The sequence below is a fragment of the Serinus canaria genome, chromosome 3 (assembly GCF_022539315.1).
Source record: "Serinus canaria isolate serCan28SL12 chromosome 3, serCan2020, whole genome shotgun sequence".
Taxonomy (NCBI): Eukaryota; Metazoa; Chordata; class Aves; order Passeriformes; family Fringillidae; genus Serinus; species Serinus canaria.
The window spans coordinates 63,776,677-63,848,765 of record NC_066316.1 but is presented as its reverse complement, the minus strand read 5'-3'; positions in this window follow the sequence as shown (position 1 = coordinate 63,848,765).

The following is a 72,089-nucleotide window of genomic DNA, read 5'->3' as shown; positions in this document are numbered from 1 at the left end:
TGTAGGTTGTTATTGTGCAATCACTAATGTTGCTTGAAATTTTTACTCCTTCCTTTCATGTTTCAAATAAAAACAATGTCCTGAAAGACTGAGGTCTCACAGTGAGTGTCAGTTCTTGGTATACAGAATTATACTCACATACTAATTGAAAGGAAGCTTATTTTATTGTGGTTTTGCAAAGTCATTTGTTCTAATTTCTGTTTCCATGAATGCAGATTTGATCCTCAGTGCAAGTCTATAGGCCTTGGCTGTCCAATTCCAACTGACTTGACTTACTGAGTTTTCTTTTTTAATCAGAGGCTAATTCACATCTAAGTCGAGTTTCCCTCAGGAAACACACCTGCATGCCCAAATTCTCAGTCCCTGTACTGCAATATCAATCTCTGCACTGCTTGGATTGTACATATTTAGATGGAACTGTTAGATATAACCCAATGCAAGTGCTTTATAAAATAGCCTTTCTTCATGCATTGCTTTTCCTCTGTGTAGATGGAGGAAGGAATTGGTCTTTTAATCTTTTCAGATTGGGCAAGCCCTACTGATCTGAATTCGGTTAAAAAGATTATTATGTGTCTGTTGCCCATTTGTTTTTTTTAGAGATTGCATCTGAAAGAGCTGACATCTTTAAATGATCTTTAAAGGAGCAGTGACTAAAATAGTTTTGTGAGTTTCCATCACTGTAATTTTACTAAAATTCTCCTATTGTTTGTTTAGTTCTGTATTTAGTTCCTTACATGTGTGTGGACCTTTAAGGTTACCTTGGTTCACAGGTGCTGAGCTGATGGACCCCTGACACTGGGAAATCAAGAGCCAAAAGTATACACTGTTGAATGGTCCTGAAACTTTTAGGATTTAGTTCAAAACTGCAATTTTTAATGGTAGGACAAAGTATAGCTAATCCTCTTTTTTTATTGGATTTACTTGTTTTCAAGAGGGAAGACTATTTTCATACAATAATTAATTTAACAAGCAGAAGGTAAAAAGTATTTCAGAATATGTCCCTGCTATACCTGTGGCATTCATTCTTGAATGTCCAAATAAGTATTTCACCTCATAGAATTTCTTCAGTATGTGAAAGTACTTTTGCTCTACTTTTTTTCCTAACATAGTTATGTGAAAAAGTATATTGAGAATTGATTAATATTGGGCATTCAGCAGAGAGTCTGTCATTGTTGTTTTGTCTGTTGTTTGGAGAAGTTTGACTTTATTGAGGTCGGTTTTACTTATGTATGCTCCTCTATCCTTGTTTTAAAATATGATTTTTGTTATGTACTGAATCATAGTCAATTGTCCATTCAGGTTTGGTAATGACAGACTCTAGAAGGTAAGATTCAGTAACTTGAGAATTGCTACATTTGATATCGTGTCTTTTCATGAAAAGTAAGGGGTTTTTTTTTGGTGGATTTTCTCCACTCTTCCTTGTCCAGAATATAAATGATATTTGCAAATTCATTTGTCATTGTTCTACAGCTGCCTTAGATCCAAGGCCAAATTTACTGCTCTTTGTCTTTCGTACCTTTAAAAGTGCTATATTTTCTTCTTGAGGTGGAATACTTAAAAAGGAAAAAAAAAAAAGGTGCAAGGTAAAATGAACACTTTTTCAGTGAAGCATTATCCTTACACTTTAATCTGATAAAACTTTCTAAACCTGAGAATCAAACCAACATAAATCAATAGGATTTATTTCAAGTTTGCTACTAAGATCATGCTGACCTCAAGTTCTGGTTGCAAGTACTCTGGCAGAGTCTCTTAGTGGCTTATTTGCTATGAACACACAGGAAAATTAGCTCTGAAAAACATAGAAACAGAGATGTTAATAAATACCGTGTTGTGCACAGTTACTTTTTATCTACAATACCTAAAAAAAAAATCCTTGAAAGTATTCTTTATTTGTGCTACTTAATGAGCAGATTTTAAAACCAGGTTTTATTGATGATGTAGAACACACTTTGCAATTTGTATTTCACTGAACTTGTAGGAAAAAATGCTTTGCTATTCAAAAGTTTATAGAAAAGAAATACAAGTGATACTGTGAATTACCTAAAGACTTGAAACAAATATTTGAGTGAAATGCTTTATGTTACTTGAGTGGAATAATTGTTTTAGACCTGTATAAATCTCCACTGCTTACTGAAAAATTATTTTCTTTGGATTTGTTCTTATTTGTGGATTTACTTTCATTAAGTGGTTCAGCTGTTTCCTAATTTAATCTCTACTGAAATAGAACTGAAAGACATCATTTTACAGGATTTCTGATTAGATATTTCAAACAATATTAGCTACCAGTTTAATCCTTTTCTGGTCTCTGAGCTATGAAAACTACTTTTTTTACATTTATTTTTTTGATTATACTAATTGCTAGAAGCTATTCCCTAATGTTGTTTGTGTAAACAATATTTAGAACAGGGATAATTTCTGAGGAGTTTTTAATCTACAGCTCAAACTTCCTCCAGCATGCCAACACGTGCTCGAATATGCCAGTCTGTGGGACATCAAACTTTTGTCATGAAATTGTGTGTATTCAGAGAAAAAATAATTAATGTGATTCAGAAAAGTAGCACTTGTATGCTCTTTCATGTGATGTAAATGAAAGAGCAGCCACTACAGTAAATGTTGAAAAGTTTCTCCAGTTCATTCTAGGACCAACCCCTGCTTGGATGCAAAAGCAGAGTTTCTATTCCAGACACGTGGTGCTGATGTAGGTAAGTGGTACTCTGGTCTCTAAAAGCTCTCTGGGTCAATCTGCCAGGATGCTGCATTACTACCTAAAAGAGAAGCCCTTCAGCTGTCTTCACTTATTTTACCTACTCACTTGTTAAGTCTTTTCACTGAAAACAAGAGGACTTTGTTTCAATGGGATGCTTTCACACAGATGTTGAAAACTAACTTTTTGTTCAATATCTGGGCAGATTTAAAGCTTCTTCCTAGATGCCCTGGGTCATCCAAGTTAAACTCAGTGTAACTCTGTCAATTGATTAATACTGAGGAGTATTTCTAGGAGTAAAATCTAAAACCAGCACCCAACTTTTTATAGGAAATGCAAGTTCCTACATCGTGAATTCTGTGCCATGAGGGTCATATCATTGTCTAGGAGATGGCTGTTACACTTAGATGATCTTTTTTGCTCTCACATGGTCCCCATGTTTTCCCAGCAACAGAGAAAGATGAAAGCAAAAGTGAAATGATGCTTCTAGGTATATTTTAGGTACCGCAGTCTATGCCTTAATCTTCACTGCAATATTCAGTTGTAGTTGTGTAGATTCTGTATATTCCTCTGGACTACTTTGTAAGCCCATGAAGTTTGCATGATTAGCCAAGACTATGTGTCTTCAGAAAGAGCTCCTTTTTCTGCTTTTCTGTTACCAGGCAGTCCTATTTCCAATGATCAATGACAGTGGTCAGCTGACAACTTCCAAAATTTTCTTTTCTGTCAAATACATTCAAATATCTTTGTTCAAGTGTAAGGAGGCAAGTGGTGCCAATGCTTGACTGCTGGTACAGATGAGAGACATCCTGCAGCAGAAAAAGTGTTTTCACTATTGTTCAGGCTGCTCATCTAAACCCATAATTGCACGCCACGTGTACCCTTGAGCAACCATCTGACTGATTTGTGGGCAGACTCCATGCCATCTGAACAGATGGGCATGAGTGTAAGCTGACAAGGGAGCCCATATGTTCCTAAATTGTGAATGTTGAAGAGGGGATTCTTAGCCAAGAATGTGCAGATGACTTTCCAAGTCTTACATGGTTGTCATTAAGAAGAGCTGGTGCTGCCAAGTGAAGCTTACTTCTTTGAATTGACTTTTGCAGCAGTTCATTGTGGGGTGGGTTTCTGGACAGCCTTTTATCCTGGCTGAACTTTAGATGTCCTTAGACTTGAATCTTGATTAGAGACCATTGTGGATTTTCCATAACATTTCCAAGTCTAGTCTTTGCTTGTGACATGTCAGGAAAGTACAAACATCTGTTCTTCACTCATCTTTCTTTTTTTTTTCCTCCAGAGAAGAGAGGATTTGAGTGTTAGGATGTGAAGCTAGGCCAAGAAATATCTCAAAGTTTATTTTCTGTTACATGATCCCCTACTGGTCGCGACAAAACACAGATTAAAATAACCAATCTAAGTAGTTGATATAAACCATTAAGTCAGAGTAGATTTTTGGGTACTTGAAGACAGTTGGTATTTCTACTCAAAGAGTCATAGAATGGTTTGTGTCGCAAGGAACACAAAAGAACATCAAGTTCCAACCCTCCTGCCATGGCCAGGGACACCTTTCACTAGACCAGGTTGCATACAGCTCTATCCAACCTGGCCTTGAACACTCAGAGGGATAACTAAAATCTGATTCAGTGTGACAAATTTTAACATTTTTGACTGTATAATCAGTTATCAAAGGAAAAAAGAAGAAGAAAAAAAATATTTACAAATTATATGATACCTAATTATTTTGTTTTATTAAATAATTCCACTAGGAGATAGTAACTGTAATCTCTAAGACATTGTAGTGAAGAATAACTAACAAGGAGTTACAAGTTTGAGGAAAAACTTCTCAGGTCCTAAAGGAGAAATAATATGACTTAGCTAAATAACAGATATTCTACTTTTAAAGTTGCATGAACCAATATAATTTATGTCCCTCTAAAAAGAAAATTTATTTAACTTTTGGTAATTTTGCCTGCTGCCATAGTAACTTAAGACAATAAGATAAATCTTCATGAAGGTGGGTTTGTATTTTGATAACTCCAGTGGGTAATTTCAGTATTTTCAACCAAATTAACAATAGTAGCGCTATTGCCAATCATTGCTACTTTTGTTCAGCTAAAAAAAAAAGAAAAAGAGATGTAAAAGAGACCAGTATAACAAGATTTTTTGCAAAATCTAGAACTACTTTGTGAGGAAATTGTAGGAAAATCTCCTGCAAGTTTCCTGTCAGCAGAAGATAGGCTAGTACGTCTTTTTGTCAGTACACTTGGAACCCCGCCCCACCTCACTTGTGAGAAATGATATCCCCAGCTTGGAAGGAAAAGATGACAATCTGAGTTACAGTTGAGTAACTTGAAAATTAGTCATTAGTGGTGGAAATCTCTGACACATTTGCAAATAAACATCATGTATGAGCACTAGAACAACGTGCCACATTTCTTTAAAGAATCACATTTTGATTTGATTTGATTGGCCAAGTACCATCTGTCATCTTGGCAATGCCAGCAGGGACCCATGTAAATCAGCACATTCCCAAGTTCCTTGATTGGAGCTGTAGCAAAGTGAATGGAAATCTCCCAAGCTGAATGCCTCATTTGAAAGAGCATTTCTTTGCCTGATTTGTAGTTTGTCATTAATAGCGTGTACTGGGAGCTGAAACTGAAGTTCTGAAGGCTTTGCAAAGACGCCCATGCTTGCTCAGATCTAGCACTGCTGTGTGAGTAATTGCTAGTTAGCAGCATGAGCATTTCCAGGCTGCTGACACTGAGAGCTTGACAACTGACAAGTTTCACTCCCATGCCATAATAACCCACAATGAAATGCAAAGCAGAAAGCAAAGACTGCAACTTAAAAAGAAGACAAAAGAAACGTTAGAAAATCTTTATTCAGTGCTCCTGGAACATGGTTATCTTAGCTTAAGAAAGGTGGTTATGGGCAAGAGGGAGATGGCTGTTAAAGTAAGCACAGGCATAACTACAAAGTACAGCTTGGTTGATGAAATACTTCTGCATTGCAAGAGGGTTGGAGGGTTTCACTTATTGTGCTGGTGCATCTTGTAACACTTAATGTCTCATTACAACCCCAGCACAAATGCAGCACCTTTATGTTTGTTTTACTGACTTGATAAAAATTAGTGTAGTGGACAATACCCTTTAAACAGTTCTAAGCCTGGCATTCTCAATTCATTTTTCAGAAAGGTTTTTGGGATGAAATAGGGAAAGAAAAAATTATTTCCTGAAGGGGATTAACATAATTTTTGCCAAATAAAAGACTTGTTCTCATCTTACTGAGCCAAGTGTTTCAAGGTCCTCTGTCCCAGAAAAGCACCTTGCCAGGTGCTGCACTGCCACAGTGTAGTAAACACATTTCAGCTTTGTTTTAATATTAAAACAGTAAACCTGTACTCTCTGTCCCTTTGGAACACTCCCCTCATCCATCCTTAGTGCTCCCTAGTGAGAGTGCCTGTTCTCTTCTGATTCCCTAGTCTGCACTGTTCTGATTTCTTTGGGAGACCATTTTCACATTTCCCACACCACTCGGAGTTACTGCAGTGCCCTAAGAAGACTATCACTGATTGATGACCCAGAGAGAAAGAAGTAGCTACCTAATATTCAGTTCTATTATTTTTTATTTTTGAAATTTAGACAAACTTCATTTTTAACTTGAAATTACTACTTTCCTTTAAAAAAACCAGAAAATTTGAATTATAACATAATTAATTTGCATTACAAAAGCATTTTTCTGTCTTGCAAGTGATAGATTACTTCAAAAGCTTTGAAATAATTTAAAATCAGTTGATTCATTTCAAATTGGCCATTCAAAAAAGAAAAGAAACGGCAAGATTTAAAATTCCTGACTGAATTTAAATATCTTGCAGAATAGATATTGAAAAATACTTTTAGACTGCTATTTTGCTGGAAAAGCATGTGAAAATAAGTCGTTTTTTTCTAATGCTGGGGGATGACCATGAGAGGCCAATGGATTGCTGACTTATTAAAAGTACTATGAATATTTGCTTGTGTGACAGAGTTGTTGCAGAGCTCAGTAACTTGCTTATGATGAAGACATTTGCATTTATAGTTCCAGATTAAATAATGTATCTGTCAATACTTGCTGTTCTGTCAGTTTTGCACATTGCTGTTTTTTACTTTTTTTTCCTCACAAGAAAAAACTCATATTATTTGGGCATCTTACCTGTTTCATTTTTGCATTTTGCTATGTGAAGATCAGTGCTCATCTCCCCAAAGACCAGCTGATTTAAAACACAGCTTCCCCCACTCCCTTATGAACCGATTGAAAAGCTACAAACATAACTAATTTTTAATTACATAAAATGCAAATTGGCTAGGAGAAAGTGGAACAGGAAGATGCAGAACTTATACACAGCCCTTCCCCTGCCCACTTTCTTTTTGCAAATGCCTGTTTTCTATCTGGCTTCAACTGTCTCAGCAACTTTTGCTTGCATCACACAGGGTAGCCCGCCTGTCTGTTCCCAGCTCTTCCTTGCTCCCATTTTGCACAAGCTGGGATTTTTCCCCTGTGCCACCTCCCATGTCTCTGGAATGTCTCTCAGTAGATGTTCCAGGGGAGGAACATCAGTCCCCTCCTCTAAAAGTTCCTGTGTGGTATCTTCTCAAAGAAATGCCTTGTGTAACTGAGGGCTAGCATAGCTCAATACTGAGAATTGACTTCTGCCTGATAATGCCATTTGTAGCTTTCCTTAGAATTTCTATTGCCTTTTTGGCTTTAGTGCAGGTTGTACTTTCTCTTCTAAAAGCTTGATTTTTCTCTTTTTTTCTTTAACTCATTCCTTTTGTATCCTTCAGTTTTCTTCAGTCCATAGTAAATATGAGGATTTTATTTCACTTTATTTCATTCATGTTATGTAATACACAGAGATCTTAGCTTTTTTGCACATTTTTCCTGATTTCAAAACAACTCTTTATGCTTTCTGATGTAATACACAAAAACAGTGGAAGCAAAGCTCATTTGCAGCTTTAGAATGGCTGCAAGATACTGAAGGTGGCTCAGGGTTGGCTGTTTGTAAGGTCACTAACTCAAAGATCTAGGTCAGCTGGTAATTTCATAGTTAGTGCCTTTGGATCATCCCTAAGCTCTTGTGGTAAGATTTTCCTTGATTCATATCACAGCAGAGGCTTTTCATAACATCTTGTTGCCTATTTATGCTAGGATCATGGAAATTCAAAGATCTGGGGAAAAGTGTTTCCTCAATAACTGTTATTTCTCTCTCTGTAATCTCATACATTTCAGAACTGAGATATTTTCAACCATTACCTATTGAGACAAGCTCATGTTGCACCACTAAAAGGTGTTATTACCAAATAAAGTCAGGGTTTCCAAAATTTACGGTTGTTTTGAAGGCTGAAATCAACACAGCTATCTGAGTTTTTAGATCTTGTTTATGAAGGAATATGTTGAGTTATTCTATCTTTAAGAGTTTTCAGCTTGCATCAAATTTGCCATTATTCTGTAAAGATTATTGTTATTTAATTAAACCTCCTAAACAAGAAGTTTCAAAAAGTCCAGCTGAGATGTGAAACTATTTGAATGATGACAACAACATCGGGAATACTAACACAGCTTGCATAGGGATCTTTGTTTTCCCAGGAGATGGTAGGTCCAAAAGCAGATTACAAAAGGAGAAAATGCAATCTGGAAGAGCATTGCTAGCAAGGATAGAGGAGTCACAGATTATGAAAGAAACCAAAATGAACTTCTCTGTTATGGTGTAGCAGAGAGGGACAGACATGATGAAAGCAACTGATACCAGAGTTTGAATATCTGCATGAATTAACTGAAATTCAGCCTTCTGAAAGAGGGGTGTGCAGTGCAGATGGGTGGCCTAAATTCCTGCTGCAGTCTGTGGAGAACAAGCTATGTCTGAATAATCATTTCCTGATCCTGAGAGAGGTGTCTAAGAGATAAGGGTGATTTTCTCTCTGGAGTTGCTTTTTGTCCTCTGTAGACTGTAGAGGGACCTTGGAGACTTGTTTAGGTTAAGGGTCTAGCTTGTAAACAGCTACAATGAGAAGAACTAGTATTTAAAGAAGGAAGCTGAAAAATCAAGATCACAGAGGAAATCAGCAGAAACAGTAGGAGGGCTGAGGGTAATTTCAGATTGAAAGAGAGAGCTCAGTATGGTTTGTTTTATCTAAAAGATGATTTACATGAAATGTGATCAGTGTGGATAAGTGTTTTCATGGGAAGTAGTAACTGGGTATCACAGAGCTCTTTAGTCTAACAGGGAGCTGCATAACAAGAACCAGCAGCTAGCAGCTGGAAGACAAAACTAGAAACATGCCAGCTGAAAATGAAGTGTGAATCATTAAGAATAAAGATGATTAAACTGTAAAATATGATCTTGGCAAGTGTTGAATTGTCTATTCTGCAGGCTTAAAGTCAATATCAGGCACTAAAGTGTTTAAAACATAATGAACATTTTACTTTTAATATAAAATGCTAGGTGTAACATATCTGGCTTACAATACTAGCAGATCAGATTAGGCATTACACACTTCCAATTTAATGAGTAATCACATCCTCTTCTTTGTCATGTTTCTGTTTGATATAACACTTTACTGTGCTGCTTTTTGGATACTGTGAGTTTTTCTTTGTTCAGCTTCTCTAGTAAGTTCTGATGCAGGATTTCATTAGTTTTCATGTCTCTTTCCTTTTCTCTTTTTTTTTTTTTTCAATTCCAATATAAGATGTAGCTAGGAACTCACAAGAATCTGTTTATTGTTTGCTGACATACTTCCTTCATAAAAAGTTTAAATTTAAGATTTAATTTTAAGAGTAATACCAGTAAACTTTTCAAAACCAGAACGACTTTCTCCTAGGCTTTGGAGCTAGAAAACTTCACCAGTCTAAGAAAGATGGTTAAACAATCTCAAGCTAAGCACAAGTATAGCATAGAGCGTTTTTTTTGCTCAATTTCAGCCTGGATTCTGACTCAGATCCTGTGATGGTCAAAAGGGCTCTACTGTATTTTGAGCTTGGATTTATCTGCTGGTCAAATAAGTAAAGGCTTCTGCTCTTGTTAGGAGCTTCCTGAGTGCCTGAACTGTTAAACACTAAAAAACATATAAAAATATCTCCTCAACACTAACATGACATTTGTGCTAATGATATCTTTAGGATGACAGCAGAAAGGAAATCCCTGTGCCAAAAGACTGTTTCTCTTTAATTCCTCTCAAGGGCTGCAGATCAGAAACCTTCCTCGAATGCAAATAATCTATTTCATTAATTCATCTGCTAATCCTCACTTTGTTGTTGATCCCATGCATTCTTTGCATTAGGGACAGAGATATCATACAGATCATCTTGCTTTGAGCCTGGTGGGCAGAGCTGTTTTGGCAGCACCATTTGTTCCAGTGTGAAGGGCAACTAGGGGAATTTTTCCTGTGCTTTCCTTGCCCCCATTTCCTATCAGCATTTGCTCTTGCCACAGACACACATCTCATGACTTTTGCTTAGAGCAGATACTGTACATCTTCCTTGTCTGTGACAGTCTGAGTGACAGACTTGTCAATTCTTACAAGGAAGTCCAATAGTCAGTACCTTTTCCTAGTTTTGGTGTAAGTCTTAGGCTTTCATTCTGCTGTCAGCAGATCATTCTGTTCTCCTTCAAAGCCTAGCAACAAGTCATCCTTATCACTGTTTGATTATGGTCCTTTGCTGTCTGAGGCTTCCTGCTGCTCTTTTCCTTGTCACTTCAGTTTTCCCTTACTGCTGTCCTATACATCATGTCTCAGTTTCTCTTTCTCAGGTGTTCAATGTGAGTTTGACACCTAAGGGGATAAAAATGGTCCAGCTCTCTCTGTAGTCTCAAAATTTAATGGTAGATGAGGAGAAACTGTCCAAAAATACTTTATTTTTGTTTATCACTGACTGATGGTGTTTGGTTTTTTTTAATGAGGTCAGTCCTTTGTCCATGTGACACTTGATTCTCAGCCTGTGAAAGTGATGAAAACAATGGCAAAAGCTACAGCACTTGCTTGGGAGACCATTTCCTAGCTGCCAGCCCTAGAGAGTAAAATGCATTAATCTAAAGTAAAAGATCAGGGAGCTGCTCCTTCCTCATCAAGGAGTTAAGTTTGCATACTGTTGCTGCCTGAATCATTTATGAAGAGAACCACAGTCCCTTGGAGGATGTAGCTGAATGAGTAGCAGTTAATCTGCAGGATTGATACCATCTCCAACAGGGAAAATGGCACAGAATCACAGTGTGGGAATGTACATATTGTGAAATTACTTCTCAAGGCATATCCTTTTGGCACCTACAATCCTGCATCAGTGTGTGCAGACTGTAATTGCAATCTCTCTGAAATTTGATATTTTCTAGGAGTTCTTTTCTACTGCAATTTTCCCCATACAAAATGGCAATAATAAAAGAAAGATTTAGGGTTGAAAGGCCAACCACTGAAAAATCCATGAGTTCCAGAAGTAAAATTACAAGTCCAGGTCAAACCATTTGGGTGTTCATGCTGTGCACAAGTCTTTATTTAGGTGCTTTTTTCTCCTCCACACCTTGGACACTGTATTTTCCATGCAGTGACAAAATGTATTCCTTTAAATGATCTGTTCTGTCATGGAGCAATGAGTGACCATAAGCCTTATTTACTGATTGTCAGCAGCTTCCATGAAGAACTCATGAACCCAGGTGAAATTTTACCAAGGTAAGCAGAATGAGCAGCCTGACTCTTCCAAATCTTACAGTATTTGGCCTTTACAGCCTGATAGATGAGCTTCAACTAGAAAGGACTCACAGTCAAAAGACAACAGCAGGAGCCTGTATTTTGAAATATTCAAATACAATTTTGATGTAAGAGCCTGGCACAGCATGGGGATTTTGTCTCCCTGCCCTGCGCTAGAAGACAGGCCTGGGAAAGCGTGCACTTCTGAGTGGGAATGTGCACTTCTAAGTGGGAATGTGTCATGGTCCCTGTTGTCTGCTTTTGGAGAGCTGCTTCATTGCCTCCCCAGCCTCAGGCAGACAAGGAAGCAGGCAGAGCTGAACAGGCAGCAGGTTCTCGTCTATATCAGCAAAGTGGCTGTAGGCACAAGAATGTTAGGTCTAGCACTTGTGCCTAAGTGCCTCCATCTGGAACCAACAACCTTTGTCTTTTCTGCAGGGATGGACTGACTCCTGACTTTTTAGCCCTGCAGCTGGTGGGAATGGAGAGCTCTGGAGATCTCAAAGGTCTCCCAATTTCCACAGCAAGACTTAACAACCTACTCAGCTGAGCTGATGAATTCTGACAAGGCTGACAACACTTCTGAGGGTGGAGTACACACTGCTGTCTTACATATCCTTGCCAATACAGAGTAGACTCTGTATTAATGTGTATTGCACTGGTTTTCTGCAGGGACCCAATGGGGTATAACAGCTGGCAATGTAATTTTTCCTGTTGCAAAGAAGGAGTTTTATTTTAAGGAACTGCTTTGACTAGCCAGATATTTAGTCCACTAGTCAGAATATGGTGAAAAAATGGGAAACTGCCAGCCCAATGAACTATGATCATGCAAAAGATGATTATTTCACTGGGTAGGCCTAGACTTCAAGTTGTTTTAGTGTCCATAGGTTTAAGCTTTTGTCCTATGGAAAGCCAGATGGGGAAAGCATCCAGCCTACCAAAAACAGCCTCAAAATTTCAGACTAAATATTGAATATGCATTTCTTTTGGGCATGAAGGAGGTTATGCTGTGTGTAGTAGCACTTGAAAAACAGAATGTGTGTAAGTGATGGAAAGACATCTCAGATTGCTTCATGGGGAATTACAGATTCACAGAACATCTGGAGTTGGAAGGGACCCACAAAGATCACTGAATCCAGCTCCTGGCCCTGCACAGCACTGCTCCCAAGAGTCACACCATGTGCCTGATGCCCAAGCGCTTCTTGAACTCTGGCTTAGTGCTCTGATCACCTCCCTGGGGAACCAATTCCAGTGCCCAACCGTGCTCTGGGTAAAGAAACTCTTCCTAATATCCAGCCTAAGTCTCCCCTAAAACATCCTTTGTTCCATCCTCCCCAGAAAAAATCCTTTGTTCTGTTCACTTGGGTTCTTGGGTTCTGTTCACTTGGCAACCAGAGATAAGAAAAGAAAAAATCCCTGCCCCCTTGCTTCCCCTTATGAGGAAACTGTAGACAGGAATGAGGTCTTAGATGTAACTTTAGGATAAAGAGGCTACCTGTCTATCCAAGGAGGATTTACAATGGTCAAGTATAACCCAAGAATTGTATTGGTCTTTACTTTTTGCCAGTCTGTTTCCAACCTTTTAATCCAGATCTTGATATTTTGCTCTGACAGAATATATTTGCAGTATTTTTCACTCTCAAATGCCCTGTCTTAACAGTCAAGTCCAAATAAAGCTGACCAATTCTTTGTAAAAATGTCTTCTCATCTAACTGGTGAATGCAGAGGGCCACAGCCAAGCAGGTTTAAACCCTTCCTTGGACACAGGAAGAGAGTATAAAACCTACACTGGAGACTCTTTATAGATATATTGTGGCCAGCTCCTTGATTGTCTCAAGTCTTTTCTTGCAGAGGGAAAGAATCTCAAGACAGAGATATAACTTGGAGCTCCCTGAGTCATCATATAGACCTTGGGTCATTTGAACAATTTTCAATAAGGAGAGAGGAGGAGGAGGAGGTTTTTTCCCCACCTAAAGACTGTGAAAAGAACCTTCTATGTCAAAGAAGATCTTAGCTTTGGGACAGAAGCAATAACTGTTATAGCACATATGTAATTGTATTGCAGAGCCTAGTATAATTTGTTCTTTTAAATGAATAAATGACTAAATAAATGTCTTTTGTTCACATGCATGGAGTGCAGCATGCTGGATATTCTCTAGCATTTCTTTTTTGCTAAAGGGCATGGGGAATCAGCACAAAAGAGGCCAAGCCACAGATATGTGAGGAGTTGTCCAGGCACAGTGACAGACATGTTCACCCACTGTTGACCAACAAATTTACTATTTAGAAAAATCACCAATCAAATGTAAGGGTTAGAAATTCAAATATATTCCCGTATAAACATGCTAAAATTTTACAGGATATATTATTTATAGTGTAGAAACTCCTGTACAAATATATTTGTGTTCTCTCTTTCCTCAAATGAGCGGTAGTTGTATGTCTCTCTTTGTGCTTCTTGGAGATGGACAGACTTTACACTATGCTTTTAGAAAATTAAAAATACATTTCTTCTCCATCACTTCTGTTAACTGTGCCACATTTTACTGAAATGATATTTTCTTGACTGCTTTTCACAGTTTCTCTACAGTTTTTTTCACCTCACCATTTTCAGGTTTCTTTCCAGAACAGTTGTCTCAGGAGAAACTCTCACCTCCACCTCAGAGCAATACACTGAGCTCCACACAGTGGATGACTCTGTGGAAGATAAATGTTGCTGTCTTCAGTGACTGCTCTCTAGGAGGACAAAATGTAAGCAAGAAGTGAACAGACCCTTCAGTGGCAGTTGAACATAGGCAATTAATCTTCAGTCATCAAAACACACAGGTACCTTTGGACAAGTCAAAACAAGCATATATTTTCCCCATAAAACCACAAAAAACTTTTCTGCTCCTTAGATGCTGTCTTTCTTCATGCTCTCATGAGTAACACAGAAGTGGCCAGTGCTGTTGGAAATTGCATTGTTTAATATCTTTTTTCATACCACGCAATGTCAATATCAAAATTGGTTTCAGGTAGCTGAGCTAAATTTTTGTTGAGGAAATCTTGTAAATGTACTCTAGTTCTCATAAAAAACTTGGAGAAAAGTGATGTGGGAGATATCATCCCTTTTTCTTCCTTTTCTTGAGGAAAATTTTAACACTACTTGTAGAGTATGAAACCAGAAAGAAATTATTCTGGCTATGGGACTTATTTTACTTGAGAATTACCCAGGGTAGTAATTTTCTGGCTGCCTGGGAGTGACAAATGTGATTTTTATCCTCCAGCTGTAAATGGGCACAAGCACTTATTGTCATGGAGTTGTGGACATCATGTGAGGGAATGATGTTTCAGGTAAGTGCAGATGCATGTTGTGGTTTGCACAAGTAGGAGCTGTGGCATGAGCCCTCAGGAGAGCGAGTAGAAATCTCTTCTACTGCAGCAGCATTCCATATCTCCTTGGCTTCTAATTTATTTAAACTGCCTTGCTTTACTTTACATTTGAGGTATTAATTGTGTATGTCTCACAGTACCAGCTTTTGACTTCCCAAATTTAAGATGATTCCTGTTTTGATGTCAAGTAAATATTTGCACTGGTTCTAACTGGGGCAAGGTTGAGCTGGCAAATGAATGCTGTGAGTTTAGGTATGAAAAGTGTGTGTATATATGAGAAAGGTAAAATACACTGACTTCCCTAGACAAAATAATGAAGGATTTTAGGGCAGATTTATGGATTAATATTATTTGGGAGGAATATGTCTTTGCATTTCCTACTGCAAAAGTTTATTGCCTTTGTGTTTTGCTGTGGTATTTTTCTGGCTTTTACCAAAGTAACTTTCTGCAAGAAGGTTTAACTTTTGTGTGTAGTGTAGACTTTTTTTTGTGTGTGTGTGTGTGTGTGTTTGGTTGTTCTTTTGGTGTTCTTTTTAAAAAATACATTTAAAAAATGTATTGTATTGTTGCCATCTGTTGATTTACCAGATGCTTAGGAAAATACCATTTTTCCCCTGCTTTGTCACAGATTTTTTCTTTTAATGAATAACTGTGGAAATAATTTGTGATATTTCTGAAGAATGCTGATGGAAAATGATTATGGAAAAGAGATTATGTTGATGGATCTAATTTACACGTGTATAAACCTTGCTGCTGATACTGTAAGCTTTGTCAAATAGTGTTATAATAATCTTTTTAAGTAACTTGTTGCATCAACCAAATCCAAATTATTTTGATTGCTTTAACTTCCCATCTCAACATTACCACAGAGCTGGCAAAGCCATTTCCCTGTTTTATGCTCAAAGGGAAGGGGAGCAGTGTCATCCCCTCAGCTCTCAGACAGATTGATTTATCTTAATACATTCTCCGATTTCTGTTGATTCCTCTATGATCTGGTTGATACTTTGAAATTTATTGTCTGCTGTTCTTTTTCTTTTGGCAGCCCCCTTGTTGACAGCTTTTTCCAGCTATCTGTAACCCTCTGGGAGGCCCTTTCTGCTGAAGCAACACCACTTTTCTGCCATCAGGTTTTCAGGTGAATAGAAAAGAGTTTTTGCAGTAGTTTTATATACCTTTTACGTTATAGCTGTCCCCATTGCTCTGTTGCTGAAGGCTAGTTCTGATATAGACTCAAAAGGAGCAATAAGGAATATAAAATGCCCACAGGAAAGGAAGGCACTACAAGATTGACATCTTACCTTATTCACTTCCATGTGCTGGAACTGAATCTTGTTGTCTCTTTTGGCCACTGTTGTGGGTCTCTGAAGTAAAAGAAGCACATAGAAAATAAACCCACTTTTACTGAACAGCTTTAAAATTTGCTGTATGCTGTAATATTTTCTTAAAGAATTCTCTTTAACAGAATGAATATGCACAGTGTTAAGGTGAGGTAAACCAATTGTGACACCACTTTGCTCCTGGGAGTCTCCCAGAGAATGCAGGTAATTGAAACAGCCTGGTGACACTGGTGTTGCTTTACAAGGTTGGAAAAAGAAGCCAACCAAATGTGCCTGTACAGTTATAATTAATCCTCTGTCAAATTTGGTGTGCAATTTTGCAAGTGGATGCAGAAGACTATTATTTCTGCCTCCTGTATGTTCTGCCACTGATTATCCAGCACTAAATGAAGATGGGTGTGGATTTGTTGACCTACTTATTGTGAATATAAACCTGGCTTATCTTTGTCTCTCTATCATCTTTGCAGAATACTGGGGATGCCAAATAATGCTAAAATTAATCACCACACATGAGTGTTATTCAGCATGGTAGATTGTGGTTTTAATGCATCAACAGCCTAGTGACACATCAAAGACTTTAGGAGCAATCTAGAGGAGAATAATGAAGGATTTTCTTGGATGATTTGCTAAATTCTTCCTAAGAGCGAAAAGCATAATGAAAAAAAAACAAACTATGTTTGAAAATGAAAGCTATCCAGTAGGCTGATTGGAGGTAACTTCTTGGAACTGAATATGAGATAATTGTGAGCATGGAACAAAGTTGTGAAGAGCCCATAGAGAGGGAGTAAATACCTGATGAACAATGCAGTAGATGGCAGAGCTGTGAGAGTGATTCAGGGATGTGACAATTGGGAGAAATGATCATCAAGCATGATTACTATCCAAGTGCAGAAAAAAGGCCACAGAAAAAGACTGTAGTTTTTTTTTTTTTTTTTTTTTTTTTTTTTTGGGAGCTTGTAGATGGAAGAGTTGCTTCTTCTTGAAAAGTTATGGAGAGAGAAGCTGCAACACGTAACAATGATGGTGGAATCAGTACTATAGAGGTTTGCTTTGAAGATGATGCTCTGTTTATACCCAGCAGGCAGAGCAGGATGGCAGCACTCATGACTGTTGAGATACAATGTAGTGAGGAAGCTTTGCAGAAAAAAAATGATAAATTCTTTATGGCTGTGTTAAGCTTGGTTAAAAATAATTTTTTAGACCATAGAATTGTAGAATGGCTTGGGTAGGAAAGAACCTGAGAAATCATCTAGTTCCAATTCCCCTGGTGTGGGCAGGGCCACCTTGCACTAGACCAGGTGGCTCAGACCCTCATCCAGCCTGGCCTCCAATACTTCCAAGGATGGGGCACCCCCATCTTCTGTTCTACTGCTTCACCACCTTCACAGTAAAGAACTTCCTCCTAATATGTAATCTAAACCTACTCTCTGTCAATTTAAAGCTATTACCCTTTGTCCTGTCATTCCATTCTCTTGTAACTAGTCTCACTTCACCTTTCTGGTGGGGTCCCTTCTGGTGACCACAATTCAGTCATCCCAAACCCCCCTTTTTGAGAGCCAACAATCAGATAGTCAAGATTATATTTAGAGTTGCATAAGATAGGTCCACAGAATTAAGCTAGATCTTTGAACAGTCTGCAGGAAGATGATATTTACATTTCTGATTTAGATTAAATAAGTAAATTCTAAGGCTAAAGGGGGCGAGAGTCCTCAGAATCTGGAAAAGACAGAAATGAGACCTTCTAATGGAAATAATGAATGCCTGGGACAAAACTGTATGAATAGATGACCTTGGGGGTCTCAGAAGGAATTGTAGAGGAATATGACTTCTCATGAGTTTAAAAATAAGAGGTTTTCATTTTGCTGGTGAAATAGGCACTTTCTGCAATTTATTTTGTTTTTATTCTGTGTAATCCAAAATAACATTTTCTTTGGCTAAATTTTGACAGCTCCAAAATGCAATAATTACAAATAAAAGCAGTGCAATGTGAAAACCAACTGTTTCATAGTGAAATTATTTTAGTAAATAATGTTTACTTTCCACATAATACCAAAAAACCTGCTGCAAAATTACAAATATTTTTCCTTGCTCTAATTGAAGGAAAATCAAGGAAAACAGGGTCATATCAGGAGACCATGCATTGAGGCTGTGGCATCAGGAACTTAGTACTGGTACTCTAAGCTGAATAGTTTATATTTGCAAGTAGGTACAGGTATGAAAAGACTCACATATGTATCAGTTTGTCAATGTATATACATTGTTCCTTTGGTGCTCTGAAGATTAATGACATTGAATAATTCAAGATAAGCAAAGAGTTTTAATTTTTATGGACAGAAACAGAAAGGTGTGATTATTTAAGAATGTTTTTTATTTGCAAGTGCCTACCCTTATATTCTGGTTGGAATTTTTACTTAAACCAGTGACTAACCAGCCTCCAAACTATGACCTGCCTCATGGCCCAAGCACTGATCTGGAATGTTTGTGGCCCAACCTCAAATTTCTTCTCAAACTTAAAAAAAATTACAAGACATGTAGTGGTGGGTTGGAACCCCCATTCTGTAAAGGGAATGTCTTCACTGTCAATCTCTCTGTATTATTTTCAGGTGTTAATGCCTAATTCCTATTAAAAAAAATATCTCTATGGCAGCTTATTTTATTCTATTTTAATTTGAAAGCTGTTTCTGTCCAGAGTGATATATAGTGTTAAGCCTGCAAGCTGCAGAGCAATGTGAGCTAGGTATCCTAGGGATTAATAGGTTAGGATGTTTCATTTGCATGGTTCTATGCACTAAATATTATCTGCTTCATAATTCCCATGTAAAGAACATGTGGTTAGAAAGATGCTGAAAGGAGGCATACAATAAATATTGTATGGAGTTGGAAATACAACTAATTACTGCATCTGAAAACTTATCATCCTATATCTGTATGTGTTGGAAGAAGTACAGCAGTATGCAAATTCCTTCATTATTTTCATTTTCTTATTCAAAATAGCTTGAGACCTTTGATTTTATCGGTAGAATTCATGAAAGTATCTAAATGCTACAATGTTACAGCAAGGCTCTATTTGCGTTATATTCCATCAGTAACTGCTATGGTAACTTTGCAATTGAGCTTTTTGCTCATGTTTCCACATACTATACAAAGAATGAGCTTTTCCCTTGCAGATGGAGGAAGATTGGGATAGAGAGAGATTTGAAATCTCAAAGTGAATCAGAAGCAGAGACTGAGAGGGAGCCTAGGTTTGATTATTGTTCATCCCTTTACTCACTGGATCATAGTCTTGCTCTTAAATTCCTAATCCCTTTGTAAGTAACTGATGAGGTTGCTGTTTTGCTGGTTTGGACCAGCTGGATGGCATCTGTTATTTGAGTGAAACTGCATTTTTCACACTCAGGACTTAATAATGTAACATGCCTTACTGGGTGGGTGTTCAAAGTTTCTGTAACCAACAAAAGTGAGAAGAGAGCCAAGACAGCAAATAAATCCTTCCACTGAGGCAATGAAAATTCCTATTCTTAATAGCACTCCCTCAAATCCTATTTTAATTTAACTTTTATTGAAATATTTCAGGAGGAAAGATTAAAAAAAACACAGGGGAAATAATTAATGAAAACAAAATAAGTAGACATCCCCACAGAAAGAAACAGCATTTGAGGAACTTTATCCCTAGCTCCTGTGCTCTCCCCCTCTCTTGTGAAATGCATTCTATACAATTTTTTAAACTTGTTGAAAACTCCTGTTTACTTGCTTCAGCCTCATTCTTTGGTCCCACAATGGTTTTAGAGTCTTTAAAAGGAGGTAATTTCCTGTTGGCTAAGACATGAATGGTAAATCTCTGTTCAGCCATACCACAATTCCTCTGATCTCCTGGCAATATGGGACATTGCTTGTGAATTGGAAAAGGTATAGATCTGGGAACCATATCTACCTGTAAAAGTGATGGATGGTCTCTCACAGCTTTTGGCCCTGGCAGAGCACCATTGGCCAGACCACTCGGGGGCAGAGCTCTCATTCCGCACTTTCAGTTGGAAAGCTGCAAGTTTGGCAATACTGACCAGGGCAGCCTTGGCTTTGGGTCATCTGGGCCAGGCACTGAGAGCTGGCACTGCTTGGTTTGCACCACCTGAGAACAACCAGAGCTCAACAGGGAGGCAAACAAGGCAGCTATCCTATGAAGAGCCTGTGGGAAATAATATAGAAAGCCACCATCTTTGAGGAATGTGAATTTTTGCTATTTCAGGAACTATTAACAATGTCAAAATATCCCCCCATAAAGTGAATTTTAAACAGTAAACTCAGTAGGAAGCACACATCACTCTAGAGATAACCAACTGGTTAACTGAAGCCTTAAAAGAAGTGAAAGACAAAACCCTGCTACCAAGGAAAAGTTTATGTGGTAACTCCCAACTCTTGATGAGAATTGTGTTATCACTGTAATCTGTTTATGCATTTTCTTTCACAAGAAGTGCAGCAGGCCAAACACCTGGAATAGATTTTGTTTATAGTACATGTGGGGATATCAACAAAAGATTTGGAGAGAAGCTCTATTCATACTCAGAGTCACAAAATGTTACAAAATTGCTGCCTTTGCAGAGTTCCCAGCAAAACAGGAAATAAATGAATTTAAAATTGCATGAGAAGCAGAAATTAAATTTGAAAATAACGTTAGATGCAGAAAAATATAGAAAGCTGCCTTAGATGCAGGAGCTGGAGGGGATCAGGTTTTCAGCCTAATGTGAGATGGAGTGAAGGCTGGAGAATGATCTGAGAAAATGATCATATTATCAGATCAGAGAACGTGAAAAGTCATGGATTTTTTTGAAAGTCAGACTTTTCAGTTTGTGTTCAGAATTTCTCTATAATAAACACAAGTATTCTTGCATAAATTATGCTAAAAGTGTGGTATGAAGTTAGGTACCAAGTGCTGTGTATTGCCATTCTTGGAGTTTAAAGACTTGGAACATAAAGGTCCATTTACTTTTTTATTATCTTTTTTTTCCTTAATTTCCTTCAAGCCTGGAAGAGTCGGTAACCATGGAATTTACTCTTAAAACAGTTCAAAACAATATAATTACTAACTAAGTTTTTTTCCTATTTTGGGATAAATGGTGTGAATCAACATAACACTGCAGAAGTCAGCTTTCTACACAAATTGCTGATAACAAAAAAGTGGTTAATAAGGAACAGAGGCTTCAAAAAGGATTTCTAAGGACACTAAACCCTAGAGCTCCCAATTGCAAGCACTTTGAGAACAGAACTTTTGCCCAAAAAGTCAAATCCTAGAACATATAGTTTGCCCATCTCACTCCACTAAATAACTGTTTTCTCCAAACTGGAATCTTGGCATTGGTAGCAAAATGCTCATTTTCAGAGAGGTGTCAAAGGGAGAAATCCAAGCTGTATTCAGACCACAAGGTCATATTGTGGGAGGCTTTGATATCAAGAGCTTTGGATGGTGAGATTTCCAGCTATTTGCAGGAATCAGGTTGTACCCATTAATGCTAAATTGGCTCTCCCTTTTTTCAGAAAAAATGTATTTTGCTTACATCTCCAAAGAAAGATTAACTTTGTAGGCAACCAGGGTCTGGACTTTTTGAACTATTTCCATTCCCTCTTGCCCTACAGAGACCCCATCCCCCAAAAGAGAAAGCCTATCCGTTATTGAAATTTAGTAATGTGGCCCAAACTTTTTTTGTAGAAATAGCAGCCACCAGTATTCCTTTTACACTAATGTCCATCTTGCTGGAATCACTGGAATCTTGTTTTCCCTATTGCCACTTATCCTCTAAAATGAGAGGAAACTACAGGACAGACATCTGTGCTTCCCTGAAAGCAAAGCAAAAGCCCAAACTCAGACAGTGAAATGTTTTAAATACTGCTGCTGAAACCTCTGAGAGAAAATTTGCTTCATTCCTTGAAATAAACATGCCTGTGCTCAGATCCAGACAGATCACTTTGTGATTTCCACCCTTCCATCTGAGAATATTTCAAAATTACTGACTCTCATTTTACTTTCCAAATGATGATAGGACAAATTTAAAGGCTACCTTTTTCAGAGTAGGCTCATCCCTCTAAACACTTCAGAAAGGATATTTTTGCTGTATTTTCTCGCTTTGCACTCATTTTCAAACTGAAGTTAAGAATATGCCATTTCACTTATCTCCTGATATTTTATTTAAATTTATTTAAATCTCTTTTTCTAATTGGATATAAAAATAGCCCCTGGTTACCTGAGGATTATCAGTGATTCAGTGATGTTGGAACACCTTTTAACCAAATCAGCAGTGTAGCATTTAAAAATAAACACATGAAATCAAGGGGAAAAATGGATTATTGACCAGCTACACATTCATCTTGTAAGGCTGAATCCAACAGTAACTATTTGTCACTTCAGTTTGAAGTGTTTATTTATGATTTTTTAGATGATAGTAGAAAAAAGCCTTCCAAGAGCTAAAACTACATCAATCCCTTATCAGTGTAATTTGCTGCATTGCTTTGGAAATGAACCTGAGGCTTAATCTGGAAATAATTGTCTAGGTTTTGTAGTTTGCATCATGATTTCTTTTGAAGGCAGTGTGAATTGCTGCTCTCATAAGGGTGAAAAAAGTGTTGTACACATTGGAATCTTATGTTAATCCTTGTACACTTCATGTGCAAATATCTACAAATATTCTCAGTTTCTATCCTTGGAAAAAAAGGGGATATAGAACAGAGAGGACTGTGTAATTTAATCCAATTTGCTGCTATTACCAAACAAATCTACTGAGCTCCATCTTGCACTTAATTAAAGTGTTTTCCCTCTCTGCTTCTACTGAAGGAGGGTTCCAAAATTTAATTTCTTTGTTGTTTAGAAATATTTTTTCCCCCTCTGGTTGAAATTTATTTATGGTCAGTTTATAACCATTTGCTTTTCAATTGACATTGACTCAAAGTTCCTTTTCCCTCCCTTCTGTTTACCTTTTGATCTATTAATAGAGAACTCTAAGATCCACTTTCAGACTTCCTTTCTCTGGGCATGTGATCTCACCTTCTTTTAGTCTTCTTTAATAACACCAGCTCTCCACTTCCCTGATCACCTTAGAAATCCTTCTCTGTATCTCTTCCAGATTGAATTAATTTTTATTGCCCCTGGGAGATGAGGGTTGTGCACAGTATTCAGGGTAAGGTTTTAGTGGGGCCTTGTAAAGCAGGATGATACTTAAAACACTTCTTTTGCTGCATTATCTACCTCTGTATAGTTAATACCCCTATTAAAATAGGAATTTTTGGGCTGATAATATTTTTCAAATATATGAGCCAAAATACTCTCAATACATGTGTGTGTGGTGGCTAAAGAGGCAGGAGGGGTTTCAATCATCTTTTTTTAAAACCAGCTTTTTAGCAATTTGCTTCCATGGGTGTAAGAAGTTATTGCAAACAGGAATTTATTCTGGACACATGGAAAATTCTGTCTGTGAAATTCAGATTCTGTTTTTTTTCTTGTTACAGAGCAGCACCAAACCCAGGATGCTGAATTCTGGACTATCATTTTTAGTTTAATTTTTGTCAGGAAAAGAAAGAAAGCAAAAACTCTTGAGTTCTCCAAATTGCAGTGGCATCTGTTCAGTAAAAAGAAGAATTAATGCAGGAGTAAATGAACACTATCAACATATGGTGACAGCTCCTAGATCTGTTTTGGCATGGAAGTAAAGTAAGGGAGGCTTAAGAAATGTTCAAGCTAATGGATAATTCTGGCTCAAACAAGCTCAGCAGGTAGTCACTTTCTGAGTTTTATGACTTACCAAGGTTTCTGGAAGCATTTTCCTTGTATGTAGGAGTGAGGACCATCAGGTGAGGCTCCTGGTTGCTAGCATGCTATTTCCTTTTTGCTTGTATGAAAAATGGTTTCGCTGTATAGAAAAGAGCAGCTTGTGACCTACCTCTCTGGCAGGCTGCCCCCCTGCTGACCTGCAGGAAGCAGATAAAATATATGTGGAAAGGGTTTAATTCATCTTCCTCTAAACCCAAGCACTCTTGGTTAGAGCTAAGGCTTTCTCTGCAAAGAGGATTTCCTAGATAGCTCAGCAGAACCCAACTTCAGCAACCTTCAGGCCATGGAAGTAAAAGTTAAAACCAGCTTTTCCCAGCTGAATAAACTCCCTGCAAATCTCTGGGTCAGGAGAGTATGAATAATTAGCCCATCTCTTAAGACAGGGCTATTACCTGTATGCAGGTACTGCCTTGCTCTTGGAGCTCTCCTAGTTCTCTGCTGATAGCATCTCTTTGAGATATATTTTTAGCTCATAGTCTGCCAGGCATGGATTTATAACCTGATGCTGGAAAAAGTCCTGGCATCATTGCTGCTGCCTGCAGCCTTGCTGAACCTAATTTAAATTAATTCCTTGATCCCTTTTCATGTTCTGTCTCTTTAGACAACTTCTTGGGTCCTTCTTTTCAGAGCAGATCCTGCTTCCTCCAGGCAGCACAAGCAATAGGCACCTGCCTATGTACCTGTGCTGTCACCCTCATTCATCATCTGCTCTCCTCCATCACAGGCAGAGGCACAGGCACATCTGACCTGCCTGTCTCTTGCTTCCTGTCTCCACAGTGGAGCTGCAAGTTTGTCAGTGATTAACTGATTCAGCTTGTTTTTCTGGATTAACTGATTTAGCACAGCAGATCTGGTGAATGCTGAGTGGAAGCCAAAATTTCATTAGCTTTCTTTCCTTTCTCTCCTCAAAATAACTGGGCTCAAATCTGTAAAAACCCTGTAATTAGCAAAGTGCCAAAGGTCCTCTCTGCATCTTTTTTGAAGTTCTAAAGGCAATTCAGAGATTAGGCAAAGGTTTTTCAACTCTAAAGGCAGTTCACCTTTAAACAACTGCTGTCTACTTACCCCTGAATAATTATAATTTCAAATGAGCTGGGGTACTTTTAAACTAAATGTGGTCAGGGTAGGTGCTTGATTTGTAGTCAAGTACTGATGATTTTTATAGGAAACCCAAGGTCTTAGGCTGGCCAAGTAATGTTGCACTGCTCGTTTGTTGAGGTTTTATTCTTTCAGATATAGAGAAGCATTTCTGAGAAATGAAAAACAAACAAACAAAAAAATTTTAAAAAATCATCAAAATGTATCCTGATAGAGGACTAAAGGGAGAGAATTCATGTTACCAAATTCAGAAACTGAAACAAGGTGCTGGTGTTAGGTTTGTATGCAGGGCTCCCTGTAAAGTCCATGCAGAATAGAGTTGCCAGCCTGCTTCCTCTGAATGTAGTGGCACTGAGGATTAGACTCTGCAGCTCAACACCTCAAATTAAGATGGTTTCTTTGCACCTCTGTCCCTCTTACCTTTCAGTTGTGTTTTCTAGAGGCATAGTCACTCTCTGCCTGGCAGAGAGTGACCATGAGGGAATGAAGGTTTAAGCTGTAGATGAATCACAGTAGGAGCAGAGGTGTTGTTTTAATGAAAACTGTAATGTATTGTTTAGTAGGCCAGACAACTTTTGGGTAAAGATTGAAAGTGTCACCATGGGATACCTGTTTATGTATGGGCCAAAAAATGCATTAATAATACCATACACAGCTCTAAACTGTGTGCACATTGCACTAGCAAAACTGAATTAGCTTTTCTTGTCCTGTGAATTTTCAACTTAGTTTGTGCATTCATTTATGGGAACTCTCATAAATTTCTCCAAGTCACTCTTGATGCTCAGAGGTTGAAACATGCTGGTGTTTGGAAAACAGCCATTGGAATTCTGTGTCCAAATCACTTTCAGTGCTTGAGATGTACATAGTTCATCTTCCTCCAAGGACTCAATTCTTTGAGTAGCTGCTTGTACTTGAACAATAGGTGTAGCAGATCAGACCATAATGCTGTTTGCACTCATTTTGCTCTGATGTGGCTAATGGGAGGTGTGAGGCAACAGGGAAAAATCAGAGGCAGCAGGGTTGGAACCTTGTGATATGGGTGGTGAGGCACAAACCTCCTGAGCTGCTTCTCTAAAAGGACTTTTGTCTTCTGAAAAACCTTCAAGGTTCACTTTTCTCTTCTGGGCTGACTGACAGGCTGCATTTCAGGTGAAGAATTGGTTGTGCATGTCTGGGACCATTCTGAAACATGTACCTTGCTGGTTTTAAGATTACATTAACTCATAATACTTTACAAGGTGGGTTGAAATTTATTGCTGAGCTGGAAGTAGCTTGATGCATTTTTTTCTTGGGGGACAGGAGAATTTAAGGTTCTATTAACAAAGCTGAGTCAATGACAGAGCTGTGCAATAGATGGAGAGAAATAATTTATCCTAAAGGCCTAGTGAAACTTGTGTACAACCATTGCCACCCACAAAATATTCATTTTTACTTATATATTATACAATAAAAGTGTCATGGGTTTTCACCTAAACACATGAAGACTTAAAAAAAAAAAAAGTAGTATTTTGCAATTCTGTAGTTACTGAATCTACCATCTGATGTGTAACCAGGGTAGGAAGTTCCTCTAGAGAATTCACTGTTACAGCATGCTTTTCTAAAAATTGTTCTAATTGGTGTCTCTTTGTATTGTACCTTTTCAAAGACTAGCTTTTCCTGCTTTTTTTCCTGGTTTGTCCTGTGGTTCCCACAGGCACCTGTCTGGCTTAATTCACTTGAAAAAAAAAGACAGTGCAAAATAGTTAGATTTATAAGGTGGCAGCTGTAACAAGAGAAAGAAAACAAATGTTATTTCTATTAATTGGCAGTTTACTCCTCCAGTGCAGCAATTTGTGCTTTCTGGTGTGGCTGCTTGCTGCTGCCAGCCCTCCCAGCAGTGATTCAGGACCTCTTAGTCACTGAGCAGGGCTGGACTGGGGATTTCTGCTGACTGGCTCATCAGAGCAAAAGGATTACATCTGGATAAACCCACTTTGAAATATCAGAAATGTAGGATGATGGAGGGAAGCTGACCAGGGCTTTTTTAATAGATCAGAATTCAGAAGCAAAGATGGGAGATTCTGGCATATTTTTACAATGACTCAGTCAGAATTTTGCAGCAGTTGTAAGCCTGGGCAAAGTTTGACCTCCAATGTTGTCAAAGCTGTATTTTTCTCTAGTCCCTCAACAAACAAAACATTTCTTCTGAAATTCCTGCAACATTGTCTACTGTATGGATGTATTTTGCCTTCATGACCTTATTGACTCCCTCTCAACTCTTCCTCATCCTCATCTCACTGCTCACAAATACTCCTCCTCCGCTCCTCTCCTCTCCGCTCCTCGGCCGCTCCCTCCCTCCTCTCCTCCTCCTCTCCTCTAAGCCTCATCCTCCCTCCTCTCCTCCTCCTCTCCTCTCCTCTCCTCTCCTCTCCCCCTCATCCTCTCCTCTCGCTCTCCTCGTCCTCCCCTCTCCTCTCCTCTCCTCTCTCCTCCTCCTCCTCTCTCCTCTCCATCGCTCTCCTCCTCCTCCTCCATACGTCCCTCCCTGCCTCGCCCTCTCCTCCCGCTCCCTCGTCCATGCAGCTTCCGTCCGTCCGCCTCTCCTCGCTCCTCTGCGTCCTCAATCCTCGACTGTCCTCGCGGCTCATCGCTTCATCCTCACATCCATCTCCTCGTAGCGGCTACACTCCTCCTCCTCGGTCCATGCTCCTCGAATTCCTTTCGTTCACTCGAATTCCTCACGTGCCGCGTCCCTCCTCTCCTCTTCCGTCTCTCCTCTCCCTGCGCCTCTCCTCTCGCCCTCTCCATCTCGCTCTCGGCCATCGCTCCGTCTCGTCTCCCTGCCTCCATCCTGCCGTCCTCTCCTCACCCTCCTCTCCCCTCAGGGTCTCACTCGTCCTCGAGATCCGGGCGGTTCGCTCTCCAATACTCCTCCCGCACTCTCCGAAGGACTCCACGAACCTTCCGCGTCCCAATCCTCTCCGGGTCTCCTCCTCACATCTACCCTGCGTCCTGCCCTCATCGCCGATCATCCTCTTCAAGTCTGCCTCCTCTCCTCATCACCATTCTGCGCACGTCCTCGCCGTCTCTCGTCTCGGTTCCGTCTGTTTCCTCGGCGTCCCTCTGCCGAGCATGGGCGCGGGGGGTGAGGCAGTCGCCTGACTTCCTCTGCTCTGTGCACTCCGTCTCCTCGAGGTCCGTGTCGCTCAGCGTCTCTCTCTCCGTCTCCCTCGGTGCTCCTGCGTCCTCTCCTCTCCTTCGACTCCTGCGTCCTCCAACTCACTCGCCTGCGCGCATCCTCGGGGGGAATGGCGGCTGTCTCACTCGTCACTCGTGTCCTCGTCCTCCTGGCATCCGACCTCTCGCCTCGTCTGCGATCCAGTGTCCCTCGCGTCTCCTCCTCCCTACGCTCCTCTTCCGTCTCCTCGTATGCACGTCTAGCCTCTCGCCTCGTCCCTCTACGCCTCATCCTCGGGTCCTCATCCTGCGTCTCAAGCCTCCCTCTCCCTAGATCCGTCTCCCTGCGGGCTCGCTCTCGCTTCGTGCTCCCTCAGCTCGGCTCTCCTACAAGGGGCTCTCTGCTCCTACGTCCTCGGGTCCTCAATCTCGTGTCCCCGGCGGCGGTCGCGGTCTAACCTCTCACTCGGTGTCCTACTAGGCGTCCACTCCCTCATCCTCTCCGCCTGCGGCGCTCGCTCTCCTCCTCAGACTCCTCCGGGCTCTCGCTGTCCCTCCTCCAGACCTGGTCCTCTCTCCATCGTCGCGTGCTCCGCTTCACCCTCCGCGCTCTCCTCTCCTGCGATCCTTCAAGTCCCTGTCCTGCCAGCCTCCTGTCCAGTCGCGCGTCTCGCTCTCTCTGCTCCTGCGAGGGTGCCATCTCCGCGGTCCTCTACTCGATTCTCCTCGCCGTCTGTCCTCAATCCTCGTCCGTCCTTCGCGTGTCTCTCTCCTCTCCCTCCTCTCCCTCCTCGCCTCGCCGCTCCTCCTCCGTCGTTAGAATTACTTGGTTAGTACGACCCTCTTAAGGTCCAGATTAATCCTATGATATCCCAAACCTTGCTTTCAAGAATCTGAATTGTGATTTGTAGCTCCTTTGGGCCTAAAAAGCAATATTTCTTGGACCAGGAGTATAGGGCATCACATCTCTAGTATATTATTTTAAAATGGCTTTCTCAGCTTTATTATCTATATTTTTCCTTCTTTCTGCATTTACAAATTAAATATAAGGAGGAGAAAAACATGGTTTTGAAAAACACAGTTCGTACTTAGAGGGTTTCTAGATAGCAATCAAGAATAGGTAAAAACAGCATCAGACCACAGAAAGTAACCTGTGAGGTATTTGTGTACAGCTTTTATTTCACTTGAAAAAAAAAGACAGTGCAAAATAGTTAGATTTATAAGGTGGCATAATAGTTAGATTTATTTATATGCTCAGAGAAAGCTAATGAACATGCTTACCATAAAAAAAGACAGTAAATAGGTTGGAGGCTATTTTAAAAGCTATTCAATTTTCTAAATGAACCAATATTTTAAGTCTTCTTCTGAGTTTTAGCAACTTTTAGCCCCTGCCATTTCACAGTGGCTTGCCTGATCAAACCAGAATATCCACCCTGTCTTTATCTGGGGCAAAGAGCTTCAGGGATGTAATTAGGCAGAGAAATATACCTTTAATTATACAGGCCTAGAAATATTATACTGCCATAATTTACAAAGTTACTTAAGTATTGATTGTGAAATATTCTATATAAAATGAAAAATGAACCCCTGTATATTTGTTTAAAGTTTGTATACAACATTTCAAAACTACATTCAGTCATCATGGAAGGTGTAAATGACCTCTAATGCTGTCACTATGACTCTTTGGCTATCTCACTGCTGTTTCCTCTGCATTTTCTACAGATCATGACTGTGCTGTAGTCTTGCAATCATTATTCCCATTTTTCTTTTTGTGATTTATCCTGTGTCGCTAAGGAACAATGTCTGCTTAAGTATATTTTTATTATCCTAGTCCAAGAGGGCTTTCTGATTATGAGTTTCCATGGTGCCTGCTGGAAGTTCTTTGTTGCTCTCACTCAAGAGCATTATTTTAAGTCATAACATCCTATAATAACCAGGTGAATATATCACCATGTAAACAGCACACAAATGTATTTATTTTTCTCACTAGATTTTAATTTGAACATTTTTCCCCTTTAGAGGTTGATTCCATGAAACAGAGACACATAGAGTAGATGGGGAAAAAACCTGTTCTAAACTCTGGAGTGGCTGGTGCAATACTCACTGATTGTCTGTACCAGAAAAGATTCCATTTCCTTTGCATATTTCCTACAAGTTGGTCTGAAGATGTACTTGACTGATATCTTACCATTCAATACACACTATTGCTAAACTTGCATTTTTTACTTCAAAGTTCTGTAATTTCCTCATCTTTATTATGAATGATTGATGGAACATTCTGTTAAAGTAAACATTGATAGCATCAGGTAGTGCCTTCAGAACAAATGAAAATAATCATATTTCTGTCAAAAGTAGATGAAAATAATAATAAGACAATATCTGTACCAAGTGCAACCCAAATGTTCTTATTAATGCATAAATTTTATTTCTGTCTACAATATATTGAAATACAAATACTGTACACAGTAGAAATGATAATGTGCTGGAAGTTATGGACTTTTTGCTTACATTTTTAGTTAGTATGCATCAACTGACATTTTTAATAAAATGTTTATTAGGAATCTGGAAGAGTGTTACCATGAAATAACAAGAGCCTCAGAAAGGATATAATCTGAGAATTACAGAGGTATTTATTACCCTCCTCAGTTACCTGTGGGCTTTCTAAAGTGTTCAAAGCAAATAAATTAATCATTCTAAGTGAACAGAATATAAAAATAAGAGAATGCTGAATTTAATTTTTTAGCTTACTTTAGAAGATGAAAATAGCCTCAGATATGATTGTAGGCAGTGCTTCGGAGCTTATGTAATTTGCACTTATGCTGTTATGGGGATGACAGAAAGAAAAGATTCTCCATATACTGTGGAATTTGCAAAACTAGATATAATAACTGAAATGATTGCATGAGTCTGGAAAATACAGGAAGGGTACCTGAAAGCCTGGTACCCCTGCACGCCAAACCACTTCCCAAGTACAGTACAGTAAAATAAAGCTCCTCTTTCTGAAATTGCTGAATATGGAACATTGCCTAGTTTTCAAAGAAAATAAATCTTCTTTTTATTTTTATATATGGATATACTTAAATACACGTATTTGTGTCTGTCTGTACACAGGTGTCTGTTAGTTTGCTGAAAATTTTTAAACCCACTGGATAATTTAATTCCCAGTTGCCATGGTAGAACTAAAGACCTTCTTAACCCTGCATAATTTGTGACAGTAGGTGACCAGGGAGAAGTAAGGTATTATAAACATTTCAAGGGAGGTCAAGGCTTTTTAAAAGTACCAAAGTATCTTAGATTTTTAAACTTTTTTTTTTGTTTTTTTTTTAAATGCAGCTAGTAGAAGGGCTACCTCAGCATGGTTTTTTTCAACTTTATCTTTTTTGGTTTATACTTTAGGAATACTACCTTAAAGTGTTTTAGAAATTGAGCTCCATGCTCAACAGTCGGTTTTTAAGTCCCTACAGATCACACATAAGTAAATGTGAGTACCATAAATATTCTGGCCTTCTCTTCATCAATGACAGTTCACTTGTATTTCTTTAGACTGACTCTGATCATGGTTTACAAAAATCTAAGTTAGTTCATATCAGTGCTGATTATGTATTTTGGGCATGCCTGACATGGGCATTAATTATTGAGTATAACAAAGATTTGAATAAAATCTAGTACTCATAGAATAACAATTTAGATTCACTATTTTTCTCTTAGTTTCCGTATGGTGACAACAGATTTTTTAAGGCTTATGTTTTTGTGGCTCATTTCTTAGGTTTCATATCAATTTCTAGCATTGTTTTTATAAGATACACCATTCTAATATAAATATTGTCCTATTTTCCCATCTAATTTTCATTAGCACTCTGCATATATGGCTTTTTCCAGATCTTTTTTCAGATATTCTCTATTTTCCACTGACAAGTAATGAAATACAATATGCTAGGTCAGAGCATTTGCTCCTGATCCAATTTGGATGACCCTTTTGAAAAACTGTGGGGCAAGGGATTACTGTCAGAGTAGGGGAATTTGGAAACCTCTGTGAGTCTGTGACAATTAAGTTACAGATGCTTGCCGAAGATGGGGGTTTTTTTCAAATTCAGCTTGATCAACAAAGAGTTGAAAATACCTGCAGTTTGTAACAGCAAGTTGGGGGCTTCTTGGCATGTCTAATGATAAAATAAACTACTGCATAGTGTAAACTACATATCAAGCCAAAAATTGAATGAGTTTATTGTTTCATTCTGTGTCCCCTGATCTGCAGAGCACATAAAATAGAAAGCCTATTTTGTCTTTTATTCAGAAACCTTCTTGTGAGACCCTTCTGTTCAATTTCATCACCCAGTTAACTACTTAATTTTGTTGCTATGGTCCTTGGGTATATGAAGGAATTTTCAGACTGTTATTGACTAACTTGAATTTCTGAACTAGATCCACTCTGAAATTAATATATTCAGAAATACTTGTGTGTAATACTTGAATGTATCAGACCTGTGATAATATTTCATTGGAAAAAACAATAAGTGAAATTCATACATCACAGGGAAAAGGCTGAGAAGTCACATTTATTATTTAGTTCAGGCTACTTTAGATGTGTGTTTGGGACCATGCAAAGGAATGAAATGAGGAATCAAACATTTCCAGATCAAGTACCTTAATTAGATGTTTAAAATCATGTAAATACTTCTAATCAGGTAGTAACAAAGATGTCATTTGCGAATGATAAGCCAAAGAGGAATTAGCACCCTGCCATTACCTGACATGAACATGCCCAGATTATATAAAAATATGGGAATATAGCTTCAGAATGAGCTATGTAATCTTTTCAAATCTGTTCTGCAGTTGTAGGGCATACAACATGTACTTGGATGTGGAGAAATGTGGGCCTGCTGGAGTGAAACTGATGGGAGAATGGTCAGAGACCAAAGGAGCACGATTTTTGGGGAAAGAGAAAGAGACATTGTTTGACTTGAAGAGGATACCAAGGGCAGAGATGAAGACCTATAAGAGGTATAGAATAAATTTGTTCCTGTACTCCTGATGCATTGTAATTGTAATGACCTTACATGGTAGCACTGGAAAATGTGTTTCCCTAGTGTAACAAATCTACACTGTCTTTGTGGCTGTGTGGTCTCCATTAGTGCACATCTTTTATAATCATTCTAAAGAGCAAAAAATATGTCAGGATTGAGGTAAGTAGTTTTGGGAGGGAGCTACACAGGTGACTTCTGGAGTGGTAGTCCAACCCTATGCATCTGGGAAAGACCTCCCTTTGTTTAAACAAAACTAAAAATACTGAGCTATACTCAAGAACTCTGTGCGAGACAGAATGAATTTTCTTTAATGATTTTCTCACTGGATTTTTTAAAAATTTATGCAATTTTTTGTTTTGCTACTTCATTGCAGTTTTCCATCAAGGACTGGAAAATGGCTCTCAGCTGAGAGCAGAGAAAGCTGGAAAAAAATGTCTCTTTTATAGGATGTTTATTTAAAACTTTGAGGCTAGTGGCTCCTCACAGGGCACTGCTTTTGTGGCTTCATAAATGGAGCACCATACCTGTAACGTTAGACTGTGGAAAAGTCATCAGAAAAAGCTAAATTGCATCCGGAGAAAATCATGTAAGAGTCAGGACTATTAAGAAAGTGTTTCACTCTAGAGCATTGCCCTTGTCACAGCATTAGAGACATCAGCACAGAAGAGTCACAACAAAGAGATGCTCAAACCCCATCATAGGTTGCATTTCAGCCTGTGCACTTCTCACTGAGCAGTTACAATTCTGTAATTGTTAGTTGGAATTTTGGATTACTTCTGAATCTAGGCAGCTCTAAAAAGATGTTGGTATGGTATAAAACACAATAGTTCTTGACCATAAATGACTTTACTTGGGTGGGGGAGTAATCTTTGTATCTTCTCTGAAGGCATGGATTTTGTCCCTTTTTCATGATCTTTATATCTCTGTTAGTGGCTTGTTCAAATTAAGTCTCATTTCATGTATTTTGTTCCTGTTACACATGTACTTATACTATGATTATGTACACATAAATGGACATGGATCTTCTTACTTCTCTTGCTTTGTAAATTCTATTAGGAAAAAGTATGGTATTTTCAATGTAATCTGCCAAGACAGAGAAATATCTACCTTTTTTTTTTTTTTTTTTAATAACCTCTTTGCAGGGAAGGAGATGGGGAAAGTAGCTCCCTTGATTCCATTTTAAGCATTAAAAAATATTGCAAGTTTCATGCATTAGTCTCTTGTTGTTTTCCTTCCAGAAAACCTTGCTGCATGTGTAGCTGTCTATGCCTTGGAAAAGACATTTTAGGACTAGGTGATTTTTTTTTTTAATGTAGGAATATTTTTATTTCCAGAGAATCAGGTCTGCTGCAGTTAAACCAATCTCACATTACTTTGCTGTGCTGGGTGAGTGCTGTTCAGTAGAAATAAAAGTAAAATTCAGCATTTTAAAATGCAGTGTAGAGATGAGACAGTGGCAAAAAAAGTAGAACTCTCTTTTTGTACCTGAGACTGAACTAGCAAAAAGCATGGCACCTGCAGCAAGGAATTATCACTATTTGCATTCAAAAAGCTGGCTACAATTCTTGCTCTAGCAGTTTATATACCAATATACCCTTTCTGGGTTATAGATGTAGAAATATCGATAATTATGTGAGAATTCAGGGAAAAGGTTGTTCTCTAGATTTGTAATTTTATGTGAGCATAGAAATTGACAGATTTTATTGAGCTGAGGTTTGTCTTGCGTGTCCTTCTGTCAACAATAGCTAGCACAAATAGCTGGTTTGGGAAGCATCCCAACTCCTTGGAGGCAGAATAGGAGAACTCCTAGTCCTGTTTATCACTGGCCTCTGCTTTTAGATGGAGTAATTTAAGCCTGGAAATATTAAGCTCTATATAATTTGCAAAAGCAAAAAGATACTTTCCAGCAGTTCTCATTACTTGAACTACTCCTGTTGTTTACACTAAGGTGTTCCCTGAGTCTTTCTAAACTTCTGCTGTATATACATTCTGCTGCAAATTACTTTCAAAATGTTACATTATAAAAAAAAAAAAAAAAAATTGAATTAGCTTCATTTTTATTTTTGGGATCACCTACTAAACTTTCTTCACTATAGTACTGATTTTAATAAATATTGCTGTTTTCTTGTTGCACTTTATTTGTCTTTTTTTATCATTCCATATGACTGTGTGCATTTGTATAATTCTTACTATCCTTCCTTAAATCCCACCTATTTCTCACTACCCAGTTTGGAATAAGCTACATGTTAATTCAGAAGAAGTTACATTTCCCATTTATAGGAAAAGTATTGTAACTTTCTCAAAGGTGTTTTTCTCCAGTCCTTATGCAGTATCTTGTTTCCCTGATTTGACCATAGCTGCACCTTTATTTTCATAGTGATAATCAAATCCATTTTCTAAACTGATTCTGATAAGTCAGAATCTTTGTCATTTGTATGAATGTGAGCAAACTTGGTTTTAAAATGAATTTTTATTCTGAATAACTACATTAGAAGACCTTGCACTTCTTAAAATTTATAATTAAATAGTCCCTAAATTCTGGAATTATTTTTCTATAAATCTTGTGATACTCTAGTGGACACATGATTCAGGTACACAATATTTTATTATTTTGTTTGCTTCTTTCTTTATTTTGCAATTCAGAATTTAACTTCACAGGGAATGGCAGGAGCTATGCATTTCTGTAAATGTCATTGTTTTTCTTGGGATCACGTTTCTCAATATCTTTGAACTATACTAGGAATTGAATTTCCATTCTAGCCACCCCTTGCTAACATTGATGTGAGGAGATACGTTTCGGTAATCTAGAAAAATGGAGAAAAGTCTGCAAGAAAAAACAGATTTTTTTGGTCCCCCTTGTAATGTGGGACACTCTAAACCACACAGAAACCTATACCATTTAACCATTTATATAAATCTTCTGAAAAACTGTTTACAGGACAGATCTGGATCTTGTTTGAGGTTTTTTTAATCTGATTTAATCTAATTCCATTATTACATAGGTGTAATTCAACCATGTAAAAAACAAGATGTAGTTCTCTGTGGAAAAATAGAATCACAGAATTGTTTAGGTTGGAAAAGATCATCAAGTCCAACTGCAAACCCAGCACTGCTAAGTACACCACTAAACCATCTCCCAGAGTTCACCATCTACATGTCTTCTAAATATCTCTAGGCATAGTGACTCAACTTTATCTTTGGGCAGGCTGTTTCAATGCATGTCAACCCTTTTTTCTGTGAAGAAATTTTTCCTAATATCCAATTTAAACCTCTCCTGGCACAGCCAGAGGCCATTTCTTCTTGTTCCATTACTTGTTCCTTGGGAGAAGAGACTAAACCCCACCTGACTGCAGCCTCCTTTCAGGGAGTTGTACCAAGTAAAAAGGTTGCCTCTGGGCCTACTTTTTTCCAGGCTAAAAAAATCCCAACTCCTTCAAGTGCTCCTCATAAGACTGATGTCCCTGAAATTGACTGCGAGTGCCTAAATTTTTATTTTAAACCCATGTGAACCCATGGGGACATTGGAGAATCATTAATAGCAGCAAGAAGTTGAGGACAATCATCTGTTATTCCACGTTTGTCTAATGTACTCCTTTGGGAATTATTCCAGGTTTGTCCTTTTACTTTGTTCCCATAGCAATTGTATTATTACCTTGGAAAAAAAAAGCAATAGAGTGCAAAGATGACCTTCCCAAAATTTATTATATTTTTTTTTTGAAAGGAGTTAGAAATAACACTTCAAGATCCTGGTATGTTAACTTTTTTAAAAAATACCTACCACCAAAGTACTTTAAAGGAATGATTCAACATCATTATTATTAGAAATTAAAGAATGACTAATGTGATTCTTTTTTTTTTTCAGTTTATTTTTCTTCCCTTTAATATCCTTTTCTACATTTGTCTTCTTTAATATTCACAGTGGAGGCCCAGTAATACCCACGAGGGGAAGCGAGGCTGGGAAGCTTATGCTTGCTGAGGAAATGTCAGCATGTTTGTCAAAGTGTGATGGGCAATTATGTGGGTTCAGGGAAGTTTTTTTCTTAAATATTCTATTTGTGTTTTCTTGTGGGTGGGGTTTTTTTGAGGGGAGATTATTTGTGTCTTACAGCAATATTAATGAGATTTTTTTTCTAGAAAGGCAAAAACCTGAAACCCATTATTCATTTATTTAAAGGATGTGAAAGCTGAAGAGTTGACACCATGAACTTAGTTTAAGACTTTTTCATGCTTGCCCTGGACATTTATATTCACTGCTTGGTTGTGCTCCAGCTGTGCTTCCTGCTGGGGGATGTGATCACACAGGAAAGTGGTCTGGAGGGACTGGACATCTCCTTCTGTACAAGTGCTTTGTACTCTCCTGAGCCTATGCAATCTCTGATGCATTTGCGGGGTCTGCAACTACTAGAAGTAGTGGTAGTTGCCATTTGTTATGAAATGGGCTGTAAAAATACAAAGGATTTTCCCTGAATAGAGGATAGGGTGCAGAATTCAGTTAGAAGCCTTCCAGCTGCTGAGGCATTGCTTCCTTTCTCCCCCTGCCCTCTTCTCTCTTCTGCCCTGAGTCCATTCACGAAGGGTTCTGAGTTATGTAAGTAATAAGCTCTACTAAAAAAATAAGGGAATAAAATAATAACAATTTTAAAAGTAGATGGAAAAGAAGGGAATTGTGGCAACATTTCTCTTCACATAGAAAAGCAAGCCACAGTCTCTCAAGGATATTTTCTGGGAATTGCAGCGAGGAACCTCAAAGAAAGAAAAAAGAGTTTTTATCTCAATTGCTGGGCCTGTTTGTGCAAAAGTAGAATGCAATATGGAGATTGTTTACCCAAAGGTATGGTGTTTTCTTTCCTTGGCCCACCAGGGCCAAGCACATGTGCAGACTGTCAGTCAGCAGACAGTCATGAAATTTGGTTGAGTTGAGTGCTTGTGCAGGTTCAGTTTAGATGTAGTGTAACATAATATAGAATAATATAGCATAATAAAGTAATTAATTAGCCTTCTGATATCAGTGGAGTCAGATGCATCACTCTTCCCTTCGTAGGGGGTTGCCTTGATTTACAATAGAGAATTAATCCAGGGTTGGGAAAAAATTAATATAATACCAGAAGAAAGGAGGCAGGAGTAGAAAAGTCAATTGTGGCTTTAACTTTTAGAGAAGGAAGGGTCCTTTGCCAATTTTAGAAGATAAAAAAGAGGCAAAGCTGCCAAAAAACTTTTTCTTTAACTACTCAACTGGTTTAATCTTTAAAAGCAATTTTTTAAAGTGTGTGTAAGTTTAAAACAAAACATATTGAGGAAGCTGTGCATGTTGCTCTTTATTCACTTTTTAAAATTTTTTTCTCCTTTTTTTCGTTCTTTTTTTTTAATTTCCAAATTAATGCAACTAAGGCCAAGAATATAATAAAACACTTATTTTACAGGATCATGCAATGGTTTGAATGGGAAGAGACTTTAAAGATCATCCAGTTCCAACCCCCTTGCCCTGGGCAGGAATACCACCCAAGTTGCTCAATACCTCATCCAGCCTAGCCTTGTAACTGCCAGGGATGGGACATCCACACCTTCTCTGGGCAACCTGTTCCAGTGTCTCACCACTCTCATAGGAAAGAAATTCCTCTGTATGACTAATGGAATTTCTCCTCATTCAGTTTGAACCTATTACTCTTTGTCCTATCACTGCAGTTCCTGATGAATAATTAATGTAATTTTTAGCAGTTAAATTTACATAAAATAAATTATCACTTTGGATTGCTACTTAAGCATTTTCACATTTTTAAAATTCAAGTTAATTGTCAATTATTTGTATTCTATACTTTAACAGTTTCTTTTACCTGAGATCCATGAATAACAGAAATTTTACTGCAAATTTAACTTACAATAGAGATAAATGGATCTAAGGAGTTTTACTGCTTGAAATTATTCTTAAATTTCTTTTGAATTTAGCAAATATTTCCATATAGTGATGCTCCGCTTTCTGCCCAGTAGATTAGAGGTTTGAATCCTCCTTGCAATTAAAATTTTTCAAGCATAGTGCTATAGAGTATGCATCACTGAAGGGGTAGGTGCATTTCTGTTTGGTTGGTGCTGTTTGGCTTCATAAAAGATATTTAAACACTCACACAGCTAATGAGACATGCTGTAGTTGGATCACTTAACAGAGAACTGGGCTACATCAGTTTGAATCCATCTTTGCAGTATCTGCTCCAGACCACATCCCAAGCACCATCTTGTAGAGCACGGATGGATGGGCAGCTCCCAGTACTGCTTGTTGGTGTTGTTATGCCTCATGATGCACTTCATATTCATGGAGCAGGGACTAGGAATGGGAATGGGCTGCACTGCTACAGCCAATGCATTATAAAGTAATTTCTTTCTGTGGCTCAGTAAGTATGCAAGTATGTTGTACAAAGGTGGAACATACTCCACAGAAGACATTGAAAATTTCTCCTCCCCTGTGCTTGACGATGTGGATTCAGTCGTTTCAGGGAAGGTAAAAAAACTGACTGGGTTTTCAGCAGAACAGAGTGGGTGCCCAAATAAAGCGCTCTGTTGTGCATCACAGGCTCATGCCCACATCCTTCCCATTTCTGTTGCATTCTTTTTTTATAGATCCCTCAGTCAGTAAATAGTCTGCTCCACATTTTTGCTGCCCACTTCCCATTTAGGATCTAAATTTAAAAAATGAAGCACTTTCTAAGCTGTAATCTTGGCCAAGAACTTGCTACTGGTGGTATAGTTATTACAATTATTTCTTATTGTTATTATTGTTCAGGGAAAAATTATAAATGTCCTAAATATCCAATGTACAGGTTTTCTACAAGTACATAAACATACTCAGGAATGCTATAATGGGGAAGCTAATTTGAAAGGAATTGGGAAGAGAATTTAGGTGTAGTTAAGTAGCAAATAGAGGTCAGCTGAACTGAAGGTTGTGAATAAAATTAAAGAAAGGGAGTAAACAAGAAATGGTTATTTACTTATGCAAAGTGCCATCCTTCTATTTTGTACAATACCTGAATCTGCTTAGTATTTCCTGTGACAAAGACTAATATTGGCTTTTTCTCTTCCGTTCTCCATCCCATCATATCCCTCTTGTTTTTGTTTTTTGCTTATAAAGTTTTATATCCTCTTAGGCTTTCATATAATTCTGTTTACCTCTTGTGAAATAGGTTTCTGTGGGCTTATTTGAAAAGCCAGTTCTTTCTGTAACTACAATTGCTTAGCAATAAACTCCTTTAGGTGGAATTTAGGGTATTCAAATACTCTTGTAATTTTATTAATCAACATTTATAGCCAGATTATAGCAGAATTTCTGCTAATACCTTTGTATTAGCTATTGCACTTCTTCATTCGGCCTTACTTTATCCCTGTAATTGCAGCCTTTTTTAATAACTTCATTATTTTGTAGCTTTGTCCTTGTGCAAGTCTTAGTCTTCTCCTGAATTTCTGAAATATTAACTCCTGCTGTATGTGTGAAGCATTTGTGCAGGATGTCATGTTGTCCTCCTTGTCACTAAGGCATTACTGAAGTTTTAAATCCATTCATCCCACTGCTTTTCTATATGATCTACCAAATAAACATAGGTTCTGCTTCTGCTAGTTTGTTGCATGTATGCTTGTGCATAGTCATTTAAAGTTACCTTCAGTAGCCAGCCCTCAAGGGAATTGAAGCCTTTCCCTTAATTGTTGATGTTTTTTAGTTTTGCCTGATTTGTAGGACGTGTCTGAATATTCTCCTCTGACAGTGAGTCTGTCTTCTCACCATGTGCCAAATATTGAGTGCACATTTTGTTCATGGAGGTGTTTCTAGAGCATTTCATCTGCTGTAGAAACCAAAAAAAGATAAGACCATGCAAGTGGCCATGAAGGGTTCAAGAATGAATTTAAAGAGGCTTAAAAATATCATTATTCACATTTTCAATAAAATTGGTAATTGGTGTCTGTTGATTTTCAAATTTTTGTCACCTGGTCCAGTTGTATCCTCTCCCAGGAGCGTGCCCACTCCCAGCCCCTCGATGGTGGGGTAGTGTTGAGAGACAGCACAGAAGCAGTGCCAGGCCTGCTCAGCAGCAGCCAGAGCACCGCTGTGTTCTCAGCACCTTTCCAGATACTGATGCAAAGCACAGCCCTGCCATGGGAAAATGAACTCCATCTTACCCAGACCTAACATGCAACTTCTTTAAATAGAGGGAGCATCCTCCTCAAAGATCAATAGCATGAGGAGATGGAAGACAGAAGAACTCTAAAATGAGAATAAGATGGAACTTCTGGTTTTCCATCAAAGTGTTCTGTTCTAAATATCACCTTCAAATTTTCATTTCCTTCAGTTTTGAAAAATGAAATTCAAGCAGCTTATCCTCTACGATGCATTCAACAATGAGGACTATGCATGAATCAGAGCTTTGAGAATTTTAGCAGTGCTGTTCAAAGGTCACCCCTGCTTCCTTGTTTTTAAAATGTTGCATCAGTTATTAAGATGGAGACAGTACTGATGTAACTCTTTGGACTGAGTCACCAGATTTAATCTTCTTCATTACTTCAAAGTCTTTGAAATACTTAGGTGGTTGCGATCTTAAACCTTGCAGAGGATGCTGCAAAATGGTTCTCAATACCACTGCTTGGGTCAAATGCTTGACCCAGGCCTCTGTTCTTTTTTTTTGTAATTTACTGTAAATAAGAGGAAAAAGCCCTGCTACTGTAACAGGTAGCTGATTTTTTTGCATACTGCAGTTCAAGTCTTAAGTAATATAAAGGTGTTTTTTTTTTCCAGAAAAACTCTGCATTTGTTAAAATATTTGTATTACTATTATTGGATACCTTCAAGAGGATGTGATACAGCTACACATAGTCAAGGAAGGGTTGCTGTGAGCTGATCAGCAAGGAATATGAACATGAGGCTCCAGAACTGACAGTTGCCAACAGGAAATAAGTCTGATTCCCTTTGTTCAAGTCTTTCTTCTCCCTGGGGCAGGCCCGACCATCACGGGGCTATTTATCACTCTCAGTCTTGTTGGCCATGGCAGATAAAGCAGCTGCAGCAACAGCTGGGGGAGGTTTAGATTTCAAACTGGGAAGAATGACAGGTGACTAGGGATAGCAGGGCAGTAATGAAACACAGGGCAGCAAGTGTGCCACGTGCTTGAAGCTGGTGCTGCATGACAGCATCTCTTTTGGACAAGCAAGCAGTTATCAAAATTGCAGCAGTAGCAATCTTCACACTTTCTCATGCAAAAGGACATTTTTACATCACTTAACTTCTATTTTAACACACTTAGAGGAGAAGTAAGAGGGCAACCAGCAAGGCCCTGTTTGTATAAAAGATTTCAAATTTGATCCCAGGATCGGGTTAAGTCCGTAAGTTTGTGAAGGCTATAATTAGGATTTATAAAAAAGATTTATTTTGTGATTTTGCTTTCTTCGAGATGTTTTGGACTGACATTTTGGCTCCATTTCTTCCCCTATATTTTATAAAGGTCTACACATTCTGAGAGGATGATAGAGATAACCACTCTGAAACTCTGCAATGTGTGTATTGGTGATCTATGTTAACATGGTAAATCATTGGTTCTTACAATAGACTGTGATTTTCTGCAGTGGGAACTAAGAATTTAATAATGCCATTGCTCTTCTGAGAATAAGGCTGGGTTATCTATCAGTGCCAATTGCTGAATCAAGCCAACTAGCCAAGTGTTAGCAAATTATCCTTGGAAGTTATTTATACTATCACTTTGTCAAGTCTGACAGAAAAGTCATTTATTTAGCCATGAGTATGTGATAGCAACTTCTATTTAATTTCTTTCCTGTGCAGTGCGGACATATTACAACCTAAATTCTCTGGTGATATTCTCTAAAATGTGCAAAAGTAGCACAGACTCTTGATTAGATTCCACTGGCCTAAGGACAAAAAAGAAGCTATTGCTTTTCTCTGTAGCATGTTTCTCTCCTTATTCATGTATGGCTTTGCTAGTCCAGCAACCTTTGGGACATTGAATACACCAGCATTACCATTTCTTATTTCAAATGCTGTAAATACAGAATGTTTTTTTATTTCTGATTATTTCCTTTGAATCATTTTTTGGGGTGGTTAAACACATTTTTATCTCCTAAATATGTAATCAGGTGAATATGGCATGCTTGAAAAACCGGCAAGAAACTGATGAAATGAATGTGAGGTTTGATATAAAGCATTTCAACAATGGTATTGATTGACAAGTGATGTCTAGTTCTGCAGATGGTACTGCTCTAGCATGGGTTGTTTAAGTACAATGTGTAGTAGTGGAGCAGGGAATGGGGATTTCCTCCAAGGTAGTAACACAGATAATAAAGATCACATTCACATGTAGACAGGCATTATTTGGTGGTTACTGTCATTAGTATCTAAGTAAGTATGAGAGTATGCCTAAAGTAATTTTAAAAGCCATCTCCAAGAATTTAGTTTTCAGTTTGCAGGATTTTCAGGATCTGAACAGTAAAAGAGCTTTATTTGTTGAATGTTTTCTAGAATAGTTTCATTGAAATTGATGGAACAATTGCTTTATATATGCTGTATATTAAAAAGTCTAAGAAAAATAACTAAGCTGCTTTGCACCAGGGGCATTGTCTTTTGCTTAGCTTTTAGAAGTGTTTCAAAAGCTTTTCTCTCCTAAAGCTATCTGTCTGTAAATGGATGCTTGGATAGCTGAATTCATTATGATAAAAAAGGGTGTTTGGTTCTGCTTGCTTAGCTATTGTGAAATGAAAAATAAACACTCAGTATCTGTTCATTAAGAGAAGAAATCTCAGTAAAATATAATCTTTCTTTTGTTTGCTGCCAAATATTTGCTAGTTTCCTGTGGGATGCTTGCTTACATTTTCTTATTTGTTAGCAAATGGACATTCAGATTTTACGACCCAGCCCCTCAAAGATATTAAGTATAGACTTGCCATTTGTTTTCACAGGAAACTGGGAATCTAAATAAATGTGAGGGTCTAATACTCTCTAACTGAGATGAGTACTAGGGATGAATTAAACAAAGCAGGATGGGTAGGAGGGAGAAATGCTGACAGGGAAGCTTAAGGGTAGTGGTACTGATTGATTCCCTCCTGATTAAATGAGACAAATGGTAATGTAGTCCTTTGCTACCAGGTTAATTCACCAATTCTTCCTTTTTAGATGCTGTTCTTATAAGAGGAAAATGCTGAAAGGCAATTCTGGTTGCTGACATTTGCATAACTCCAAAGGAATTCAGTAACCTGAACTTCCTTCTGTTGCCCGTAGAAGAGGTTATGTACCTGCAGCTGTATGCAGACTTATGCACACAAGAAGCTTAGTTTCATGGAAAACTTTACTTTCATTTTATCACATTTTTAGTTCTGTGTATACTCTGATATTTTGTTAAGCATAAATTTTGTGGTCAAAGAAGAGGAAGGTGGTAGTGGAGGATAGCATTTTGTGAGTCTGCGAGGCTGTAAAATTCACCTAGTGATTCTACTGGTAACCTGTCTTAATGCTGTATTTCCAGAGAGTTGTATCCAAGCTGCAGAAACAGAGAGCTGTTAGCAGAACCGCAATGCAAGATTTATGCCAAAAGAAAACATAGTCAGCTGATTACTGTGTTTTCTAAGACATACTTTTGTCACCAGATCATTTGTTGAAGTGGCAGAACAGAAGGAATAATAAATATACTCCAAAAAGTATACATAACTCAGTTTCAAATTGCCATGGAAAGAAATTTAAGTGTGACCCTAGATGGGAATCTCAGATAAAATTTGTGCTTCATTTAGAAGAGACTCTAGACAACCTGATAGACCCATTCCTTGCTACTTATAATTGCCAGTACTATAATAAAGCCAAAAGTGCAAGCTGGTTAGATCTCTACATTGCAGGAATTTACTGTGAAAAAAAGCAGATTTAGCCTGAACTCTGGGATGGACAGAGTGTACTTTATGCTGGACAGTGGTTGCTGAGAAGTGGCAGTTTTGGCTCTATCTTTAGTCCCAAGTTCTTTGGTGACTAACTTCCAGAGTGCTTACTTGCCTCGTTTCCTTTCAGATGTAGAAACATGTGTCAGACATATTTGGACATGGTCTGTCATGTTTTTGACTCGGCAGTAAATAAGTCTAGCTTCAGTCACATGTCTCAGTGTCCCCTAATAGACTCCCACAAAGAATGCAATGCCATCATAGAAGTATTCAATTAATTCAATTCAATTCAATCGGACTCATACCAGCACTGCCTGCAGGACAGACTTTCCTGGGGAAGAACAAGCCATGCACTAGTATATGTGGAGGGGCAGCCAGCAGGAAATCATCTTAGAAAAAGAGGACCTAGGGGTCCAGGCTGGGACCTTGGGGACCTGTGTTTCATGTCTTCAGAAGAGCTGACCTTTGTGTGCCATCATATTTTCTGCTCAGACTGCAAGTGTGACCCCATAAGACTCCCTGCTCCAGCTGATATGAAATGTGTCAAATAGCTACTTTTGGTCCTCAACTCAGCTACTGCTTAGAGATTGCAGCTGGCTAAAATTGTACTCAAGTGTTAATTCTGCTTCAAGGTTTTGTCAGAAACATCTAATATTTTTATAGGGTTTTGTATGGATTTCTTACAAGAAACAGGTCACAATTATTATCTTCATTTTCTCAAAAATGCAAGCTAATTTGCCAAAATTCATAGAATAGCATAAAATTTTATTTAATTAGCACTAATATTTTATTTAATTTTAAAACTTTTTAAAAATTCTATTGTTAAGTTGAGGTTTAAACAAATATACAGCTGAATCAGCCAATGATAAAATAGAAGTCCAGGATGCATAAATGTTTAGTTTAGTACTGGGTCCAAAATGTACCTTAAGATGTGCCAGAATTTGAGGAGGTTCTGGTAAGTGAAATAAAACAATGACCTTTTTCCTTGTTTATGTGAAAAATGGTTATTTTTTAAAATTCAGTCCTTCTACCTACTCTGTTGGGAAAATTTTCAAAATATTTTTCTCCTGGATGTAAACACATGGCTTGATATTTTGAACAAGTGCTGATTCACAATTCAGGTAAAACTCAACACATGCCAATGTGCTGTTCTTTCCTACTGATTTTGCCAGGAATGAGAATGTTTTGTAGAAACCTACCAACAACTGGGCCAATTTGGAAATATTCTCTCTCCATCCTAAACTTAGCTCAATGTGTTGCTCTTACTGAGACTACCAGCTGATGATTTATCCAGTTTTTCTTGTTTTTATTGTAGTATTCTTTCCCTCTTCCACAGATTAAAAGTTTATATAAATGCATAGCATACTGTAAGAAATTTTGACTCAAGGCTCATCAGCTTTGCTGGCAAAACAAAGTGATGGGGAAGCATGAAATCAATAGATTTAAAGTTTTTTGCTTGGGAGGAAAAGGATGGCCAAGTGAAAAAAAAAAAACCAAATAAAACAATCTTTCTTATTCCTACTCCCTTTACTCCTTTACACCTTTACACCTTTATTGCCGCCTTACAGTACTCTGTTGCAAAGAATGGGTTCATACAGGGTCAGCTCCTGTGACTCTGTCCTACATTTCTGCTAGTTCAACATTTAGACAAGACAACACCTAGGCAAAGACTACAGCCAAGTCTATTGTGTTTTCAGTACAAGGCAATTATCTATTTCACTTAGACCTAAAGCTGTTGGTGCTTGTCAGCAGTTGTTTCTTTAGGTGGTTGGTGATGGCAATGTGGGAGGAAAGGAGGAGGATACCTAGGGATTGCTTCCTTGAGCATAACAAAGTCACAAAGCTGCAAACACACTGGACACTTACAGTGAACATAGATAACTTCACCTGAAAAGGGAGAGGGTAGCATTAGTATTGGCAGCTGAAAGTGCTCAAGAGCTGTCAAAATATGACACTTCGTGAAGCCATCACCTTTTTTAAATTATAAAAATCTTTCATAAGTAGGAGCCTGTTAAATTTATTTTATGAGCCTTTTCTGTGACTGTGGGAGCTAAAAATAATAGCTTCTACAGCTAGGTTTTAAGTAAGACACATAAAATATTGAGACACTTTTATAAAGCTGAAGCAATCAGTTTGACAGAGTTTGACAGGGACAACACCACCCTCTTTTCATGGTTAGGAAAGCAGCCTGGGATCTGTTGCCCTTTAAATTGCAGTTTTACTGCCAGAGGGTATTGGGAAATACTGCTCTGGGTTAGAGTGTGAAGTTTCCCACTGTGACAGGGAGTGACCTGGCATGTCCTGTCAGTCATGCCTGAAATGAAAATCTCTGTCATAACGTGATCTTTCTGTGTACAAGCCTGCTTGTTAACTCTTGTTTATGTTCAAACCCATGATTGACATGAGACTTTTCCTACATCCATCCACGCTCAGCTTAGCCTACCAAAGCAGTCATGCAGCTCCTCTCACTGAGGGTTTACAGTCAGAGGGGCTTTAGCAAACATTGCTCAATGGAAACAATGAGATAAATGTGAAACCCTTCCCTACCATTGCTCTGTGAAGCTTTCATAGGTGTAGCAATGTCGGTTTTACTTTAAAAGGAAAGTGGGCAAAAAGCTTGAGATAAGGTGATAAAACAAGCCGCTCCCCTCAAAGCCATGCAGCTTTACCTTGGCCCCTCCTTCTCCTGGCTTAATTTAATTTTCTATCTCCTGATTGCAGAAGCATTAATGACCCACAGAGAGTTTGATTCCCCTTTGCACCATCTGCCTGCTGGGCTAATATACACAGCAGATTTTGCTTCCCTCCATCATAGAGGGAGGAGTACATGAGCCTTCACAAGATCACACTTCCAAAAAGGCAAGGCCAATGAAAACCTGGAAATGCTAGAAAGGACTTTCATTAGATCTCGATTGTATCAACAGTAGGCATAGGATGCAAACTCTGCTTTGGAAAAAGTAGCACTGTCAGGGAGAGAAAGAGAATGACTTGCAAAGGGAAAGGGATAACTTAGTTGGGAGAGGCTGAAGATCTGTTGCAGTCCCTTTCCTCTTTGCAGTGAACTTGGTATTTCTTGTTTTAATGTATTGCTTTCAGTGTTGTTGAAGGCTTACTGCTCTGCAGCCCCGGAAGGAGTTGATCTTCAATGACCCCATGTACCCTCCTGGTATCCTTACAGCAGATTGCTGCAGGCTGTATCTGCTTCCCAGAGGCTTTGACAGCTCTATAAAGATTAAAAGAAAGTTAGAGTCACATGGCAAAGAAGCAATATTGTAAGAGAATTTCTGGTGTGCAACTTGAGAGTTATGGCATGAAAATCAAGATGAAAAACAGGCAGGATCTGTGCAAAAGATGCAGAGGAACTTGAGATTGTTATGGGGAGTGAGAAGTTGGCATGAAAGATAAAGGGTGACAACACTGGCAAGACCTGAAGGATGAAGACTGAGAACTGATTCTGGAAAAATGATTAATAGCAGTAGAGGTAGATGACATCACAGTTATATTTTCTTAATAGGAAAATGGAAAAGTTAGTGGAAAATCTGAAGCAGAGAAGTGGGTGGCTTGACTAATATGCCAACACAAGCTAACTTCAGAAGCAAAATTATTTTCATACCGTAAAGATCCAGGAGATTAACCAGAGGTTTCATTTCAATCTGCAGACATTTGGGTTTAAGGCAATGGCTTAAAATTATACTTGGAACATGAGAGTTTAGTCCAGTGCTTGGGATGTCTCTTATGAAAATTTTTCAGTGCTCAGAATTTTCCAATTGAAATAGTTGGTCCCTTTCTGGTTTTTTTTTGGCTGGAAAGTGGAAAAAAGATTGGGACAGGGAAATGGATTTTTTAACACATATAGGCAAAATTATACTTGCTTATCCACCCAAAACAAGTAGCTGTTTTGATAAGTTGCAAATTTAAATATTTTCCTCAGTTATAACAAGAAGCATAGTCAAAGACCTTTTATACAGAATATTCATTACAATTTTACGCCAACTTAATTCTTCTGCTTGAATGCAGTTATTCTGCTGCCCTCAAAATAATTAGGGATCTTGTTCATCCCCTTGGATAAGAGGTTAAAAAAGTGAATTTCTTAGAACAGGAAATGTAGAATTTTTTCTTATTTTATTTTTATTCAAAGTCAGAGGACACAGTCATCTGTGTCCTAGGTAAGTAAAAAACCATGCAACTCCTTAGCCTGACAGTCAGTCTGATGACTGCTCTGTGAGTGGAAATCCACTCAATTTTCTAGAGTCTTTGACTAACAACCCTAAATATATTTTTACTTTTCTTTCTGATTTTAAGGCTTGTGAAGTTCTGTTGTTGTGAAGCTCATGGAAGAGTGTTTTGGCAAAAGCTTTAAAACCTGCCTTTTTGTGCAGTAGAGGACATGACACTTGTGCTGACAAAAGAGACATCACTAGGGAACAAGAATATGATGGTCCCAGTGTGTGTTGCATGGTGATTTTTGGTAAAGCTGTTTCTGCACATGATCACATATTGTATTACTTTTCCCTTTGTAACATAAGTTCTCTTGCACTCCTGGTTTTATAGGAAAGCTTGCAATCCTATATCCAGAGACCAGAACAAAGATCTAAATTTTGGGTGCGAGGATGAGGGATGATAGGTCCCTAAAACAGATTGAAAGTGTATCTCTTTTGCTTTTTTCTAGACACAGACAGAATCTGGGAGATTACTTTTTCTTCCCATAAAATATTTTTTTTAAAAAACACCATGTAAAAAAGAATTTTTTATTTTTCCAGTGATACCACAGTTAAGTTGGCTACAAGTAATTTTCTAGCTGACAGAAAGTTTAAAACAAAATATTTTGCCAAAATTTGTATTGCATTTTATGTTTTTTCATTTAGATATCCATGTATACCTGCATTATTGTGACTGTTACTACTGTTAATTATTCTTACCAGTACTACAGGGTTTTTTCCAGCCAAACTTGAACTGATTGGCCATGTGGTCAGATGATCTTCAGTGAAAAATCTCCAAGAAGGAGGTGAACATTTTCATTAGGGAATAATAAGTGCAGGAAGAACATAATTTGACTTAGAAGAGTTTTAAACCTCCAATTCAAGGCAGTGGAAAAAAGTTTTGTAATTATTGTTTCTAAATATTTAAAAAAAGATAGTAGGTTTTTATTCAAGCTGTTTTCACCAAAAAAATAGTGGCTGCTTCTGCAAACATGATTCTGAACCAATCAAGGCTGAGCCAGATTTCATAGTTCAGTAAAAGACATAAAGGACACAAAGTATGCAAGGAGGGACAATGAAAATCAAATCAGTTAATCATGAGTGTCACACAAACTTGGTGAAAACAGTTACTTTTACTTCTGCTTCTGCAGTTATAATAAGTTGCTTTTACATTGAAAATGTCAATGAAGGAAAAGATATATTGCTCAATATTAAATGTCTATTGTTATTTACTAGAGATAATTGCCTGGAAAAAGGTGTGTGCAAAAATTTGGTTGATTATCAAGAGCTGATGTTCTCTCTTTTACAAAGGTACTTGACTAAAATATGATTGTGTATCTCTGCTGGGAAATACAACTGAATTGACCTTCTTGAGAGTTCTGTGATGCACAGAGATAATTCCTTGCTGTCCTCTCTTAGGCATTATGTAGTCTTATGTATTATATCAAGTCCCCAGCATAATGCAAGCGAACAGATTTGAAGAATATAACATGATTTTATTTTAGTACCTTTCATTTCTGCGTTGCATAAAAGCACTTTGGAAAGCAAGGAACTAAACTCTGGTCGTTGAAGCACTATGTGCCTTGAAATGAAACATCATTTTGCACTCAGCAATAAACTGCAGGGAAACTTGAGTACAAGAGCAGAATTAGGGACAGAGAATCAACTGGGAATTTAAACAGCTCTGCTCACTCCATCTTGTTTGAAGGTGTTTTTTGCAAGAATGGCCCCATTTCCAGATATGATATGGACTTTATGAGATTCTGAAAGATTTCAAGGCATTTTTTCCATTTTAGATTTTTTTAGCCCTTGAGTCCTGGGGAGTTGACCAGCACTGGAAGTGTCAAGATATCTTGAGAGGTGTTGCTGCTAGAGAAATTCCCAACTGTGTTCAGAGGTGTTGGGATCCTTGAAAGACAAGCTGTTTTTGTATTGAATCTACTCCCATTTGCAGACCACAGAGGTCTGAAATTCCATTATTCCAACCTAAATCAGAAGCAATCATACTGATTTCAGTAGGTATGACTCAAAGTCATAGTAAATGAGAGAGTAAATGAGATCTAAACCCAGTCTTCAAAGGGCTGGATAATTTCTTATTAAGATTTTTTTGAAATGCAGCAGGCTTATCTAAATGGAAAATAAATGTAAAACTTCTTCAAGTTCTCCTGTTAGCTAGAGACCTGTGTTTTGCATGAGAGAAAAAGCTAAAAGAAGTACAAATTTTAAACATAATTACTTTAAAATAACTTTGGGGAATCACAATTCTCTTTTTATTATTGTGTTGTCATTTCCTCTTGGAGAAGTGTAAAGTCTCTGAGCTAAATGAATCTAATTTGTTCTTGCTTATGTGATTAGGTTTTGCAATAATTTTCCAGATGTAAATATGAACTCTGTCCACTAAAAGGAAATATCTTTTGTGTTTTCTTATTAGTAAATCATCATAAAATTTACAGCAGCTACAGTGTATCTATGAATTTGTAGGTACAGTTACCCCCTCTACAGGCAGTGGATGTTGAGTAGTCTGGACACTGTGGATGCTGTGTATTTCATCTCATCTTAGCTGCTGGTCAAACCTCACTCAGTGAAAAGAGTGGCACTTTCACATGGTGGCTCATCTCAGCCTCAGTTCATATAGGGCAGATCAGTTTTGGATGTATCAGTCTTTCCAGCTGGATGACAGAGAGAGCCCTCACACTTGCAATAAACAAAAGTAACAGAGCAACAAAGCTCCTTCTCAGGAAACTGATGATTCTTGCCCTCAAAAAGAAAGGAGAGAAATAGATGCAGTGGAGGCTCTTAGGGTCTTTATAATGCTACTGAACTTCTATTGGAGGGTCCTCAGCCCCATCAGAGCATGTTCATGCAGAACACTGTAAATTTATCCTGTGAAAGGATACCTGATATTTTTAGGATGGGTACACAAAAGCATCTTAAGCTTAACAAATGAACAGGCAGTTTGGGAGACCTCAAGCTGTGTTGCCTTTCAGCTTGAATTCTAATCTATATTTTCCCTAGGTATTAAACAGACCTTTCTTGGAGTGTTTTTCCTTCCTGAGGGTAGTCTTCTGTACACCACTGTGGCTATTTGGGTTAGTAAGGAGATGTTCAGTGTTAGCAGCAGTAGCATCAGTCTGGCCTTAGAGAACAAGACTCTGAAAATTCCATTTCTGGAAATGTTGTCACTAGCATAATAGATTCCAGTGGGTACTCACTTGATTAAATAAGGTCACTTCAGAAAGGTATTTTCCTGTGCAGGTGAAGAATTACTCTTTTTGAGTTAATAGCATATAATCTTTCTCACTGAAGGTGTCTGAACACTGTGGTCTATATGATAAACTATTTTATCCAAATAGCTACCCTGCAAGCCCATCTCCATTAACAAATTGTCACAGTCCATGGAAGACTACAACAGAGTAACACTACTGAAAATGTAAGAGATGCATTAGGAAATAAAAAAAAAAAGGTAAGAGCTATTCTTATGTTACGTTGTTATATTATTCACTTTCTATGTATTTATTACCAAACAAAAGAACCTATGGCTACAGATATATAATTATGGAACCTTACTTTCATCCAAACGAAAAGGGAAGAAAAAGGGAAAGGCAAATTTTGCTTCAATCCATACTTCTTTCCACAAGAATTTTGATCAGCCACATTTCATGACCAACTTATCCTATTTCTCAATTGCCAATGTAAGAATTTCATTAAGATGCAAGAATGATCAAAACAACCTAGTTTTGCATTCTCCCCAGTCAAAGTCAGGATGATTTGAGGTGCTCTTCTGGGAATCTAATGCAGATATAGGTGTCATTTCAAGTGCATGGACCTGTTTTGGGTAGTTCTAGTATATCTGGGATCTACTCAGAAGGCAGGCTAGGACACTGATTTGTTCAAGTGATGTTGCACTGGTATAAATATTCCATTGTTACCAACCAACATTGTTACCACTGCATCTCCCTTTGATGCTTTGATTATTTCTATCTTTCAGTCTAACATACTGATAGAATCTTATCTATGCGAGCACTGAGGCTGAGCTATCACAAATTGATATATTCCCTTTTTCCCCCCCATTTGTCATGGTCTTTTAGCCATTTTTAATTCAGATGATCTTATCACTAAGTCCATATGAATAAACTTTTCAAGATACTGAAACAGCTCAAACTTTCACTTGCTTCAAATCATACCGTTTCTTGTATGATTTCTCCAGTGACTGCTTTTGCACATCCTAAGGCATTCATGTCCATCTGCAAAAGTGATTACTTGAGCCTCTGCTCCCTATTTTTTTAACCTATCTATATTTAATGGATCTTTTCAATGAAGTGTCACTACATGATTTCAGGATGGATAAAATTTTCACTTGTGCCCTTTTGTAGGTAAGGATTGTAAATGGGTGGGTGCCTGAGTGCAGCAGTCGAAATGCTGAACGAATGAGTAGCGCTCGTTGCCTGCTCACTGAACCCCATTTACTCTGCCAGTGCTCCACATCAGTGTAACCAGGTCAGATATACTCTATTGCCCTTTAGCAACTCCTCCATCTAAATACAGTTTTGGCTTTCTGCAGGTGGTCTTGTGTTTTACTTCTTCCAAGGTCTTTCTGAATGCTTCATCTGAATACTGAATTTGATGCTAAGTCAGTGTTAAAAAAGAGAAGAAAATGTTCAGGTTTTCCAAGTTTTTCTTGTTTTTTACTTTATTGCATGCTCTTTTATTCCTACTGTCTGCAGGTGGGTCATGAGGATGTTGCAAATTCTTCATAATTAATCGCAATATCTGTATTTACATACTACATCCCTGACAAATGCTCAGAAGTACTTAATGCAGGTAAATATGTCCTTTGACCAGAATCTTTTATTTTTTTATACTTCTCAGAGTTGTTCTGTTTCTGGAAATGCAATGAAGCAGCAATGATTTTCCAGCATTCTTTTGGTAAGCATAAAGACTGATATGAACTTCTATGCTAAAACTCTGACTTGACAAAAGGCTATGTCTTGTAATGCCTTTCATAGGGAATTATATTCACAAGCTCTGTCTTAAGCCTGGCTGATGTAATTCCTTCTGCATGACACAGGTGCACTGCTCTAAATGAGTAAAATTAATTAATTCTAATAACTACTGCTGTAGCTTTGCCTCTGTTTGTCACCACTAATGGTGTTTCAATCCATGCAGGTTTCTTTCCCTGTTTGCTCAATTTCTTGAGCCTGGAGGAAGTGATCCTTGAATATCAACCAGGTCTCTTGGACCCGTCTTCCCACAGGATCTGTTGCCGTGGGATTCTTCCAAGATCCTTAAAGAGGCTAAAGTCATCTGTCCTGAAATCCATGGTTGCAATCTTAACTGCTGCCCTGCTTTGTTCCTGCCCATTGCTGAACTCCACAATCTCATGGTCACTGCAGCCAAGGCAGCCCCCCAGCCTTCACATCTCTGACAAGGCCTTCCTTGTTTGTCACTATGAGTCAACCATTACTTGTGGGATCCTCCACTGCCTCTGTCAGGAAGCTGTCATCAGTTTACAGGATCTTCCTGGACTGTTTGTGTCTCATTGTCTTACTTCAACCACCTGAATGTGAAATGATCTGGTGTGCTAAATGAAAAAAGAATATAAAGTCATAACAGTTAAGTTTGTTTGCTCAAGTTGGTTTCAGGTGATAATGAAGTAGAATATTGAAGTGTAATAATAAAGCAAGAAGTAATGTAGAAAGTCCTGATATAAAGGTGACAAAATAGCTACGAAAAAGCATATCTGAATTGACATGGCTAACAGATGACTTAGATATTTTAGAACAAGCCAAGAAAATATGGGTGGGAAGGATGTTTCTTTAAAGTTATCTTTCAGGTAATTTCTGTTTGTAAGTGCAACCAATTTTCACAGAGCACACTTTTAATAAAAGAGAAAAACACTAAACTTGTGGAAACAAGGAGAATTTACCATGCAGCAGGTTTGTCATAGCGATGTTCAGCTCTCACTGTACATCTGGCCCAATGCCCATGGATCCCTCTGAGCTGTGAGATGAAAAAGAGTTTATCCATACACATCCCAGCACTCTGGGAGACATTATATGAGCAAAACCAGACTTGACACCCAAACCAGGCTGTGCTCCTGTTTTGCTTGCTCCTTTGCCTCCATAAATGAAATTCTGCTTTCCATTGGATCTCTACACAAAATTAGATTTTTTGGGGTTGTTCAGGTTTTTTGTTAATTGCAGCTGGAAGACCACATTTGAGTTGTTGCACATGAAAAAACACTTTTTATGAGCAATTTTACTTCATTCAAATAGCAACAAGCTGCTTGCCTTGGAGAAGATTACCTGGATGCAGGTTCAGAGGTACATTCTGGTGCAACACTAAGGACTCAGGCAATTCTGCTGCTGCCAGTCTGACCTAATGGCAAACAAGAAAACAGTAACTTCGATCAAGCTGAGTTCTACCAGTGCATTTAGCTTCTAGAAGTTTGTAAGCTCACAGTTTTCTACAATTTAATAATAGTGGTGCTAGTTAATTGAATTTAATTTAATCAAAACTGAAAGATGGTAAGCATATGATTGATGAGAATCCTCTAAAAGAGATGTTCCAGACTTGACTACCTGACAGACTAGAAATTAGAATTTTTCTGTCTCTTAATAACAATTTACATCCCATTCTGTATTCAAAATTAAAGCATTCTTTTTCCTCGTTTATTTACCCCAGACATACAGATAACAAATTCCTCCTGGTCTTCAATTTACTTGACTGAAAACAAGTCAGTTTCATCTAAACTCACCTCTTATGATGGCTTGCTCATTGCTCAGAGCATACCAGTACTTATTCTTTTCATCTGTTTTATATCTGATTTCCTTGTACCTAAATATGTAATGTGAAATTTGTATTTTAAACTGGGCATCACATGACATTCACATATGCCTAATTCAACTAGAAACAGCTTGACTGAAATACTTTTTAATTTTATTACTTGTTGCTGCTTCTCTTTGCTGGCTAATGGCCTTGCTATGATTAGCTAAGGTACCAGTGTTTCTCTCCTTCTCCTTCAGTTCTAGCTGATGCTAAAAATTTCTGTTATTTCTTCAGTTCAGGATCTTGTATTTTATTTTACCATTACATTTCTGTTTCTTTGTGTTTCAAGGGTGCCTGGTTCTTCCTAGGTGTTATTCCATTTATCTCTTGAAAGGATTAACTTCATGGCTTTATATTATTGGTCAGTTTCTTAATTATTTTTTGTTAAAGAACTGAATGATAACGATGAAATAATCAGAATTCTAAAATACTGAGCAAAATTAGACAGTGAGCAAATTTTTTGAAGGCTGTTATCCAAGACAATGTCACATAATGATCCCTCCATACCTTTCAAATCTTTTTCCTCTGTTCCCTTTGTCTGTTTTTCCTGTGGTCCTAACCCCTGTATCCCTGTAATTTCTGGAAAGGGGAAAACCAATCTGCTCTGTAGCATAGTGGCTGAACTTCTTGCTGGTTGATCTTTTTGAGAAATACATTACCTCTTATAGGAAATTGAGATTTATATTTGAGTTTTGTAACTTCAGCTTCCATTTCAACAAGAAAGAATAATATTTTCTGAGAGAATATAACTTCAGGAATTTCTTAACTTGAGCTACAAAAGCAACGAGATCTTACATTTTTATTTAATATAGAAAAATTCAATTAGTTAGTAACTCTTAATGTTTTTCTGCTTCCATTCCATTAATAAACTCTGTCCTGAACTTGCCTTAGCTATTTCTGAAGTTTTCATGCTGAACAATTATTTTTCCTTTCTGCTTAATGTTTTGTTAAACGATATATCTCAGCAGGCAATTCCTGAGTTGCAGTAGTGATGCTCTGCAGCCTTCTGGGTAATACAGAGCCTGTCAGTCAGAATGAAATCAACATACCATACTGTGTTGCCATGCAAATTCTAAATTCACTTAGCTGGGTTTTATCTTTTCTGGTCTTCAAAAACCGAAATAAAATTTATTAAACGCATAATGTGTTACAGGCCCTTCAGCAGGCCAGTTCAGCTAGCAGGTATACATTTAGAAGGCAATTCTGCTCTTTCTTTGATATAGTTTAGCTCGAAGATGAAAGATTAATCTAACATCTGAACTAAATATATTGCTTGTATTTCATTATGTTGAGGAGATGGTTTTAAATTTTTTAAAGAAGTTTGTTTCATAGTAATGGCAAATCATGTGTATGTATATCGAGTTATTTCTATGCCTTGCAACAGAATCTGTTCTTTAAAAGTAATGATATGTTTCTTAATAACAACAATAACAAGGAAACAGAGAACCTGTTATTTTCTTGTTTTAAGCCATATGGTACCTGGTACATGGGTGGCTGCTCAACGTGGGCAGGTCAGAAGAAGCCTCAGTTTTCCATGCTACACCTCTGCAGTACAGCCAGTTAAGACTCAGCTTCCTAAAGGAAGCTGGCATTGTCTTACATGTGTTGTCTCATCTCTTCTACCTTTTGGTGCTGAATGTTGAGCAAGAAAGATGGCAAAGCTCTGCTCTGCCTCCAGTGCAAGCCGGCAATAGAACTGGCTGTCTTCAGAGGCAGAAGTTTAAAAGGAACTTAGCAAATGTGATAGGGTTGGAGACAAATAAAATACTCCATGTTCTTAATTGATTTTGGAGTTACTGGACTTTATTTTTAGTTGCTTTTATTGATAGTTCAAAACATACAAAAAGATATAAGCAGCCTCATGTTTTAATTATTTTAGAGATGGGTCATTACTAGTAGTCTCAATTACTTCATTTTTGGGGTTCATGAAAAGCATATTCATGAAATTCCTTTAATAACATCATATTTAATTAATTTTGTGTTGAAACCCATTATCATTGACTCATTTTCTTGTAAAAATGTTTGTCTTGTAATCTGACAATGAGTAACAAAATCACACCAAGCTTTATGATGTGAGCAAAAAAATTTAAAGGTATAAGTAGGAGTCTGCTTCCTAATTCCTCTTGACAGAAATCAGAGGCTGCTTCCATAATTTAGAGGTTAAATATTAGGTTTTGTAAGACACCATGAATTCTACAGGGCAGAAAAAAATACTAACTGCATAGTCAAACTCTGGTACATCTGGTATGTTTGAATGATAAACAAAAAAAGAAATCTATTCTTTGAGGGCAGTCAATTCTGTTATAACCTTATGTGTTATTTCAAGTGTGCAGGAAAGAGAGTCCTTATTTAATAAAAAAAACATTATTAATACCCTGAAAAATGAATAATTCAGATATGTTAATTTTTTTCAGGTTATTTTCTTCTTTCTCTCTGCCTTCTCCTAGGGGATAATTGTCCAAAGATGAAAAAAGTAAAAATATTTCATACATTTGCATATGTTCTACTAGGTGTTTATTAGAAGAGTTAAGGTCAAGAAAATTGGTTGTGTAGGCAGAGGATAAGGTTAGCAGGTCTTGTATTGGTTCCCAGGTCTTCTGATAATGCTTTCAGAAGTACTGAACCAGGTCCAACTAATGTTTTGTCTAACCAATAACCTTAATTCACCTGGCAACAAGCAATATTTTACTTGTTAATCAAGGTGTTTTTTAAAGAAAAATGAGTTTTTTTGGTTGGCTGAGGTTTTTTTTTAAGGGAAACCTACCCTGAAAGGTGATGCAAGATCTTGATAATTATGGAAATTTCTGCAGGGAGACCCAAAGGCAAAGCTGAGTTTCAGACTTGACTGTAGTTTCTGGAGTTTTGTTTTATATCCAAGACTATCCTATAATCTTTCTAAGCACATCCAGGATACATAGGGTCAGGTTATTTAAGGCAAATGATTACCAAGTGTCCTAGTGAAAATTAATTACTTCTCCCTGGATATTACTGTATCATGAAAATTTCCTATCAGTGAAGAAAAAGAATTCTCAAGTAACTTGTGCTAAGAATGGTCTAATCATGATTACACGTTATCAAACAGAGGAGAATATGCCTATTTACAAAGGGTGTTTGCCCTATCTCATAGTGTAATTCTAATTTTGGTCTGATTAATTTTCAAACAGTTGCTCTTCATCCATGAGCTCATCTACATCAAAAAGTAGATTAATTTAGTCAGGGTAATATACCTGTATGATGTGAAGGGCAAACAGAACTGTGTATCATTAGCAAACATATTCAAATTTGAGTCCGTCATGTCTAACCAGTTTTCTAAATAGTGGAATACCTTTGTCTACAATTGTAATTTCTTGCTTTCTGTCATGAGGGATGTTTGCTTAGGAAGAACTTGATGTCACCTTATGAGACTACATCATTATCCAAGCAGCACAAACCAGAAGTATACGGTTGCTCAGGCTGTGAAAGTTAAAGGAGCAGATTGCTGTACAAAATAGGAAGTACTTAGATGGCACACTTCTGTCTCATGGTGGAAACACTGAATGATGCAGGGAGATCCCAACAATAAAAGAATGAGCATGACCATCCTATCTATGGGATAGTCATAGCATGGCTAATGTGTTTTCAGTTCTGGATGCACTGTGTACAGCATCAAAATTCCTGATGATGGCTTTAAGACATTTCTCTGAAATTACTGAGGAACAGAAAGGGTAGTAGCTAGACATTCAGAAGAATTTTGTCATGGATTAATCAGTCAGAGATTAATGTCATCATACTTTCTGTTTAAAGTAGAAACAAAAATTTTTTCAATGTGTGAGAAGGGTCCACGAAAACAGCTAAATCCCTGATATTATGTGCAACTTTCTTATATGCTATTTTTAGTATATTTTTGTGAAAAGTAAAATTACTTGGTTTGAAACTACTGAGTTATTTGTCAGAATTGATCTAATAAGCATCATTAACCTTTTTTTCCTCAGTGTATGGTAGAAGAACTGAATAGCACTAGGACTTTGAATCCCTTGGTAGGAGTAGTAGTTTAAGAAAATAGAGAATATGCAGAATCTAAATAAACAAAGGAGTTTCATAGAGGTTTTCTCTTTCTTGCCACAGTTAATTTGCCTGAGGCATCGTTGTAAGAAAAATTAGATTACTGCTACATTTATTGACAGTCTTCATGGTACAAGATTTTTTTAGCATGCTTACTTGAAATATTGAAAGAAGGAAATGAAAAAGGTTTTCATGTTCTTCCACTCCTTAGAACTTTGGTGTGCTGGATGCTACCAGAAAGGGTATAATCAATTATTTCAATGGACAGGGCACTCAGTGGAGAAAAGATCCAAAACTTTTCCTATATAATTTGTCTCTGAAGTTAAAACAAATATATAAGCCCATCTTGCTCCTGGGAATAATTCTCAAAAAAAGAAAGATGTTTTTCTGTAGAGAAGAATTCTTATTTTTGATAAATTGTGCTGAAAACCTATTATATTGAAAAAATCTCACCCAGGCTGCTGGCCACAGTGTACAGACTGAAGAGGTCAGCTGTAGGAAGTGCATATTGAGGCCTGTCTGTTCCACTCAATAGACTCTGGGACTGATTTTTTTTTTTTACTAGGAGCCTGAGGAATAAAGAGGCTGTTATTTTAAGAATGTCTCATTAAGATATAATAAGCCAAGCACATTTATTTTGTTAGCTGCCCTGTAGTCTCCTAACTGACAAAACGAAGCTGAGTGCTTGTGTATGGCCTTACCTGGGATATGTATGATCAAGACTGGACACAAATCAGCTGAGCCAAGGGACACAAGCTGATAAACTGCATTGGAGTTTTCTAATTTTAAGAACAGAACTTATTATAGCTAGAACTAGAATATAGACTAGAACTTATCAAAGTGTATTCTATAGAACTCTATGGAGTAGAACTCATCAAAGCTATCATACAAGACTACAATATTGCAAAATCCATATGCAATGTGTGAATCTGATTAGTGATTTGTTTAATTCTTTTGCATATTTGTACATCAGAGAAGCCAAAGTAGAAAATAACCATGACTTGTGGGCTGTGTTGTGAAATTTTGTTTTGCAAAGCACTTTCAAAGAATGCTTATTTCCAGATGTATCCTCTACCATCGAAGTAGGGAGGAGTTTGAACCTTCTCCTTGGACAGCTTTTCTATCATGTTTGTGGGATTTCATTTCTGATAAGAGAGGAAAACTGGGGAGGAATCCTCAGATATGTATTTGGAGAAATCTTCAGATATGTATTTGACAATATATGTAGGAATGGTTTGGGTAGAATAGAGAAATAGTTCATCAGCACAACGTGAGAAGCTGTTATGAACAGAAGGAGACAGGCCCAGACATTGTTTTTAAGTTAATAGAAAGAAAAAACTCCTCAAAGTGAAGCTAATAGTAAAATTGTTAAGAAGGGAAAATATATTGAAAGCCAGGTGTAGCAATTTTAAAAAATAATCAAAAAGAGAATAAAATAAAGGTATGCTAAGCCAGAAAGTCTCTGCTTAATTTTTTTTTCCAGCTACAGTATTATCAATAAAACATAGACGCAGAATTTCATTTCATCTTCTGTCCCCACAACCATCTAAGCAATGGAGGCACTTTTAATTTTCATTGTGTTTTAAGAGACCTCCATTTGATACAAAAGAATCATTAGAGGAAAGAACTCAGACCATGTGTCCACCAACAAGCTTACAAACTAAAACTGAAGGATAATAAAAAATAATAGAAAAAACATTTGATTCACGGTTGAGTGCTAGAGAATGAATATTCTCTGGAATCATGGGAAACATAACTCCAAATTACTCCTGACATGTGCCTGAGTGACTAACTGGTCTGGACATGTTCTCATCCCAGATTCAAAGCACTAAAGAGGCCAATAAATGAGGCTGTAGGCAGAAAGTGTGCCTTTCTGTAAAGCACACCCATTTAAAAGTACTTTTCATCATTCTGTTCATGCTTGCATCTGCAGCATAAAGCAGAGGTCACTTGCTATTAGCTGGGGCAATTCAGAGTTAAAAAGCATCTTTTAAGAAAGAAATCCTCCTGATCCCATTTTGCAAAATGGATAGAATGCACAATGCTATTGACCTCAGGCTCAGATTAGCTTAATTTCATCCCATTTATTCTTGCATTGTTCAATTTGTGTACAAAAGAAAAGGAAAAAGAGAGAAGAATGGCAGCTGTCACTCGTCCTAAGCCTGATAGATGATTTGAAACCCTTTTGTGTCATGAATAAAGTTTTTCCTTGCCAGGCAACAGAAATATGTTTATGTCCTTGTAAAATAAACCAGGTCATTTAGAAACATTATTAACAAACAAAGGATGTCAAGGATGGAATATTTGTGGTCTCACTAGACTTCGATGAATATGAATGACACTTGCTTCCTAAATGTGCTGACATGTAAAACAAAACAACAAACTTTCTAATCAGAACTACTAAACAAGTAGGTCTCAAAATGTACAGGCCAAAACCAAATTTTATGAAAATCGGTGTGCAAACTCATAGTCCTAAAAGAGATGCTCTGAGAGCTGTCAATGAGCTTCCTGATCTGGACAGCCTCATTTGTATCCATAAAATGCTGCTGTCCTGAGTATGTAGTGCAAACACTCTTTCCATAGACTGGATTCACATTAGTATTCTACAAAAAGCAAGTTCAGCTGATGGAAGTTCAGCAGTAAAAGGCAAAGTGAAACTAGAAAAGACAGGTCATTTCTGTAGGGAGTCTGTGGTGTGACAGTAGCTAAGGGGTTGTGTAAAGCTTTGGACATCAGTTTCCAGCAGGTACTGGTCCTGGTAGAAGCTGTGTTAAAGATTTTCTCTGCTTTCCACATGTAGACTTATGGCAACTCAAATGCAAGTGGACACAGGAACTTGAAAGCATCTCTCAAGCTGAAATGCAAAGTATGGCAGAGCAGTCTCAGTCCTACTGCTCTTCTAGGATGTTGTTTCCCTTCTCTCCCTGGCCTAAGGGGTAGCTTGTTGATTTATGCTGATGGCAGCTGGCATAAATCAGGGCTAGATCAGCATGGTGACAGGAGGCTGTGCCTACTGCTCCTGGCTGCTACCTGTTTTGGCATCATCATGCTGAGTGATGGGCAGGATCAGTTCAATGGGATCATCCCATAACTGGGAGAAAAGTAAACTCTGAGCATGGATCCCAGGATGCACTTGCAGCATTTCAGTGCTCCCTCTCCTAACAGGGAGCTGACTGACTGAAAGGTCAAACAGAGCTCTAATTGCATTATGGCTAAGCTGACTTAAAAAACAAGGTATGAGAGAGGGAGAAATGTAGACATCTACACGGCACAGACATGTTTGTATTACTGTGAACCTATTTTCTGTATCCTTTTTCATCTTTCAGCTTTTAAAGAAAACGTAAACCCACATAAATAAAGGATTAAAGAATCTTTCTTCTGATTTTACTTTTGTGTTCCTTTCTTTCACCCTTCTTTTCGCAGACTTTAGTTTGTTCTTTAACTGATAAAGCTTTTAAAATTTAAGACTTCTTACCAAATTAACTTTCTATGAGATCCCAAAGGAAATAAAATCTTGGGCTCTACCTAATTAGATTTTGCTTTGAATAGTAGTGTATTTGAATTTTGTATACTGTGAGTTACAGGCACGTGTGTTTTCAGTCAATAAATAATCTTGAACTTTACAAAAATTTAAACTTTGTAATAAATACATTAATACATTGATAGTTAATTAAATACATTCCAGTTATCATCATAACCACTTGAATTGAAGACTATAGATTATCATACCTCAAATTACTCTTTCATGGCCTGACTTAATCAGAAGTCACATCAGTAAATGTTCTGTGAATATATATATTTATTTATATGTACATATATATATATGTGTGTGTGTGTGTGTGTATACATATACATACATATGTACATACATACATATATATATACACACATATATATATATTACATATGTATATGTGTATATATAATATATGTATATATATATATATATACATATACATATATATATATGCATATTTTAGTTTTGAGCAGTCAAGAGCAGGATTATAATATCAGAGTTAACGTACACAGGACAGGGTTCTGTGTCTTTTTTGTGTGGATTTAGGCAACCATAGCATGTATAAAGGGACAGAATTATGCAAGGAAATGTGCAAATCTCTCAGGCCCATAAGTAAACCAGTTTTTTTGTTTATTTCCCTATCATCCATCTATCTATCTATGTATCTATGTATCTCTGTATGTATGAATTTATCTATCTATCTATCTATCTATCTATCTATCTATCTATCTATCTATCTATAAAATAACTCAGAAAACTTTCATATTATTGTACAATAACATTTTTGTTCTTCATAACACATTACATTAGCAGTGTCATGTTGGTTCCACATAAAAAGTCTGATAGAATACATTAAAGGGAATTAATTTTAATTATTTCACAGAAATGTGATGACTTACTCCCACTTATTATAGGAATATGTAACGGAATCTTGAGAATAAAAATATTTAGTCTTATTTCTTTTGTAACTCTTTAGGATGTATCGTGTCAAAGGACTGCAAGCACATCAAAGACATTATTTTATACTGTATGAAAATTTGGTATTTGTGACTGTGCCATTCAGGGGGAAGGTGTCTCTTCAGGGATAGTGGCTATGTTGTTTTTGTTTTGTTGCAAGGAGGCTGATAATGATAATGATAATGATAATGAAATTCATGCTGAATTCAAGTTGATACCGTGGTCCCTGTCTGGTTGGTATATTGAAATGTCCCTGGGACAGATGAGACATCTGCATAGGCCTGGCAGATATAGTCTGGGTTCTGTGCCTTTCTGCAAGTGAAGCCAAATGCCAGATCAGGCCAGGCAACTTGGCATTAGGTGACACCTGACAATAAGTGTAGGATTCAGTAAGAGGTTCAAATTACTAAACAGAGGTGTCTTCACATAAGCAAGGTGCCCAGATTCCTACTACAGACAGTGAAACACTTGTCTGTAGAATAATAGACATCAACCATATGCAAAAGCTGCATAAAAAGAAGTGTGTAAGTTGAGTTATGTGATTTTCACCTCTACTCTGCTCTCGTGGGACTCCACCTGGAGTACTGCATCTATTTCTTGGGTACCCAACATAAAAAGGACTTGGACCTGTTGGAGCAAGTCCAGAGGAGGTCACAAAGGTGATCAAAGGACTGGAGCTCCTCTCCTATGCAGAAAGTCTGAGAGGGTTGGGGTTTTTCAGCCTGGAGAAGAGAAGGCTCTGAGGAGACCCTTTTAGGCCTTTCATTATATAAAGGAAGCTTCTATGAAAGATTTGGAAAGAGTTTTTACCAGGGCTTGTAGTGACAAGAGACAATGCTTTTAAACTGAAAAATAGTGTACTTAGAAAGAATAGAAGGAAGAAAAATTTTATGGTGTTGGAACACTGGAACAGGTCTCCTAGAGAAGTTGTGGATGCTACTTAATTGGAAGAGTTCAAAGTGAGTTTGCACAGGGCCTTTGAGCAACCTGGTCTGTAGAAAAATGTGGCAGCCCATGGCAGGGGTTTGGATTATTTTTAATTGTCTCTCCCAGTCCAAACCATTCTATAATTTTATAAGTCAAGGTAGACAGCAGTTGTCTGGTGAGATAGAGTTTATAGGTTTCATTGACTATTGGTCAAATCTCCAAAGGGCACTTGGGCCCACATAAGTTCATGTCTACATATATGTATATATATATATATATATATATTTTTTTTTTTTTCTTTCTGAGTTGAATTCTACATGATTGAGTCTGGATTGGTGTAAAGAACTGACTGCAAAAATGTCATTGTAAGCCTGATCTGTCTGACACATCATAAGGTGTGTCTGTGAAATGGGGCAGATGTGTCCAGTGCTTGTACCTTAGTAGAGGTGCTTCCAGTATTCAGAGCAATAGAAAGTACCAGGGTTACCACTGCTCCAGTTTTCCATCATACAGGAGAAAAGAGGGTGCAGAAATTCATTGTAATTATGGAAAACCCTGTGCCTTTCAGCAAGGGGAATGTAGTGAGACTAATGCGCTCTCCTAGGTATAATCTCTTTGCATTGACCTTGAGTCAGAGAGCATTTTTTACAGTTATGGAAACAAATTATTCCAGCACATGATACTGCCAGAGGCCTTCTTTAGTAACATCAGATTGGAACAAGTGTATAAATCTGAAGAAATTTAATTTTTTTCACCATAAACCCATCAAACTCTGCATAGGCTTGAACACCAGAGAAGTCTCTCTTTTCTGCTTGCCTCAGGTCTTGATGCTGGGATCTCTTCCCACAGCATACAACAGAGTGGGGTGTAACAAAGGACAGAGAAAGTCATATTTCAGCATGATCTGAGACAAGTCAATAAGATAATATTTGTTATCAGAGGGCATTTCTTAATGTTGTTTTCATTTTTCACTGCGGGAGTCTAGCTGAAGTGTAGATACAAAACTCCCATTAACACAGGCACCAGTTTGATGTGTCTTGCGGCACCCAATTTTTTGATAGGCAAGCTGATGCTATTTATAAAGCAAGACCTTTAAAAGTGAGGCATGAAGACATGTAAATTGATGAAATATTTGTTTTTCACATTAGTGAAACTGCTTTTCCTATATGCATATCCTTGATCTGTCCCTTTCTTTTCCACTTGAAATAGATGGGGAAAAGTTATGATGGTGCGTGGCTCATGAAATGTTTATAAACAAGTTTTAAAAACTGAAATCAGGTTTTTAGCTGTTAGACCAAAGAGAAAAGAATTGACCAAGCACTCTTATCAATGCAGGAAAGTGGTGGTAAAAGGTAATGAGAGGTGAAAATGTAGAGGATAATTTCTAATGCTTGTCATATGCTGTTTACACTCAAATTGCCCTAAAGCAAAATCGTTCCTATGATTTCAAGAAATAGCCAGATCCAACTGTACCCAATGAAAAATATGATGCACTGTCTTCATGTGTGTGTGCCTGGGAGAGAAAATGAGTGTGCATTTAATTGAGATTCTTTGCATTAGAATAACACGGCAAAATATTTCATAAGATGAGTTAAACTTTCCAGCATCACTTTAATGAATCAAAATCTTCACTTTGCACAAGGAAAAATGGAAAGACAATAAGTGAGAATTTGTCTTTCAGACTCTGAAGAAAACTGCAGCAAGCCATGAGAATGATTTCTTGTGTAGAAACTTTAATTTCCCAGACCTGTGGGTTTTTAAAGGTAGACTTTTTCTTTCATAGGTTTTTAAATGTTTTTAAAATCGTTCTTTAATACAGTGTTTTGGAGAGGACTGTGAAAATGATATTTCAATGTCTTAAAAATGTATTTATGCCAACAGGAATACCTACTCAAAAAATATACCACAGCTGGATTCTGGGAGGGTGCCACCAACTGCAAGTTTGCTTATACTGAGAAATATTGTGTGTAGGATCTTGACAGGATGAAAATAACAGATTAAATTGTTTTTCTGTCTGTGATGGGAAAAAAAAATTGTATGTAGCTTTGTCCAGTCAATTGGTCATACTCTGGTACAGTAAAGAGCTGTAAAAGTACTACAAAACAAAGAACAAAAATCTATTCCTGTTGTATTAATGCCACATTTTTTTTGTCTGTCATTTAATTTCTCTGTTTACTTTTAACTTTCTAAATTGATCTCTGAGATAGTGTTGTTCAGTAAAATAAAAATGAAAAATTAATTTTGTTTTTTATATAATTTTTAGATTAGTAATGATAATAGAAATTATGGATGTGTCAGGAACTCATGAGCAGTAGAAACTGAAAGTCACTTCTGATATCAAGTTAATTGTTAGGGTTTTTTTATAGGCTGAGTGTTGCCACCTGGTGAATCTTACTAGCTGCTAAAATATTATTAATTTATCTTTTAAATTAAATAATTTTTTCATGGCCCTTAGTTTAAATAGGATATTTAAGTCACTTTAACACACCTTATATTACAGGGGAACTCTGAGTGGTGTATATATGAGTAAAAATTAAAATTGGCTGTTTGGGACAAGACAGGGAAAAAGTTCCTAATGCCTGCAGTTCAATTTATAATATAAAAAAAATTATATATATATATATATATATATATATATATATATAATTTATAATACTATTATTTTCTATTATTTTCTATGATTTCCCTGACATGCCTTATGTTTAGCCAATATTTTACAGTGTTCAGAACTATGAAAGATCTTGTCCATCTCTGCTGACCTATATCTGCCTTGGTCCTGACAGAAAGAACTGCCAAACCAGGATTTTTTTAAAATGTCTGTTGAAAAAATATTTTTACCCTGCAACCTTAATTCCTTATTGAATCTTTTTCTCTCTTTTTTTATCTCAGTACTTATGCCCAATGAAGTATGAATAAGTATTGGTATAGTGAACATGAAATTTCTCATACTGCTAGCAATCCATTTATGAAATAAATTTTTAATTTTGGACATTGCTCTTCAAAAATTATGAAAAAGTTTCAATGACTTTTTTTTTTCCTTAGAAATTCTACTTTTAAAATATTCTTCAAAATATTTGGTAAAGTTGTTCCTATTTCTGATTTTTCTGATTATTTTTGACAAATAAATGAACTAATCTTACTGAAAACATTCACATTTGTAGCTTAGTTCATAAAGTTGTGTCTTTAATATGTATGGTTATGTGATCATGTTGTCAACTTAAATATGTTCTCTGAGATGAGATATAATAGTGAATACAGATGGTATCTCACTCTTAAAAGTTAGATGTTCTTGAGTCTGTTATGAAGGCTCTTGTCAAATGTTCCAGCACTACCCTACTTTTAAAAACATTTTATCAGTCTTCAAGCAGCAATTTTAAAAGAATTTTCTTTTTGCTTTTCAAAATATGTGACCCACTGAAACCAATGATGTATGAATTGTAAACAAGTTGCAGTCTGGAGGATTTCTGAAGTCAAGAGAGGGAAGCAAAATCACACAAAACCACGGAAAATTTTCCTAACTTTCAAAGGCATGAGGGGCATGTCTGACACTAGACTGCAGGTCGTGTTTCTGCAAGTGTGTCTGTGGCATTAGCTATGTAAGCTGGTAGAGAAGAACTGTGGGAGTGCCACTGAAGGTCCAAACTACTGACATTAGAGAAATGGCATCCAACCTATGTGTAGGTCAAGAGCTGTAGCTTCACACCCACGGATCTATTAGCCTGTAAGACTTTTTAAGAGGGCTCTGGACCTCCTATATGTTCTGGTTTCATCCAGAAGGTAACCAGTGTGAGCAGTCCAAGACCAATTTCAGTAGGAAATGAAACATAGTGGAAGATGTAGAAGATTGCTGTAAAAGTGTCACCACAATCTGAAATAAGAATGCTCTCTAATAAGGATGCTTTGCTCTGCTTTGCTTCTCTTGAAGTGGAACCCAGGAATATGGTAAGCTCTGTGGCTGTGGTCCTTGCCATTTGGTCCTCCTGCAATAGAAGAATTTGCAAAGCAGTTCCGCTGCCTGGAAATAAAGAGTTTAGTCTCTGATTTCTTATTCCATTTCTCAATATCACTGTCAAAAGTTCATACTGAAGAATTCTGTATGTTTTTCAAGTTCTGTTTTCAGAACTGTGACAGTAGGACTCTGCTGAGGAGCAAATCCATATATCATCTCCTACCCATTGCCACTTTGTCCCTCTACTCTTTATTTCAGTTCTTCCTATCTTTTCACTGTCTTTGCTTCCTCAGTATCTAAATATACTCCTCATTTGACCACTTGTTTTATTGTTTGGCTGTTTCTACTTAGTCCCCTACTGTTTCTTTCAGATGAATTCCTGTTGAGAATTGTATTATTCTTGGTGTTTTTCCTGTAGTCCTATTCCTTACTATAGCTTTCTAAGCTATCATGTAGCATTCTCACTTAGCTGTGCTTGCATTTTACTGGATGAAGATAAATTTAACAATTGATAGTTACCAGACACAGGCTTTTTTGATTTTGAGTATGGGAAGTGTACTGAGCATTTTATAAAACCTCTGGATCTTCTAAAATAATTGCCAGTTATTTTGTAAAGCCCTCAACTGAAAGACTGTTTCAGTCACTTCACTCAAAGCAGTGACAAAATGCATCCTTTCAGTTCTTGGCCATGGGCATTTTCTGGCCTCCTGGGCTTCACCTTCCTGAAGTTTTCACCTTAGCTAAGGTGCTTGCATAGATTATTTTTACCTGGCTTTAAACTCCTCTTCTGAAACACTTCATTTTATATTGTTTGCATTGTGTGAACTTTTAATACATATCCCATTCCTATAAATTAGTAACTGCTGGAGTTTAGATTAATGAACTCTCATTACTTATTTCCTTTGCATTTTGTTTCCTGTATAAATTTTGAGATGATTGCTAAAATAAATTACTTGTACAAGCTTTAAGTGCTTTTCTGTTTCCTGCTGTGGTGACAAGTGCCTCATTCAATTGTTTTGAAATGAATGCCTTACGTGACTTTTCTCCTTTTGAGAATCCTCCTCAGTTACAAACTTCACTGATGTTAAAACTTTGATTTATAGAATCATTTCTGTACATTAGGGTTTACTGCAGGAAGTTTTTTTTTTCTAAAGAAGTTATTTCTCAAAAAGTAGCTGCTTTAGTTACATGGTCCTGGAACAAATTGCGCATGTGAGTTAATGAAGTAAAGGTGCCTGCTCTACAAAATAGCATAAAAAATCTTTTTTATCACTTATTTTTGGAATAAAATGTATTAAAAGCAGTGCTACCTCCTCTGTAATGAGAAGGGCAATTTTGCTCTCTCAAACAGACAGCTATATTGAAAAAGAATTGCTATCATTCCACTGTAAAAAAATCCTGCCATTTCAGACTATATTGCAGATCATAGAAGAGAAGAAACAATAATGCAAAACAAAGAAGATCATATTGAGAACTTTTTCTTTTTGGACTCATCATGTTTACACAAAAAGTTGCCAAATGCAGCATATTGCATTTTCGAGTATGTATATTTTAAATATTTATGGATAGTGACTAATTCCTTTTAGTAAGAGATAAAAATGATTTCTGATCCCTTAGCACCCTGCAGTTATAAAACCATTATTCAAATTAATTAGATATTCCATCTGTTAAATGAAAAACTCTGCAATGGCTTTTTAAAACTTATTGAAATATTTCTGATGTAGATGATCGATTGTGACAGGTTCATTTGAGTAGTGGCAGAAGAAAAATCTGAAAGTAAATTTCTATTTCTATGATCATAAGTCTTACCTCTGGAGACCATGAAAGGAAATATTCAAGGTCAGCTTGGAGAGGGCTCCAAGCAACCTGATCTTTTAGAAGATGCCTCTGCTCATTGCAGGGAGGCTGGATTACGTGACCTTTAAAGGTCCCTTCCAACCCAAACTGTTCCCTGACACTGTGAACAGAACTTTGCTGCTCAGGGTTTTCTAAACAGATGCAGATATGAGAAGGCTTAAATAGTTGCCTTTCATCAAGTGATAATACATTATTCAGTCCACAGCATTTTCAGATTTCCCTTTGCTATTTTAATAAAGCAGTTGCATATTGGGCAGGAATTTGATTCTCTTTCTGAATCATCATTTAATCTCTAATTTATATTGACTTCATGATTTAGCTAACTTTCTGATATAAAAAGGAATTCAAGAAAAACAGATTCTGACATTGCTACAGTATAATTAAGAAAAGGCTGATAATCCTCAGTGGGTCTACAACTGATTTTCATTTAAAAAAAAAAGATCCTGACTTGTGATATTTTGTGTATGAGCAGTTAGATGTGATGACAAAACCAATATGATGATCAGCACCAGTGTAATAACAGGAAGAAAAAAAGGCCAGTTAACCTTTGATATTTAATTCCTCCATAATGTTGCTTAGGCATGCCTCCACTTAAATGCCTTTGCTTTGTTTTTGTTTTGTTTTCTTGTTCTTGTTGGTTTTGCTCTTCTTTATATTGGTTAGGCTGAGTTTACCCACATTTATTTTTGAATAAACTC